This window comes from Oncorhynchus kisutch, linkage group LG30 (genome assembly GCF_002021735.2).
Source record: "Oncorhynchus kisutch isolate 150728-3 linkage group LG30, Okis_V2, whole genome shotgun sequence".
In the NCBI taxonomy this organism is placed as follows: Eukaryota; Metazoa; Chordata; class Actinopteri; order Salmoniformes; family Salmonidae; genus Oncorhynchus; species Oncorhynchus kisutch.
In genome coordinates, this window is record NC_034203.2 from 35174202 (window position 1) to 35242653 (window position 68452).

General features: G+C 43.2%; 2 protein-coding genes across 3 annotated transcripts; both read left to right on the forward strand.

Moving 5' to 3' along the window:
• The first annotated feature begins 10202 nt into the window (after positions 1–10202).
• Positions 10203–34299, forward strand: LOC109875240 (nuclear receptor ROR-beta). Its single transcript, XM_031809849.1, has 9 exons — positions 10203–10612; positions 25229–25314; positions 25507–25648; positions 27123–27641; positions 29472–29599; positions 29712–29844; positions 30620–30727; positions 30868–31091; positions 31877–34299. Exons 1-9 carry the CDS (start codon positions 10606–10608, stop codon positions 32039–32041), a joined length of 1512 nt encoding a protein of 503 aa, XP_031665709.1. The 5' UTR covers positions 10203–10605; the 3' UTR covers positions 32042–34299.
• A 2434-nt stretch (positions 34300–36733) lies between these two features.
• On the forward strand, positions 36734–57027 carry LOC109874990 (endophilin-A2). 2 transcript variants are annotated; one of them, XM_031809850.1, is made up of 9 exons: positions 36734–37108; positions 48479–48547; positions 48674–48890; positions 49092–49225; positions 49340–49498; positions 50623–50726; positions 50864–50994; positions 51123–51170; positions 52227–57027. In XM_031809850.1, the coding sequence occupies exons 1-9, from the start codon at positions 37064–37066 to the stop codon at positions 52409–52411; spliced, it is 1092 nt and encodes a 363-aa protein (XP_031665710.1). In that variant the 5' UTR covers positions 36734–37063; the 3' UTR covers positions 52412–57027. The 2 variants fall into 2 exon arrangements, with proteins under 2 accessions (XP_031665710.1, XP_031665712.1); XM_031809852.1 differs by lacking the exon at positions 51123–51170 and having other exon boundaries at positions 36735–37108.
• Positions 57028–68452: the final 11425 nt, after the last annotated feature.

Sequence of the window (68452 nt, forward strand, 5' to 3'; positions counted from 1 at the left end):
CTGAAAAATTGAAAGCGAAGCTTCAGCAAGTTAAAAGTGTTAGCAAAGAAGATGGGACAATTTAAAGAGCTGTTGGGGACAGGGAGTACATTTTCTGTCTCTGTGACAAAAAAATACAAAATGGAGTACAAAATACTAGTGCAGGAGAGCAGATTGAAGAGGGAGAGATGAGAAGATAAAAGAATAGTTGTTGTGTCTTGTGATATGAGGAGATGAAGTGGATAGAAGGATGCCCATTCTGTTGATGGTGGCAGGTAGCCTAGCAGTTAAGAGCATTGGGCCAGTAACTGAAAGGATGCTGGTTTGAATCCCTGAGCTGACTAAGTTGCTGTTGAACTAAGTTGCAATGGAAAGAGCATCTGCTAAAAAGGACAAATATTTCACTGAACAATCCTACAACCCACTTTCTCTGAACAGAACAGAGGTGTGTGTTATGTATCTAAATGTGTGTATGTGTTACGTGTGTGTTAGGTGTGTGTTATGTATCTAAATGTGTGTGTGTGTTACGTGTGTGTTACATGGGTGGGTATCAATGCCAATCTGTAGGAGGGTCAGGAGAATCACATGGCAGAGCATGCTGACTCACAGCAGATAAACACACCATCTAGTCTCCATAGTGAGCTCGCTATATTTTTCCTATGAATTCACGATTGTCTTTCATCCATCCATTTGTCATGTAATTTATAAATTAGCACTATCAGCTTTTCCAACTCCCATCTACTGTATTCAATATTAATCGACACATCATACATTTGACTAATATTAAAGTTTGGGGGTGTGACTGTGAATGTTTTTTCCATATGTTCCTCTCAATGTGGTGTTTGCCTTTGTATGTACCCACACACCAGCTTAATTCAATAACAAGGTAGAAGGGAGAGCGAGAGAGACAGACAGACAGACAGACAGACAGACAGACAGACAGACAGACAGTGAGCACAGTGAGCAGTCTGGCTATAGAGATCGGCCATCACAGGCAAACCTGGCTGCCCAGAGAGGACAGGCTGTGCTCACTCTGCTCCAGGGGAGAGGTAGAGATCGGTCATCACAGACCAACCTGGCTGCCCAGAGAGGACAGGCTGTGCTCACTCTGCTCCAGGGGAGAGGTAGAGACCGGTCTGGCTGCCCAGAGAGGACAGGCTGTGCTCACTCTGCTCCAGGGGAGAGGTAGAGATCGGTCATCACAGACCAACCTGGCTGCCCAGAGAGGACAGGCTGTGCTCACTCTGCTCCAGGGGAGAGGTAGAGACCGGTCTGGCTGCCCAGAGAGGACAGGCTGTGCTCACTCTGCTCCAGGGGAGAGGTAGAGATCGGTCATCACAGACCAACCTGGCTGCCCAGAGAGGACAGGCTGTGCTCACTCTGCTCCAGGGGAGAGGTAGAGACCGGTCTGGCTGCCCAGAGAGGACAGGCTGTGCTCACTCTGCTCCAGGGGAGAGGTAGAGATCGGTCATCACAGACCAACCTGGCTGCCCAGAGAGGACAGGCTGTGCTCACTCTGCTCCAGGGGAGAGGTAGAGACCGGTCTGGCTGCCCAGAGAGGACAGGCTGTGCTCACTCTGCTCCAGGGGAGAGGTAGAGACCGGTCTGGCTGCCCAGAGAGGACAGGCTGTGCTCACTCTGCTCCAGGGGAGAGGTAGAGACCGGTCTGGCTGCCCAGAGAGGACAGGCTGTGCTCACTCTGCTCCAGGGGAGAGGTAGAGACCGGTCTGGCTGCCCAGAGAGGACAGGCTGTGCTCACTCTGCTCCAGGGGAGAGGTAGAGACCGGTCTGGCTGCCCAGAGAGGACAGGCTGTGCTCACTCTGCTCCAGGGGAGAGGTAGAGACCGGTCTGGCTGCCCAGAGAGGACAGGCTGTGCTCACTCTGCTCCAGGGGAGAGGTAGAGACAGAGCTGCATTTCCTTTTACACTGTGACAAATACTCCGAATATTTCTTTCCCAAAATTATCATTCAGTACAAAGAATTTTATATTTATATAAGATTAAGAAAAAATCACATATTTAATGGGTGAAAATCCAAAATGTGCAGTTTTGGCAGCCAAATATGTGTCCTCCTGCCACAACCTGAGGGACACCCAGTGAAAACAGTTTTGGCTTCCCTACCATGTAATGTGGCTTCTCAGTCAGGTGGTCTACAACATACCTACCATGTAATGTGGCTTCTCAGTCAGGTGGTCTACAACATACCTACCATGTAATGTGGCTTCTCAGTCAGGTGGTCTACAACATACCTACCGTGTAATGTGGCTTCTCAGTCAGGTGGTCTACAACATACCTACCATGTAATGTGGCTTCTCAGTCAGGTGGTCTACAACATACCTACCATGTAATGTGGCTTCTCAGTCAGGTGGTCTACAACATACCTACCATGTCATGTGGCTTCTCAGTCAGGTGGTCTACAACATACCTACCATGTAATGTGGCTTCTCAGTCAGGTGGTCTACAACATACCTACCATGTAATGTGGCTTCTCAGTCAGGTGGTCTACAACATACCTACCATGTAATGTGGCTTCTCAGTCCGGTGGTCTACAACATACCTACCATGTAATGTGGCTTCTCAGTCAGGTGGTCTACAACATACCTACCATGTAATGTGGCTTCTCAGTCAGGTGGTCTACAACATACCTACCATGTAATGTGGCTTCTCAGTCAGGTGGTCTACAACTATTGCTTTGATGTATTATTATTATTATTATTATTATTATTAATATTGTTGGAGCTGCTGTTAATGGTAAACTATTATTATTGCTGTTGGTCCCACCATTTTTGTTACATGTATACTTTAACAATGTAAGTAATTTAACTTGACATGTTACCAAATTATCGTACGACAGACCACGTATTCACCCTGCACACCCTAATTGACAAACAAACAAACCAAAACAAAGGCAAAGTCTTCTCGTGCTTTGTTGATTTCAAAAAAAGCTTTTGACTCAATTTGGCATGAGATTCTGCTATACAAATTGATAGAAAGTGGTGTTGGGATAAAAAACATATAACATTATGAAATCCATGTACACAAACAGCAAGTGTGTGGTTAAAATTGGCAAAAAACACACATTTCTTTCCACAGGGCTGTGGGGTGAGACAGGGATGCAGCTTAACCTCCACCCTCTTCAACACATATATCAATGAATTGGCGAGGGCACTAGAACAGTCTGCAGCACCCGGCTTCACCCTACTCGAATCTGAAGTCAAATGTCTACTATTTGCTGACGATCTGGTGCTTCTGTGACCAACCAAGGAGGGCCTACAGCAGCACCTAGATCTTCTGCACAGATTTTGTCAGACCTGGGCCCTGACAGTAAATCTCAATAAGACAAAAAATAATGGTGTTCAAAAAAGGTCCAGTTGCCAGGACTACAAGAGAAAACAAGAGAAAACAAAAAGATAATTACTTGCATAGCCTTGCTATTGAGAAAGGCCGCTGTAGGCAGACATGGCTCTCAAGACAAGACAGGCTGTGTGCACACTGCCCACAAAATGAGGTGGAAACTGAGCTGCACTTCCTAACCTCCTTCCAAATGTATGACATTATTAGAGACACATATTTCCCTCAGATTACACAGATCCACAAAGAATTCGAAAACAAACTACATTTTGGTCTACTGGGTGAAATACCACAGTGTGCCATCACAGCAGCATGATTTGTGAAAAGGTCAACCAGTGAAGAACAAACACCATTGTAAATACAACCCATATTTATGTTGATTTATTTTCCCTTTTGTACTTGAACTTTTTGCACATAATAACAACACTGTATATAGACATAGTATGACATGAAATGTCTTTATTCTTTTGGAACTTCTATGAGTGTAATGTTTACTGTTAATTTTATTGTTTTTTCACTTTTGTTTATTATCTTTTTCACTTGCTTTGGCAGTGTTAACATTTGTTTCCCATGCCAATGAAGCCCTAAGATTGAAATTGAATTGAATTGAGAGATAGAGATAGAGATAGAGAGAGGGCGAAAGAGTCTGAGACGGAGCGACGGAGCGACGCAGTGAGAGAGAGAGACTGTCTCCATGTTATCGTTTCAAGGTAGTCTGGACAGAGGGGAGAAAATAAGGGTGTGTTGTTCTATATGGTGTTGCCTTGTTTACGTCTGACTAGAGGACTGTAGGTTATCTGCTTGAAGGGGGTTCATTACCATATAAATGCTGTAAAACTATAGAATACATTGGTAACCACAATCTAGGGCCTAGATTGGGCTCCCGAGTGACACTGCATTCTAAGGCACTGCATATCAGTGCAAGAGGTGTCACTACAGACCCTGGTTCGTATCCAGGCTATGTCACATCCGGCCGTGATTAGGAGTCCCATAGGGTGGTGCACAATTGGCCCAGCGTCGTCCAGGTTTGGCTGGGGTAGGCCGTCATTGTAAATAAGAATTTGTCTTTAAAAGACTTGCCTAGTTAAATAAAGGTTAAATAAAAAAATAAGAAGTAAAAAGTATAGGCCTACTTACTCCGTTGTACACTATAACTAGTTGGAAAATGTGTTGTTATGGATATTTACTGTATAGTTAGTTACATGTTAGTTACAATGTAATCTAACTGCATGGTATCTGTGCAATTTTCAGACTGAAAGCAACCATAACAGTGGCGATTTGTGTGAAATAATAATGACACAATCACTGCAAGGTCTTAGTTTGGATAGGTAAGCACAGTGCCAACTCTCCAGTCCAATGATCAAAAGGAGAGGGATTAACAGAATGAGAGAGAAGTGGGAGAGGGATTAACAGAATGAGAAAGGACTGGGAGAGGGATTAACAGAATGCGAGAGAAGTGGGAGAGGGAGTAACAGAATGAGAAAGAAGTGGGAGAGGGATTAACAGAATGAGAGAGAAGTGGGAGAGAGATTAACAGAATGAGAAAGAACTGGGAGAGGGATTAACAGAATGAGAGAGAAGTGGGAGAGGGATTAACAGAATGAGAGAGAAGTGGGAGAGAGATTAACAGAATGAGAAAGAACTGGGAGAGGGATTAACAGAATGAGAGAGAAATGGGAGAGAGATTAACAGAATGAGAGAGAAGTGGGAGAGGGGTTAACAGAAAGCTAGAGAAGTGGGAGAGGAATTAACAGAATGAGAAAGACGTGGGAGAGGGATTAACAGAATGAGAGAGAAGTGGGAGAGGGATTAACAGAATGAGAGAGAAGTGGGAGAGGGGTTAACAGAATGAGATAGAAGTGGGAGAGAGATTAACAGAATGAGAGAGAAGTGGGAGAGGGATTAACAGAATGAGAGAGAAATGGGAGAGGGATTCGCAGAATGAGAGAGAAATTGGAGAGGGATTAACAGAATGAGAGAGAGGTTAACAGAATGAGAGAGAAGTGGGAGAGAGATTAACAGAATGAGAGAGAAGTGGGAGAGAGATTAACAGAATGAGAGAGAAGTGGGAGAGAGATTAACAGGATGAGAGAGAAATGGGAGAGAGATTAACAGAATGAGAGAGAAGTGGGAGAGGGATTAACAGAATGAGAGAGAAGTGGGAGAGGGATTAACAGAATGGGAGAGAAGTGGGAGAGAGATTAACAGAATGAGAGAGAAATGGGAGAGAGATTAACAGAATGAGAGAGAAATGGGAGAGAGATTAACAGAATGAGAGAGAAGTGGGAGAGAGATTATACCCCTGCGGATGGCAGGATCCTGACATACTCTCGGTGCAATATACACTCCCCGGAGTTCTGTTTGTGTGCACGTGTACGCGTGTGTGCTCAAACCAGTTTTGATTGCACCTTCCATTCCTTAAAGAATGTTCACCTACTTTTCACCACCCAGTTCAAAACTCTTCCCCATTTGTCTAATGCAGCATCAGTGAAATTTCAATCAAATTGTTTGTCTACTGGGATATGGAGAGGTCACTAAAAAAGAGAATATGAAAAACTCCATGAGCCCTCGGCAATGCTAGCACTGTTATTTACTCATTCTCTATAGATATAATTCAGATATAGGCCATTGTCAACACATGATTTCATTCCTGATTTAAACTGATCATTCTCTCTCTCCTCTGTCTCCATACAGTATCAAGCTATGCATCACTCAGTACTGGCATCACTAAGTACTGGCATCATTCAGTACTGCCATCACTAAGTACTGGCATCACTCATCCGTTTATGTTCTCTCTGTTTTCCCTGTGACTGACTGTCTGTCTGTTTGTCGGTCGCTCTGTCTGTTTGTCACTCTGTCTATTTGTCTATTTGTCTGTCTGTCTGTCTGTCTGTCTGTCTGTCTGTCTGTCTGTCTGTCTGTCTGTCTGTCTGTCTGTCTGTCTGTCTGTCTGTCTGTCTGTCTGTCTGTCTGTCTGTCTGTCTGTCTGTCTGTCTGTCTGTCTGTCTGTCTGTCTGTCTGTCTGTCTGTCTGTCTGTCTGTCTGTCTGTCGCTCTGTCGCTCTGTCTGTCTGTCGCTCTGTCTGTCGCTCTGTCTGTCGCTCTGTCCATCTGTTTCTCTGTCGGTCGCTCTGTCTGTTTGTCACTCTGTCTATTTGTCTGTCTGTCTGTCTGTCTGTCTGTCTGTCTGTCTGTCTGTCTGTCTGTCTGTCTGTCTGTCTGTCTGTCTGTCTGTCTGTCTGTCTGTCTGTCTGTCTGTCTGTCTGTCTGTCTGTCTGTCTGTCTGTCTGTCTGTCTGTCTGTCTGTCGCTCTGTCCATCTGTTTCTCTGTCGCTCTGCCTGTCTGTTTGTCACTCGGTGTGTCGGTCTGTCTGTCTGTCTGTCGCTCTGTCCATCTGTTTCTCTGTCGCTCTGCCTGTCTGTTTGTCACTCTGTGTGTCGGTCTGTCTGTCTGTCTGTCGCTCTGTCCATCTGTTTCTCTGTCGCTCTGCCTGTCTGTTTGTCACTCGGTGTGTCGGTCTGTCTGTCTGTCTGTCGCTCTGTCCATCTGTTTCTCTGTCGCTCTGCCTGTCCGTTTGTCACTCGGTGTGTCGGTCTGTCTGTCTGTCTGTCTGTCTGTCTGCCAAATACATCAGTGTCTGTTCTATTTGGGTTATTTTGCAGCTTCAAATAACACCCCCCCCCCTCTCTCTCTCTCTCTCTTTCTCTCTCTCTCTCTCTCTTTCTGGTTCACTCTCTCTCTCTCTCTCTCTCTTTCTGGTTCACTCTGTCTCTCTCTCTCTCTCTGTCCTTCTGGTTCACTCTCTCTCTCTCTCTCTCTCTCTCTCTCTCTCTCTCTCTCTCTCTCTCTGTCCTTCTGGTTCACTCTCTCTCTCTCTCTCAATTCAATTCAATTCAATTCAAGGGCTTTATTGGCATGGGAAACATGTGTTAACATTGCCAAAGCAAGTGAGGTAGACAACATACAAAGTGAATATATAAAGTGAAAAACAACAAAAATTAACAGTAAAAATTACACATACAGAAGTTTCAAAACAGTAAAGACATTACAAATGTCATATTATATATATATACAGTGTTCTAACAATGTACAAATGGCTAAAGGACACAAGATAAAATAAATAAGCATAAATATGGGTTTTATTTACAATGGTGTTTGTTCTTCACTGGTTGCCCTTTTCTCGTGGCAACAGGTCACAAATCTTGCTGCTGTGATGGCACACTGTGGAATTTCACCCAGTAGATATGGGAGTTTTTCCAAATTGGATTTGTTTTCGAATTCTTTGTGGATCTGTGTAATCTGAGGGAAATATGTCTCTCTAATATGGTCATACATTGGGCAGGAGGTTAGGAAGTGCAGCTCAGTTTCCACCTCATTTTGTGGGCAGTGAGCACATAGCCTGTCTTCTCTTGAGAGCCATGTCTGCCTACGGCGGCCTTTCTCAATAGCAAGGCTATGCTCACTGAGTCTGTACATAGTCAAGGCTTTCCTTAATTTTGGGTCAGTCACAGTGGTCAGGTATTCTGCCGCTGTGTACTCTCTGTGTAGGGCCAAATAGCATTCTAGTTTGCTCTGTTTTTTTGTTAATTCTTTCCAATGTGTTAAGTAGTTATCTTTTTGTTTTCTCATGATTTGGTTGGGTCTAATTGTGCTGCTGTCCTGGGGCTCTCTCTCTGTCCTTCTGGTTCTCTCTCTCTCTCTCTCTCTCTGTCTCTCTCTGTGTCCTTCTGGTTCACTCACTCACTCTCTCTCTCTCTCTCTCTCTCTCTGTGTGTGTCCTTCTGGTTCACTCACTCTCTCTCTCTCTCTCTCTCTCTCTCTCACTCTCTCTTTCTCTGTCCTTATGGTTCACTCTCTCTCTCTCGCTCTCTCTTTCTCTCTTTCTGTCCTTATGGTTCTCTCTCTCTCTCTCTCTCTCTCTCTCTGTGTCCTTCTGGTTCTCTCTCTCTCTCTCTCTCGCTGTCTCTCTGTGTCCTTCTGGTTCACTCTCTCTCTCTCTCTCTCTCTCTCTCTCTCTCTCTCTCTCACTCTCTCTTTATGTCCTTCTGATTCACTCTCTCTCTCTCTCTCTCTCTCTCTCTGTCCTTCTGGTTCACTCTCTCTCTCTCTCTCTCTCTCTCTCTCTCTCTCTCTCTCTCTCTCTCTCTCTCTCTCTCTCTCTCTCACTCTCTCTCTCACTCTCGCTTTCTCTCTCTCTGTCCTGGTTCACTCTCTCTTTCTCTCTTTCTGTCCTTCTGGTTCACTCTCTCTCTCTGTCTCTCTCACTCGCTCTCTCTTTCTCTGTCCTTCTGGTTCACTCTCTCTCTCTCTCTCTCTCTCTCTCTCTCTCTCTCTCTTTCTGTCCTTCTGGTTCACTCTCTCTCTCTCTCTCTCTCTCTCTCTGTCCTGGTTCACTCTCTCTCTCTCTCTCTCTGTCCTTCTGGTTCACTCTCTCTCTCTGTCCTTCTGGTTCACTCTCTCTCTCTCTCTCTCTCTCTCTCTCTCTCTCCCTCTCTCTCTCTGTCCTTCTGGTTCACTCTCTCTCTCTCCCTCTCTCTCTCTGTCCTTCTGGTTCACTCTCTCTCTCTCCCTCTCTCTCTCTCTCTCTCTCTCTCTCTCTCTGTCCTTCTGGTTCACTCTCTCTTATTTTATATATTTTCTCTCTCTTTGCATATTTCTCCCTGTGTATTTCACTCTCTTTCTCTCCTTTTCAAGAGACTAGAAAAATATGTCTGCTTGTATGCCTCCCAGCCATGTTGGAGACATCTCTCTCCCTCCCTCCCGCCCTCCCCTCCCTCCCCCCTCTCCCCTCTAACTGAGTTGTTCTGTGGTTATGTAAGTCTTCAGATCAGTGTGTCACCGTGGTTGTCAAGGGAGACAGAGAACAGAGGGGCTATGGAAGAGGGTTAGGAGAGAAGTGAGAGAGAGAATGAGAGCTGGAGGATAGAGAGAAACGAATGAAGGATACAGATGAGCGAAAAGAGAGATGTATGATTATGCTATAAAAGTTGGAACAATATACATGATGTAATATCAGTAACTGAAATGAAACATCTAAAGGAGATAGAAGACAGAAAGATGGGATAAGGACAAGAGTTGCATAGAAGAGAAGATCAGAGATATTAAATAAACATGAAACAATCTTTTTTTTAAATGCAGAAGGGATATATAGAGGAAGGAAATAGAGGGAGGTGGAAAATAACTACCTGTTGGTGTAGGGAAAACAGAGAGAGTGGAGGAGAAAGTCACATATAGAGAGAGTGGAGGAGAAAGTCACATATAGAGAGAGTGGAGGAGAAAGTCACATATAGAGAGAGTGGAGGAGAAAGTCACATATAGAGAGAGTGGAGGAGAAAGTCACATATAGAGAGAGTGGAGGAGAAAGTCACATATAGAGAGAGTGGGAAAAGGACGAGAGAAAGACACAGGTATAGATAGGGCTGAGGGTTGTGTGGCTGCAGGCTCCACGCACTCCAGTGTTGCTCCTCTAACCTACTTTGATTTATCTGCCTTTTCCCTGTTTCATAGCTAAGCTGCCAGAACCTTGCATCACATAGCACAATCCCCACTCAGCTCTAACACTGTGAATGGCACCGAATCAGAAGGAATCATCACAACATCATGTTTTTCTTATCATAACGCTGCCCATTTTACCGTAATGTTGTGCGTGTGATACACGTGCAGAACAAACTGCCTTGCAAAAACAAATGCTGATTTATGAAAAACGAAGGCAAAAAAAACTGTTTTTAAAACCCACATGACTAAATGAGTTAAAGTGTTAATTGTTGTTGTTCTTTACAGTGGATCATCGATACATCGTTATGTTCGCACCATTCTGAAAAGTTCCCATCTCCAATCCTCCTTAAAACTCGATCCCGCGTGCGCGCGGCCGCGAGAACTACAAGGGGACCTCCGGAGTGAGTTCGTCCACGCTTTGAGAAGTAGGTTAGCAGGGTAGACTGGGAACCTTTTAAGAACCTTGGAACCTTGCAAGCCAAGCTAAACCACCGTGGGAGTATTCTGTCAAGAAGTTACCGAAATAGTGCATCGAGACAAACAGGAAAACATGCAACTTGAACTGTCGAATTTCTTTGCATTTAATTAACTGTCGTAAGACTCTCCTCGCTGATTTTTGCCTTATTTTCTGAAAAAATATTTTCTAGTTCATTAGGCTAAAGAAGTTTTTTTTTACGTGCAAGCAAATGCTGGTCTTTCAACAGTTTTACAGATATTTGTATTCAATTTACAACCCACATGAAGTCAAATTCATTGATCCAGAATCGATAAATATTCAACATGAGAGGTAAATGAATTATTATCATTCATATTCAAATGACCATACTTTGTAGACTTTTCAATGTCACATATATCCTATGTTCATTTTGCCGAGAAACAATGCATCGAAAGCTATTGAAATGTAAATTACTTTAGCTAAAAGTGCAACTGCTTTCCTTTTCAAGTGCGTAGGCTCTCACCTTAATCTCTCATGTTGCTTCAACCTGTCTGGATAATCTGGCTACTCTTGCCAGGTGCACCACTGCCTCCGAATATTATAGGAATTCCTTGGCTGTAGGCTCTCACCTTAATCTCTCATGTTGCTTCAACCTGTCTGGATAATCTGGCTACTCTTGCCAGGTGCACCACTGCCTCCGAATATTATAGCAATTCCTTGGCTGTAGGCTCTCACCTTAATCTCTCATGTTGCTTCAACCTGTCTGGATAATCTGGCTACTCTTGCCAGGTGCACCACTGCCTCCGAATATTATAGGAATTCCTTGGCTGTAGGCTCTCACCTTAATCTCTCATGTTGCTTCAACCTGTCTGGATAATCTGGCTACTCTTGCCAGGTGCACCACTGCCTCCGAATATTATAGCAATTCCTTGGCTGTAGGCTCTCACCTTAATCTCTCATGTTGCTTCAACCTGTCTGGATAATCTGGCTACTCTTGCCAGGTGCACCACTGCCTCCGAATATTATAGGAATTCCTTGGCTGTAGGCTCTCACCTTAATCTCTCATGTTGCTTCAAACCTGTCTGGATAATCTGGCTACTCTTGCCAGGTGCACCACTGCCTCCGAATATTATAGGAATTCCTTGGCTGTAGGCTCTCACCTTAATCTCTCATGTTGCTTCAACCTGTCTGGATAATCTGGCTACTTTTGCCAGGTGCACCACTGCCTCCGAATATTATAGCAATTCCTTGGCTGTAGGCTCTCACCTTAATCTCTCATGTTGCTTCAACCTGTCTGGATAATCTGGCTACTCTTGCCAGGTGCACCACTGCCTCTGAATATTATAGGAATTCCTTGGCTGTAGGCTCTCACCTTAATCTCTCATGTTGCTTCAACCTGTCTGGATAATCTGGCTACTCTTGCCAGGTGCACCACTGCCTCCGAATATTATAGCAATTCCTTGGCTGTAGGCTCTCACCTTAATCTCTCATGTTGCTTCAACCTGTCTGGATAATCTGGCTACTCTTGCCAGGTGCACCACTGCCTCCGAATATTATAGGAATTCCTTGGCTGTAGGCTCTCACCTTAATCTCTCATGTTGCTTCAACCTGTCTGGATAATCTGGCTACTCTTGCCAGGTGCACCACTGCCTCCGAATATTATAGCAATTCCTTGGCTGTAGGCTCTCACCTTAATCTCTCATGTTGCTTCAACCTGTCTGGATAATCTGGCTACTCTTGCCAGGTGCACCACTGCCTCCGAATATTATAGGAATTCCTTGGCTGTAGGCTCTCACCTTAATCTCTCATGTTGCTTCAAACCTGTCTGGATAATCTGGCTACTCTTGCCAGGTGCACCACTGCCTCCGAATATTATAGGAATTCCTTGGCTGTAGGCTCTCACCTTAATCTCTCATGTTGCTTCAACCTGTCTGGATAATCTGGCTACTTTTGCCAGGTGCACCACTGCCTCCGAATATTATAGCAATTCCTTGGCTGTAGGCTCTCACCTTAATCTCTCATGTTGCTTCAACCTGTCTGGATAATCTGGCTACTCTTGCCAGGTGCACCACTGCCTCTGAATATTATAGGAATTCCTTGGCTGTAGGCTCTCACCTTAATCTCTCATGTTGCTTCAACCTGTCTGGATAATCTGGCTACTCTTGCCAGGTGCACCACTGCCTCCGAATATTATAGGAATTCCTTGGCTGTAGGCTGGAGACTTTTCTGTAACTAATGAAAATGCTTATAATATATATATATATATATTATTCAATCATTATTATTCAATCATTATTCAATCATTATTCAAATCATGTTTAGGTTAAATGTGTGAACAATGTTGGAAAGGGTTGTAAAGTCTGATTAATTAGGCTGTTATACACAATTTATTGGTATACAGCCTGAAACATGTTTGTGCAAAATCGTTTAAATGTTCCTTACAAGCCTGAATGTTGAATAAAATTACATTTGAACTTACATCTCATGCTTAATAGGGGCAAAACTAAATATATGTTGTTTTCAAATTGTCATAAAATTTTCTCAAATTGATTACAATTTCACTCATTGGATAGTTATATAATTGAACCAGCCCTGCATACAAATACCTTGGTATTTGGATTGACGATGATTTAACATTTAAAAAACATATGAATGAGCTTGTTAAGAAGCTACGATTTAAATAGAGCTTTTTTACTTTTACAGAAACAAAGCTTACCTCTCTAGTCAACAGGAAGCAGATTTACAAATGAACCCTGCACAAAGAGACCTTAGTCTCAATATGACTTCTCTGTTGAAATAAAGGTAAATCCACTATACTGGTTGTCTATGCGGGCTGTCTTTCAGCTGCTCGAAATTTGAGACAAAATATCCACAGGAAAGTATTGTTTACTTGACTTTTTGGGGGATATTTGGTTTTCTGTCATCAACAGCAATTGAACCAAGCATAACATGACAATGAAAATGGAATATTCTGAATCAGGGAAGGTTAGAGTTTTTTTTTTATTCTTACTTTTTTTTTGAAGATTGAAATCTGAATCCATTTTTTTTTTTCACTAACAAAAAATGCTCTCCATCCTCCCCCTGATTCAGAATATACAATTTTCATTATCATAGAATGCTTGATTCAATAGCTTTTAACAAGAGAAAACCGAATACCCAATAAAAAACTAACTTTACCTTCGTGCCTAACCAACCAAATACCTACCAGCTCACTAAAAAGTCAGGTTAACAATACTTTTCTGTTGATATTTTGTCTCAACTTTTGAGCAGCTGAAGGACAAGCTGCACATACAACTGGTAAAGTAAGTTCAATGTAATTTTATTCTTCAACATGCTTTGTAAACAACAGGTGTGGACTAACAATGAAATGCTTACATAGGGGCCCTTGCAAAAAGAGAAAGAAATAATAGAAAAGTGAAACACGTAATAATAGATACACAATGAGTAACGATAACTTGGCTATACACAAGGGGTACCATTTATATAACTAGAAGTAAAGTGACAGATCGTAAACGGCAGCAGCAGCGTATGTGATGAGTTAAAAACTTTATTGCACAAAGGGTCAATGCAGATCCAGGAAGCTATTTGGTTAGCTATTTATCTAACTAGCAGTCTTATGGATTGGGGCAGAAGCTGTTCAGGGTCCTGTTGGTTCTAGACTTGGTGGCTACTTTGAAGAATCTGAAATATGAAGTATATTTTGATTTGTTTTACACTTTTTTGTTTACAACATGATTCCGTATGTGTTATTTCATAGTTTTGATGTCTTCACTATTATTCTACAATGTAGAAAATAGTAAAAATGATGAAAAACCCTGGAATGAGTAGGTGTGTCCGAACTTTTGACTGATACTGTATATATCATGATTCACCCATAGACCATATTGCCCTCCTCCCTATTGGCTGTCTCATTGTCATCAGTGATTATTTTTTTTGTATTAAACTTTATTTAACTAGGCAAGTCAGTTAAGAACAAATAACTTATTTACAATGATGGACTAAGAACAGTGGGTTAACTGCCTTGTTCAGGGGCAGAACGAAATATTTTTACCTTGTCAGCTCGGGGATTCGATCTAGCAACCTTTCGGTTACTGTCCCAATGCTAGGCTACCTGCCACCCCAAATTAGATCAGACCACCGTCATGTCGTTGGCAAAATTTATGATAGTGTTGGAGTCGTGGGTGAACAGGGAGTACAGGAGGGGACTATGAGGGGCCCCTGTGTTAAGGGTCAGCGTGACGGATGTGTTGTTGCCTACCCTCACCACCTGGGAAGTCAAGGATCCAGTTGCAGAGGGAGGTGTTCAGTCCCAGGACCCATAGCTTAGTGATGAGCTTGGAGTGCACCATGGTGTTGAACGCTGAGATGCAGTCAATGGACAGCATTCTCGCGTAGGTGTTCCTTTTGTCCACACGGGAAGGAGCAGTGTGGATGCAATCGAGATTGCTTCATCTGTGGATCTATTGGGGCGGTAGATGAATTCAAGTGGGTCCAGGGTGTAAAGCATTTCTTGGCTACATATGTGAGTCATTTAGACACGTTACATTGGCGTTCTTGGGCACAGGGACTATGATGGTTTGCTTGAAACATGTAGGCATTACAGACTGGGTTCGGGAGAGGTTGAAAATGTCAGTGAAGACACTTGTTGGCTGGTCAGTGCATGCTCTGAGTATGCACCCTGGTAATCTGTCTGGCTCTGCGGTCTTGTGAATGTTAACCTGTTTTGCAGCTACCCCCCTACTTTTTTCAATTTCCGCCTGAAGACATACCCAAATCTAACTGCCTGTAGCAGTTTGTTTGGGGAACTACTTGTTTATGATGTTAATAAATCCTCTTAGAGCTACCCCCTACCCCCACCTGAAGACATACCCAAATCCTGTAGCTCAGGCCCAGAACCAAGGATATGCATATTCTTGGTACCATTTGAAAGAAAACACTCGGAAGTTTGTGTAAATGTGAATTGAATGTAGGAGAATATAACACAATATATCTGGTTTAGATAATACAATGAAAAAAACATGTTTTTTCTTTTTATTGTTGTATCATCTTTAAAATGAACAAGATAAAACAAACATTCAGATAGGATGATGGGGACAATTTCAGTGAAAAACATAAGAGGGCAACAGTACTTGTGCAAAGTTTCAGAATGATAACTTCCAAAATGTGTGTGCTACATGACATTTATCATGAAGTCACCCAGGTGTCCCACACAAGTAGCCCAAATGTACCCAAGTGGCCAAATTGGTGAAGTTATACATGTTGAATGGAATAACTATATACAAAATACCAAAATGGTATTCAAACACACCCCCCCCCAAAAAAGGGAGAAAAAACATGAAAAAAAATATATATACATTTACAAAATAACACTTTCAATATTTGGAAGATCATCAGTCCTCTACACAATATTGTGCTGCTGATGCCAGGTGCCATAGCAGTCTCTTTCTGCTGTAAAGCAGAGGGTCACCAAGCATGTGGTGCAGGTGATGGGGGACTTCATTTAGCAAAGAACACAGCGACGCCTCCATGCTGTGCCCTTTTGGCCCTGAGGCACATCCATAATACATTTGGGCAGATGAACACCACTTGTGGCAGGAGCAGAAGGGAAAGAGGTAGAGGGGCCAGAACGTGGTGCAGTGGTGCTGTAGCCAGCAAGCTCCTTGATGAGCAGCTCTCTGAAGGCTAGCTGTAAGATGGGGTCTTTCCACAGCTCTTAGCCATTTCCTTGTGTAGGATGAATGCATTCACCACAGCAATGTCGATGAAATGATAGAAGAAGGTCTTGTACCATTTCATCGTCTTATGGAGAACATTATAATAGCCTATCAGCGCATCTGACAGGTCCACACGTCCCATGCTCTTGTTGTAGTCCTTTATTGCAGTTGGTCCATGCCCCAGTACTGGCTTAAGCAGGGGGACACGTCTGGCACTGCAGGATTTGAGTCCCTGGCGGCGTAGTGTGTTACTGATGGTAGGCTTTGTTACTTTGGTCCCAGCTCTCTGCAGGTCATTCACTAGGTCCCCCCGTGTGGTTCTGGGATTTTTCTTGTGATCATTTTGACCCCACTGGGTGAGATCTTGCGTGGAGCCCCAGATCGAGGGAGATTATCAGTGGTCTTATATGTCTTCCATTTCATAATAATTGCTCCCACAGTTGATTTCTTCAAACCAAGCTGCTTACCTATTGCAGATTCAGTCTTCCCAGCCTGGTGCAGGTCTACAATTTTGTTTCTGGTGTCCTTTGACAGTTACAGGTCTGTGAGAGCCAGAAATCTTGCTTGTTTGTAGGTGACCAAATACTTATTTTCCACCATAATTTGCAAATAAATTCATAAAAAATCCTACAATGTGATTTTCAGGATTTTTTTTCTCATTTTGTCTGTCATAGTTGAAGTGTACCTATGATGAAAATTACAGGCCTCTCTCATCTTTTTAAGTGGGAGAACTTGCACAATTGGTGGCTGACTAAATACTTTTTTGCCCCACTGTATATAGAGTACAGGGAACATAAGGTTGAATATATTGTGATAGACCTGCTAGATCTACTGTCTAATTTATATTATGACAGACCAGCTAGATCTACTGTCTTTATTATATTACAACAGACCAGCTGTATCTACTGTCTCCATTTCACTTTGGCCATTGTTGTGGGCCTGCCCTCCCCTCAACAGCCTCAAATAGGCTATTTCATGTGGGGGTGGGGTGGGGTGGAGCGGCAGACACACGCATCTCGGCCATGCTCCCTCTAATCCACAATATGTATATATACACACACAAACATAGGCTATGGGTCATACACATACATACAAACATACCCCCACCCACAATGTATAGCCAACGTGTACTTTACACATTTCATTACATTTTGATATATTGTTACTAAAATTAAAAAAAAATCACAAATAATATTTTATATTATTAATTTCAAACAACGGCATTAGCATGAGAAGAACTTACCAGTCCAAACCGATGTCCTCTCCGTTGAAAAAAATATTCCCACATTTGATTCCCACATTTGGGAATCAAAGCTATGCTAGCTAAATGAATCGTCCTCCAACAATCTCTGTCTCACTTTCCCGATCAATTTCTTTTAAAATTGTGTGTACATCTGTATATCTAGACTTAGATTTAACTTTCCCTGACTTAGTCGCCATACTGATTGATATATAAACAGCTGAAGATGCGCTTTACCAAAATAGTGCTGTGCGTAACATGCGCTCCTTCCAGTATGAATCTTCAATGGTGAATGACCCTCTTTACGCTGGAGTTTACAACATGGGTTGGTCTTCCAACACATAACCATTACATATTGCCATTTACCTCAGCTCATTGGCTATCTACCCATTGGGTTAAAATACAGTCAATCAACGAAACAGCGGTCATATTAGTGGTGCACAATGATGTCATTACTTGTTGTCTTCAAATTGGTTTCTTTCAGTCAAAGAAATGACCCATCACGTTTGGCTGTGTTACAAACAACCAGTTGATTGCAATGAAACCAAACATGACTAGAAAAGTCACGTTTAGTGTGTGTATTTACATCGAATGTGTCGTCGAAAATTTAACGAGACGGAATTCACGACACAAGATGTTTCGTGTTAGGCTATATAAATTGATTTTATCAAACAAAAGACCATTCATTGTGTAACAATGAGCATTGGGATTGCAAACAGAGGAAGATCGTCAAAGGTAAACTATTTATTTTATTGCAATTTTGTTTTACCTTTATTTAACTAGGTGAGTCAGTTAAGAACAAATTCTTATTTTCAATGACGGCCTAGGAACAGTGGGCTAACTGCCTGTTCAGGGGCAGAACGACAGATATGTACCTTGTCAGCTCGGGGATTTGAACTTGCAACCTTCCGGTTACTAGTCCAACACTCTAACCACTAGGCTACCCTGCCGAACCTGTGCTGGTTGAAATAGTTTTTTATGGGGCTCTGTCCTCAGATAATCACATCGTATTCTTTCGCAGTAAATCCTTTTTAAAATCTGACAACGCAGTTGGATTAGCAAGATTCTAGGCTTTCGAAACATGTGAGACACTTGTATTTTCATTAATGTTTAATATGACTTTATGTAGCGATCACCGTATGTTGTCGAATTTAATCCTGCTAACGGGTTCGGTCCGCAGAGATGTTAAAGGTCTTACTCACAGCGGCTATGGAGAGCGTGATCACACAGTCTTCCAGAACAGCTGGGGCTCTTATGCATGGTTCAGTGTTTCTTGGCTTGGGGCATTCAGCTTGTCCGGTAGGATCGTGTCACTGGACAGCTCGGGAGTGGGGGAGGGGAGGGAAAGAAGGAGGGATGAGAGCGAGAGGTAGGGAGAGAGACAGCCAAAATAGTTGACATGATTGAAAAAAATGAACAAACAGAAAGATTGTGATTAAAAAGTTCTGATTTGCGGCAATGTTCAGCTATTGCTACTTTTGTTGCTGATTGTCTTCTCACGATGCCGCCTCTAAAATTGCAACACGAGAGGGAGGGAGAGAGAGAGAGAGAGAGACTCAGCCAAAATAGTAGACATGATTGAAAAAAATTAACAAACAGAAAGATTGTGATTAAAAGGTTCTGAATTGCGGAAATGTTCAGCTACTGCTACTTTTGTTGCTGATTGTCTTCTCACGATGCCGCCTCTAAAATTGCAACAATATTACTGCAATCAAAAGGCATACCAAGACTTGTTACAGTTACAGTCTGCGGCTGTCACAACAATGTAACAACATAGTAACTGATAGACATATATTGCTATTGTAGCATATAAAATGTATATTTTCTTTTATGAATTATAGTATTTAGTGTTTGTTTGGATTGAGGGCTTTTGGCATAGTGAGGGTACTCTGTTCCTAATCTGTTTGTAGAGTGAGGGAGGGAGGGAGGGAGTTAGGGAGGGAGGGAGGGAGTTAGGGAGGGAGGGAGGGAGTTAGGGAGGGAGGGAGTTAGGATTTTTTGGGCTTATAGAGGGTAGTTCCACTGGCTGGCAGGATATTGAAATGTAAACAAGCCCAGTTCTTTGGCTCACTGGACTGAAGTCTCTCGTTTGCTGAGACCTAAAGAGAATTCCTTTTTGTTTTTTGTTTGTGTAGTTTTTTTTACCTTTTGTTTGTCTATGGAATCATTTTGGCAAAGAATTTATTTTGCACCTTTTTTTATTGTTAATAGTTTTATTGCGTGTTGCTCTTCCTCTTTTTGTGATTAGTGACTAGTTTTTCACTCTTTTACATGTCATTAACAATCTATCACCAGCACAGCTTCACACCTGTGCAGTAACCCCCTCTAATGGATTTTAGTACTACGTGGTAATATTTGCATTCCATGTCAGATCAGAGTAGATTTAAATACTTATTGCACAGCCAAAGTGCAAATAATAATTTGTTTTGTGAGTGGAGAGTGAGTGGTAAACTGAACTCCATTAGGAAAGGATCTGTTACACTGTCCTTCACCTTGTGTGACACAACAGGCAACAACCTCCTAGGGACTTGACTAGAGGGGCCTTGTATGCAGCAATAACTGCTCATTATGTTTCATGTAATGTGATACTGTTTGGTTTGCCTACAGAGGGGTGGTCTAGTAGGCAACACTATCTCTGTTTTCTATGGCCTCCTGCACTGATTTGAAAACACAGGAAATATGCAAGCAATATGAATACCTACTGGGAGTTGGCTTTCACAAGTCCAGTTCTTTCCCATCAGTGTTGGTTGAGGGAAATGGAGAGGAGAAAGGGAAGGAAGCCACTTCAGACAATTGGGACACACCCTAATGTTGAATGATTAATTTGCAATAGAATTCCACTTCCCTCAGATCAAAGCTTTTCACAGGCATTACATAACATTTAATTTAACATGCCCTGCCCAGAACTGTAAAAAGAAAGAAGTAAAAGCACAAAAGTGGTTCAAGTTTGTTACTGGAGTTTAAAAGGTTTATTGAGTGCACTCAGCCTGTCTCAGTTGCCTGTGTGTATTGTACTCATAAGCCTAAGTTAAATGTGTGAGTGTTAAGAGTCAATGAGTACGTCATCTTCTCAGAGTAGACCTTTGGTCGACATAGATTGTATTATCTCCCTCGCTCTGTCTCTGTGTGTGCACTTGCGTGTTACTATGAAAAACAAAGTGAAATGTGGCTGGCTGGGTCAGTCAGGAGGATCAGTCACCAGTGAAAGGGAATTGGTCTGGCAGCCAAAGTTGAGTGATGATGTCACCAGTCTGTCAGTCCCTGATGACACCCAACTCTCACCAGTCATCCAGCTCCGCGTTCAACACCATAGTGCCCACAAAGCTCATCACTAATCTAAGGACCCTGGGGCTAAACACCTCCCTCTGCAACTGAATCCTGGACTTTCTGACGGGTCGGCCCCAGGTAGTAAGGGTAGGCAACAACACGTCTGCCACGCTGATCCTCAACACTGGGGCCCCTCAGGGGTGCGTGCTTAGTCCCCTCCTGTACTCCCTGTTCACCGACGACTGTGTGGCCAGACACGACTCCAACACCATCATTAAGTTTGCTGACGACACAACAGTGGTAGGCCTGATTACCGACAATGATGAGCAAGCCTATAGGGATGACGTCAGAGACCTGGCAGTGTGGTGCCAGGACAACAACCTCTCCCTCAATGTGAGCAAGACAAAGGAGCTGATCGTGGACTACAGGAAAAGGAGGGCCGAACAGGCCCCCATTAACATTGACAGGGCTCTACTGGAGCTGTTCGAGAGTTTCAAGTTCCTTGGTGTCCAAATCACCAACGAACTATCATAGTAAAAACACACCAAGACAGTCGTGAAGAGGGCACGACAACACTTTATCCCTCTCAGGAGACTGAAAATATTTGGCATGGGTCCCCAGATCCTATAAAAGTTCTACAGCTGCACCATCAAGATAATCCTGACCGGTTGCATCACCGCCTGGTATGACAACTGCTCAGCATCTCACCCCCCCCCCCATTTGTTTTTACTCTGCTGCTACTCGCTGTTTATTATCTATGCATAGTCACTTTACCCCTACCTACATGTACAAATGACCTCGACTAACCTGTACCCCTGCACATTGACACGGTACCGGTACACCCTGATTATAGTTCTTTTATTGTGTTACTTTAAAAAAATATATACTTTAGTTTATTTTAACTCTTTCTTGAACTGCATTGTTGGTTAAGGGCTTGTAAGTAAGCATTTCACAGTAAGGTTTCACCTGTTATATTCGGTGCATGTGACAAATACATTTGATTTGATCTTGTACTGGTTACCACAGCATTTCTCAGTGCTTTATAATGCAAAATTGATTATTAATTATTTTGCAGAACATGGCATGCTTTAAAACAAGATGCAGTTCTGTAGATAAGGCTTCAGATGGCCATCTTATTTTATCTCTCGAGTCTGAATACATATGCAAATATTTGTTATGGCTGAACTGTTACAAATGGAGGTCTGTGTTATTCTGATCTTCTGACTTAAACTGGGGACAAGAACATAATTAGTTGAAGCAGAAGCTCAATTTCAAAGAGAGTTGTCAGATTAGATAGCAGATATGATACTGCCATACAGCTGATAGTGCATAGTCCTACTGGCACCAAGCCAGCTACTGTACCTAGTGGCTTTATGGGTGTGTCCTTCGGTTGTCTTTCATTTCATCCATTACGTAGTGTTTATCAAGTCTTCACTCTTTCACTCACGCTTATCGAGCTGAAGAATATCAGTGGGAACTACAGTAATAAGAATAATTTTCATTAGAGCACTTTCAAACAACTGTTTAGAATTAAGATTTTTATTGTATCATTATTTACATATTAATTTGCTGGATATTAAGTAGACAGCTGTGCATTTCGGAGGCTCAAAGTCTAGTTGAGTTCCACCTTAAAACCTGGGGTAGAGAGCCCTATTCACAGTGTGAAAGCGCCTGACTACCCCCTGCCTACCCTCCCCTCGGTGAGAAAGTGTGTCAGTAGGACAGAATTGCATGACAGGCTACCGCGCCTGACCGATATCCCACACAACCAACCCCCGACAGGCCCTGCCCGACCCCAGCCAATGGGAGCTGCAGCAGCAGAAAGGAGGCGGGCGGTAGCTAGAGTGACCTCCCTGAATGAGTATGTTTATGAAATGGTCGCAGACGAGAGTTATAAAACTGAGCGGAGTGTTTATGAAATGCTCGCAGATGAGGGTTAGATAACTGAGCGAGTGTGTTTGTGAAATGCTTGCAGACGAGTTATATAACCGAGCGGAAGATTGGAGAGAAAAGAGAGGGCAGAAGGCAGGAGATGCTTTTCCATTACATGCCTGCAGCTAGGGCTGGGCGATATGGCCTAAAAATCATGTCGGACAATTTACATACACACAAATATATATATTATATTATATATTGTTTAATGTTTTGTCCAAATAAGCTTTGTTCTACAATTAAAGGTAAAATACACAGCATTTCAAACAGTAATAATCTAATGAATACAGGACTTGTGAAATTATACATAGGCTAAATTATAAACCTTTCACAAGCATAAGACCCACTAATAATGCTATTATTTTATCAACATAGTTTAACCTGCTTTTTTTGCAATAATCGTTGATCTGGCTTTAAAGTCAGTCTATGATAATGCCATTTTTGTTACAAATTTTACCAGAACCATGCATTATGCAGGCATTATAGAAAATTAACACAGGTGTCTTGAATAATCTCTCAAATACAAACCCACGTGCTAGTGAGTAGCCAGCTAATATTTATATGAAAAGTTTAGTCAAATTGGATTTATTTGCTAGCTAACTTGGCAGAAGTAGCTAACTAGGCCTTTTAATTGTTATGAACACACCCTTTCTACCTGTCTCCAACTGTTTGAGTAGCATGCTAGCCTGTCCACTTTGTTCAGATGTTGAAATCAAATGCCCTACCTTATTTCTCAGAATGCCAAATCAAATTGTATTTGTCACATGCGCAGAATACAACCGGTGTAGACCTTACAGTGAAATGCTTACTTACAAGCCCTTAACCAACGATGCAGTTTTTAGAAAAATAAGTGTTAAGGAAGTATTTACTAAAATAAACAGATGTGTATTTATTTATTTATTTAATTAAAGAGCAACAATGAAATAACAGTTGTGAGACAATATTCAGGGGTCACCAGTACAGTCAATGTACGGAGGCACAGTTTAGTCGAGGTAATTGTGGTAATATGTACATGTGGGTAGAGGTAAAGTGACTAGGCATAATAAACAGAGAGTAGCAGCAGCATAAAAATGGGGGGGGGGGGGGGGGGGTAGCCATTTGATTAGCTGTTCAGGAATCTTATGGCTTGGGGGTAGAAGCTGTTAAGAAGTCTTTTGGACCTAGACTTGGCACTTCTGTACCGCTTGCCTTGCGGTAGCAGAGAGAACAGTCTGACAATAACGTAGATAATTGTGTTTTAAAACCTGGATTCTTGCAATACAGGTATTTTGAATATCGCGCAAAAACATACATTCTAATTCATGAAATATATCGCCCAGCCCTACATGCAGCTGGCCCAGTTGCTCTGTGTATTTTCTTCATTACTTAGAGGAGAGAACAGGAGACTTTTACCCTTTTTTTCATAGAGAGAGTGGGAAAAACAAACCAATTTAAAGTGACGTTCTCCAACATGTAATGCCACAACAACAATGCATTAAATCTCTGAGAGGTAAATGAGTTTCCATATGTCTGCCTCTCAGAGGACGACAGATCCCATGGTTCATATGTCTGCCTCTCAGAGGACGACAGATCCCATGGTTCATATGTCTGCCGCTCAGAGGACGACAGATCCCATGGTTCATATGTCTGTCTCTCAGAGCTCTACAGCTCCCATGCGGGACTACATATCCCATACTTCATAAATTACACAGATTCGTTCTCTCTGTCTTTGGCACAAACATTACATAGACTGGCAGATTGAGCAGTGATAGTGTATCACACGAATGAGTTGGTTGTTTCTGTCTCTGTGTAGTACTATGGCTGCTGTGAAGTAAAATAGCCAACCGGCTCCGTCTGTTTAAACGAAAACAAGTTTTTCTTTCTTCACATACGACTGCCCTCCATTTTAGGCCCTTATATGGGCCCCTTGTATGTGAGAGGGAAAGATAGTGTGTGAGGGGACTGGGTTTCTGACACATGACTCTGTCTATTTCTGGCTTTCACCTCACTGGGTCCACAGACAGACTGACAGCATGAGAGACACACGGCCAGGTTCAGTTTCAAAGTCACTTCAATCAAAACATTTCCCCACTCTTTTTTATTGCATACTACGTTTACTTGTATTATTCTCTGTGATGCGGCAATCTGTGTTAGTATGAAATATGGCACATAGATAAGGCATGATTAAAGTCAATATTTGTCCATTTGAATACCTTTCATTCTGCTGCTATGACACTCAGAGCATGCAAGGCAGAGCCAAACTGACAGCCTGCCTCTCACTTCACAAGATGTTGATCATAGCCACATGCCAGGTGGAAACCTGTTGCAAATGCCAATATTCAATCAATCAAACTGTATTTATAGAGCACATTTCTTACAGGGGATGCATTTCAAACTGCTTAAAAAATAAACTAGAGAAGGTGAGAAAGATAACGCTAAAGGTTTTCTAAATGAGACAAATGAAAATAGTCCTCCCTCCGTCGTATCAGAATCTTCAGGTGCTAGCCCTGCAGTGTGTCTATATAATGTATGTGTGAACGTTGCAACACATTATGCAATGAAATCTGGTCATGATCTGAGCTCTTGGCCGTGCCCCAAGAGAGATTGGCCTCAGCCGGGGTGTTACTCAATAGTGAGAGTTGTTTGTGTGCGGCCATATTAGTCCCAACTCATATCCTTATTTTGAGATCTACTAGCTGTAGACTTGGCAGGGCAGTAATATTTTTATGGATTCTCATTAGCTTTTAATACAGGTTAAATAACTCACTTGATGGGTTGAGCTTCACAGCTTTTGTAATATATATCCCCCCTCTCTCTCTCTCTCTCTCTCTCCAGCTCAAATAGAAGTAATACCCTGCAAGATCTGTGGGGACAAGTCCTCAGGTATCCACTATGGGGTCATTACCTGCGAAGGTTGCAAGGTGAGCTAGTAGTAGTTGGGTTTCTTCTTTACCTTCTTCATGTGTTCTTTAACAATATGAAACAAAGACAAGCTGCAATTGAAAATATCCTTAGTTGTGATCAATGAAATAATTCTTTCATTTTGTAACATGTAGGTTTATGATAGTGGAATTCTATACATTATGTAATCATTTGACTCATCCTTTGTGTAGGGGTTCTTCCGCCGCAGCCAGCAGAACAACGCCATGTACTCGTGTTCCCGCCAGAGAAACTGTCTTATTGACCGAACCAACCGCAACCGCTGCCAACACTGCAGACTGCAGAAGTGTCTGGCTTTGGGCATGAGCCGGGACGGTGAGTCACACACACACACAGACGTGCGTGGAGCCCAGAGGAAAACTCATGACAGGTAGTCAACACTTATTTCCACACAGATATATACTGTATATACAGCGCATTCGGAAAGGATTTAGACCCCTTGACTTTTCCCACATTTTGTTACGTTACAGACTTACTCTAAAATGGATTAAATAAAAATGTCTATAAAAGGTCCCACATTTGACAGTGCATGTCAGAGCAAAAACCAAGCCATGAGGTCGAAGGAACTGTCCGTAGAGCGCCGAGACAGGATTGTGTCGAGGCACAGATCTGGGGAAGGCTACCAACAAATGTCTACAGCATTCAAGGTCTTCGAGAACATAGTGCCCTCCAGCATTCTTAAATGGAAGAAGTTTGTAACAACCAAGACTCCTAGAGCTGGCCACCCAGCCAAACTGAGAAATCGGGGGAGAAGGGCCTTGGTCAGGGAGGTGACCAAGAACCTGATGGTCACTCTGACAGAGCTCCAGAGTTCCTCTGTGGAGATGGGAGAACCTTCCAGAAGGACAACCATCTCTGCAGCACTTCACCAATCAGGCCTTTATGGTAGAGTGGAAGGACTCAAGCAACTCCTCAGTAAAAGGCAAATGACAGCCCACTTGGAATTTGCCAAAAGGCACCTAAAGGGCTCTCAGACCATGAGAAACAAGATTCTCTGGTCTGATGAAACCAAGATTGAACTCTGGCCTGAATGCCAAGCGTCACGTCTTGAGGAATCTCAAGCTCATCACCTGGCCGATACCATCCCTACGCTGAAGCATGGTAGTGGCAGCATCATGCTGTGGGGATGTTTTTCATCAGCAGGAACTGGGAGACTAGTAAGGGTCGAGGCAAAGATGAACGGAGGAAAGTACAGAAAGATCCTTGATGAAAACCTGCTCCAGTACACTCAGGACCTCAGACTGGGGCGAAGGTTCACCTTCCAACAGGACAACGACCCTAAGCACACAGCCAAGACAACGCAGCAGTGGCTTCGGGACAAGTCTCTGAATGTCCTTGAGTGGCCCAGCCAGAGCCCAGACTTGAACCCGATCGAACATCTCTGGAGAGACCTGAAAATAGCTTTGCAGCAACCCTCCCCATCCAACCTGACAGACCATGAGAAGATCTGCAGAGAAGAATGGGAGAAACTCCCCAAATACAGGTGTGCCAAGCTTGTAGCATCATACCCAAGAAGACTTGTGTCTGTAATCTCTGCCAAAGGTGCTTCAACAAAGTACTGAGTAAAGGGTCTGAATACTTATGTAAATGTGATATTTAGCAAAAATGTCTAAAAACCAGTTTTTGCTTTGTCATTATGGAGTATTGCGTGTAGATTGCTAAGGGGAGAAAAAACTAAGGCTGTAACGTAACAAAATGTGGAGAAAGTGAAGGGGTCTGAATACTTTCCGAATGCACTGTATATAGATAGATACATGTACATTCTGATACTTATCTTGTCTCCCTCCAGCGGTGAAGTTTGGCCGTATGTCTAAGAAGCAGCGAGACAGCCTGTACTCTGAGGTTCAGAAGCACCAGAAGAACCAGGAGCTTCTGAACCAGGAGGTTGTGAACCAGGGGTGTCTGAACCAGGGTTTGTCCCTGACCAGAGAAGATGTGGCAGGGGGAGACAGCGAGGGGGACAGGCACAGGGAGCTCAGTCACTCCTACAGCAGCGGCGGCTCCAGCTCCACCCTGAGTGACCTGGATGACATCCCCGACCTGTTTGACCTGCCCTTGACCCCGGAGGAGGCCCACGAGTACTGCAGCCTGGAGCTGCTGGGAGGCCACGGCGGAAGCACCGGGAACACCTCAAACTCTTCATCATCGTCATCATCCTCTAACAATTCGTCCAATCAGAACTCGCCGCAGCAGAATCTGCTGGATGTCACAGACGCCAATGGAATCAAACATGAGTACCAGATGTTGTCGCACACACAAGCCGCGCTGCTGGAGCCACTGGCCAATGACTGCACTCTTATGGATATAGGTACGAAATCTATTACTATCTCTACAACTGACATCACCATCAAAATTGTGCCGTTTCTGTTTCAGAGCGTATCACCGAGAGTGTGTTTCTGTTTCAGGGCGTATCACCCAGAGTGTGTTTCTGTTTCGGGCGTATCACCCAGAGTGTGTTTCTGTTTCGGGGCGTATCATCCAGAGTGTGTTTCTGTTTCAGGGCGTATCACCCAGAGTGTGTTTCTGTTTCGGGGCGTATCATCCAGAGTGTGTTTCTGTTTCAGGGCGTATCACCCAGAGTGTGTTTCTGTTTCGGGGCGTATCACCCAGAGTGTGTTTCTGTTTCTGGGCGTATCACCCAGAGTGTGTTTCTGTTTTGGGGCGTATCACCCAGAGTGTGTTTCTGTTTCAGAGTGTATCACCCAGAGTGTGTTTCTGTTTCAGAGCGTATCACCCAGAGTGTGTTTCTGTTTCAGAGCGTATCACCCAGAGTGTGTTTCTGTTTCAGGGCGTATCACCCAGAGTGTGCCGTTTCTGTTTCAGAGCGTATCACCCAGAGTGTGTTTCTGTTTCGGGGCGTATCACCCAGAGTGTGTTTCTGTTTCAGAGCGTATCACCCAGAGTGCGTTTCTGTTTCGGGGCGTATCATCCAGAGTGTGTTTCTGTTTCAGAGCGTATCACCGAGAGTGTGTTTCTGTTTCAGGGCGTATCACCCAGAGTGTGTTTCTGTTTCGGGCGTATCACCCAGAGTGTGTTTCTGTTTCGGGGCGTATCATCCAGAGTGTGTTTCTGTTTCGGGGCGTATCACCCAGAGTGTGTTTCTGTTTCGGGGCGTATCATCCAGAGTGTGTTTCTGTTTCAGGGCGTATCACCCAGAGTGTGTTTCTGTTTCGGGGCGTATCACCCAGAGTGTGTTTCTGTTTCTGGGCGTATCACCCAGAGTGTGTTTCTGTTTCTGGGTGTATCACCCAGAGTGTGTTTCTGTTTCGGGGCGTATCACCCAGAGTGTGTTTCTGTTTCTGGGCGTATCACCCAGAGTGTGTTTCTGTTTCTGGGCGTATCACCCAGAGTGTGTTTCTGTTTTGGGGCGTATCACCCAGAGTGTGTTTCTGTTTCAGAGTGTATCACCCAGAGTGTGTTTCTGTTTCAGAGCGTATCACCCAGAGTGTGTTTCTGTTTCAGAGCGTATCACCCAGAGTGTGTTTCTGTTTCAGGGCGTATCACCCAGAGTGTGCCGTTTCTGTTTCAGAGCGTATCACCCAGAGTGTGTTTCTGTTTCGGGGCGTATCACCCAGAGTGTGTTTCTGTTTCAGAGCGTATCACCCAGAGTGCGTTTCTGTTTCAGAGCGTATCACCCAGAGTGTGTTTCTGTTTCAGAGCGTATCACCCAGAGTGTGCCGTTTCTGTTTCAGAGCGTATCACCCAGAGTGTGTTTCTGTTTCAGAGCGAATCACCCAGAGTGTGTTTCTGTTTCAGAGCGTATCACCCAGAGTGTGCCGTTTCTGTTTCAGAGCGTATCACCCAGAGTGTGCCGTTTCTGTTTCAGAGCGTATCACCCAGAGTGTGCCGTTTCTGTTTCAGAGCGTATCACCCAGAGTGTGCCGTTTCTGTTTCAGAGCGTATCACCCAGAGTGTGCCGTTTCTGTTTCAGAGCGTATCACCCAGAGTGTGCCGTTTCTGTTTCAGAGCGTATCACCCAGAGTGTGCCGTTTCTGTTTCAGAGCGTATCACCCAGAGTGTGCCGTTTCTGTTTCAGAGCGTATCACCCAGAGTGTGCCGTTTCTGTTTCAGAGCGTATCACCCAGAGTGTGCCGTTTCTGTTTCAGAGCGTATCACCCAGAGTGTGTTTCTGTTTCAGAGCGTATCACCCAGAGTGTGGTCAAGTCCCACTTGGAGACGAGTCAGTACAGTTCTGACGACCTGAAGAGGCTGACATACAGTGGGATTCAGTACTCACCTGAAGAGACCTGCAACTTCCAGTGCAAGGTGATGACACACACACACACACACACACACATACACACACACACACATACTGCTACTCACTAATGTCTTGCATTATTATTGTATTAAATTATGATTTCTCTATTTCTCCCAGTCTGAAGAGTTTATGTGGCAGCAGTGTGCCCACCATATCACCAATGCCATCCAGTACGTGGTGGAGTTTGCCAAACGCATCACTGGCTTCATGGACCTGTGTCAGAACGACCAGATAATTCTGCTCAAAGCAGGTTCGTACCTCTATACATGCACACATCCAGATTACACGTACCGCTCAAACCACTTTAGGACATGCACACACTGATTGTTATGTGAACGCTCTTTCTTACACACACATAGACAAACAAACATGGATCAAACCCTATAACATTCAATCACATTCCTGTAATGAGTGAAGAAATTGCAGAAGTCCTTTATCTTGTCCTTCTTTTTTCCAACCTTCTTCCTTGTGCTCTTTTTGTTTTTTACAAACCACACATCACTACTCCGACCATTTCACTAAACCGTCTCTGAAACATCCATTTCACTAAACCGTCTCTGAAACATCCATTTCACTAAACCGTCTCTGAAACATCCATTTCACTAAACCGTCTCTGAAACATCCATTTCACTAAACCGTCTCTGAAACATCCATTTCACTAAACCGTCTCTGAAACATCCATTTCACTAAACCGTCTCTGAAACATCCATTTCACTAAACCGTCTCTGAAACATATTTATACCATTCAACAACCATTATATCTGCACACACACACGTTGGTTTGACGATAACTCAATTAATGTTTGAAACCCCCTTTTGATAAATTCTTGATAATCCTTATTGCCCTGCTGACTTTCAAATTGTTCAAATGACTTACATCTGCTATCCTCCAATCTGGAATGTTTTACTTTCCGTTGGGTGTTTTTTCTTCTGCATGTCGTAACATCTTCTGTGCTCTCGGTATCCCCCTCTTCCACTGACTCCTGTTTCTCCATTTCTGTGGCTCTCGATGGTTGCCTTTGCAGGCTGTCTGGAGGTGCTGTTGATCAGGATGTGCAGGGCGTTTAACGCTAACACCAACACCATGTTCTTTGATGGCAAGTTTGCCTCCGCCCAGCTCTTCAAAGCCCTCGGTAAGCACCTCAGATAGGTTAGCCTACCCCTTGTCTGATACAGTATTTAGAGTGTATAGAGCTGATACTGTTAACTACTCCAAATACTATTCAGTGGAATATGATGTGTGCATATCTAATATTGGGATTTTTCTCCGCAGGTTGCGATGACCTGGTCAGTGCCGTGTTTGACTTGGCTAAAGGACTCTGCCGCCTGCAGCTAACCGATGAGGAAATGGCTCTGTTCAGCGCCGCTGTCCTTCTGTCCCCAGAGCGACCATGGCTGACCGACAGCCAGAAGGTCCGGAAGCTGCAGGAGAAGCTCTTCCTGGCTCTGCAACACAGTCTGCACATGAGCGGGGCCTCCGACGAGAAACTAGACCAGGTAGAAGAGATCCAGATTTTGTCAAATTAACGTCAGATTTTACTTTTTGTAGCAGGTTTGGGGAGCAAATTTAGCAGGCTAAGAGAATTGGGTTAAGTTTAGGAAAAGGGTTAGGGTTAGCCAAAATGCCCCAAAATTCTACTTTTGAGGTTAGTTGATAAAGGCTAGATCCCTTCTAGTCATAAGCGGGAATACTCAGCACACGGCACGATGACAAAACACAGCCCACAGCCTCTAGCCATGACCCAGTTGTCATTGGCTGAGATCCACCATATGGGAATCACTGGTGTAGCATACGTCTCCTCTCCAAGCACTTTATGATACGGTCCTCTACAGAATATTCCAAACAGCTGCATAAGCATATTTCATGGGGCCTTAAGGCCCTGTGCTGTAGAGTAAACCAGTGGTTCCCCAACTCCAATCCTCCAGTAACCCCAACAGTGCACATTTTTGTTGTAGAGCCGGACAAGCACACCTGATTCAACTTGTCAAATAATCATCGAGCCCTCGACAAGTTGAATCAGGTGTTTGTCCAGGGCTGCAACTAAAATGTGTACTGTTGGGGTTCTAGAGGACTGGAGCTGGGAAACGCTGCTGTAGACATTCTTTAAATCAAACTAAGACAAACAGTTAAACAGTCTAGTGTTGTAAGCCGGATCTATCCCATGCAACTTAGCTTACGTCCATACACATTTCATGCGTTCTCTGGATTTCTTCCATCCCACCTTGTCCATAGATATTGAGTGTATTTTCCTGACTTGTCCCGGTGTCCTCTTCTCCTGTAGATGGTGTCCAAGCTGCTGATGATGAAGTCCATCTGTAATCTCCACGTCAACAAGCTGGAGTTCTTCCGTCTGGTTCACCCCGAGACCGCATACAGCTTCCCACCACTCTATCGGGAAGTGTTCGGGAGTGAGATCTCTCTACCCGACTCTACAAACAGCTCCTAGAGAGAAATATGGAGTGAATGTGTTAGAGGCAGGTTAAGAAAAGTGTGGAGATATGGAAGCGAAAGGGGAGATTGAGCGAGGGATATAAATATTGAACTCAGAAATAACCAGCAGTTAACTAGACAATCCAGGACTTAAAATACTCAATTTCCCAGCATGCTGTGGCGTTATTCCTCCACTATCCTAGCAGGCCATGCACCTTACACTACAGACTTCACCTTCAGGGTCCTTTTGTACCGTAGCACTTTGGACAAACTAATGGGCAATATGCATATTCTACAGTGTGAACATAGATCATTTAGCATTAGAAATTCGATGCTCCGCAACCCCGTCATGAATGTACCCCACTGACAACCACCAATGCACCAGCCAGAACCACACACCGAATGTACAGTGGGGCAAAAAAGTATTTAGTCAGCCACCAATTGTGCAAGTCCTCCCACTTAAAAAGATGAGAGAGGCCTGTAATTTTCATCATAGGTACACTTCAACTATGACAGACCAAATGAGGGAAAAAAATCCAGAAAATCACATTATAGGATTTTTTATGATTTTATTTGCAACTTATGGTGGAAAATAAGTATTAACACTCTGGGACAGTTTGACTGGTTGAATTAGAATCATTGTAATGCTATGATTCTACTCAATAGACCCGGGGTTCTTTTATTTATAGTCGCAAAGACACAGTTCTTAGTGGTACCCATATGTAGACTGCATGTATGTTGGACATGTAAGAGACCAAGATTATCATTCAGTTATTCCTCTGTTACAAAATGAGGATATAAACAGGTATGACATGCCACACTACTTGGTCATGGCCTTATTGGTCAATTATTCTTTATTGATCGTCTCCCTACAGGTTTATAGCAAACTCACAGAATGGTCACACACTTACAGACATAGGCACTTGTTCTGACAGTGTTTGGTGCTGCCCTTTGTAGACTTAAAAAATGCAATGAGAAACCTCAGTCGCTCACCTTCTTCCCATGAGAGAGAGAGAGTCAGGTTTCCATGGCAACACCCACCCCCATAGCAACCCAATGGGGTTACGCAATGTATGTCATTTGACCATTCGGGAGGCTGAACACTCTTTGCATAGTGAACACTGCCAAGGTAGGCAGCCCAATCACACGAAGGCAAAGGAGGGTCTCTAGTAGAATGGCCCAACATTGTCAATGAAACGGATTCTTGCCTCATGAGACCACGCTGGGTGAAAGAAACAGCAGAAGACAGAACATAAGAAGAGACAAGGATATTTTATGAACTCTGAATAACAAAGAGACTTGAGGAGAACAGCTCCTCTGTGAGAGTCCCTAACCAGCAACATCCAGCCAATAGGAATAGTCTCCCATTCACTAATGCCTTGTCTTTGGGTTACAGTTAAATTGTCTGTGTGTAAACTCTCTTTACTGGTTGGATCAACTGTATTATTTTTGTACATTGCTGTTTCCGTGTCATCTACTCCTCACCAAATGTCAAAGATCTTTCCTATCCAGGATCCCACTGGGCGAGCACAAGTCTAAGGCTGGACTCAGCTACCCGCCTGAGTTAGACATAATTTGTATAAGGTTTATGAGTCAGACAGCGCATCTCTTAACCCTTTGAGGAGCATGGACAGACAACATATCCTGATTCTATTTGTTCTTATTGAACTGTAATGTTCCACAACAGAATACTGAGAATAAGGTTCTATGAACTCACTCCACAAAGGGCTAAAAGTGACTCGTAGCCACTCAGGGAGCTAGCTCTGTTCTGTCATTCTCTCTCTACTAGCAGTGTCTTCTACTATTAGTGTTTTCCTCTCACCTTGCAGCTAAGACAAGACCCATAACCTTGATCACTGTGTTCGTAATCTTTGTTTTCATGTTACTCACACAGTGTCAGAGATCTTTCCCCTTTATTCTCAATATTATAACACAATCTGAATTTTACAAGACACAATCTAAAAAATATACATATTTTTAGAACATGCTATTCTTGGGATTTAATGTTGCTTTTGTTGTGAGTGTTATTTCTGTTGGTCTTTGATCTTTTTCCTCCTGTTATGTCATCACATTTTTGTCTTGTAAAATAAGTGATCTATTTTTTTTTAAGAAACTTTTTTTCCTCTCTATTCCCCTTAAGACAAAATGTACAAGAGGTATATTGTGAGTCAAAGAGTAAATAAGTTACTCAGCTCAATGTATATTCTTGTATGTTGGGATACTTTACATGTGCTTTAAAGAATCTAATAAAAGTATTTCTTTTTCTTTTGAATATGTGAAGTGTCTGTCTAAAAATGTTAACTCTCTCATCACACACTTGGTTTATTTCCATAAAAAAGGATAATACCACTTACAGCATACAGAATAGTATGGAAACATTATTTTCCTAGATACCCCTTCATTTCATAATCATATACTTGTTTCCGGGTAATACACCACATACAGTGCATTCGGAAATGATTCAGAACCCTTAATTTTCCCACATTTTGTTACGTTACAACCTTATTCTAAAATGGATTTAAAATATAATCGCCTCACCAATCTGCACATAATACCCCATAATGACAAAGCAAAAGCTTTTTGTATTTTTTAAAAATGTATTAAAAATACAAAACTGAAATATCACATTTACATAAGTATTCAGATCCTTTACTCAGTACTTTGTTGAAGCACCTTTGGTAGCAATTACAGCATCAAGTCAGGGTGGCAGGTAGCCTAGTAGTTGGGCCAGTAACCAAAGGGTTGCTGGATCAAATCCCTGAATCTGTTGTTCTGCCTGTTAGGCCGTCATTGTAAATAATCATTTGTTCTTAACTGACTTGCCTAGTTTCAATTTTTTTTTTACTATTCATGGGTATGACCCTACAAGCTTGGCACACCTGTATTTGGTGAGATTCCCAAATGTAATCCATTTTAGAATAAGGCTGCAATGTAACAAAATGTGGGAAAAGTCCAGGAGTCTGAATACCGGATGATAGGGCTAGAGACCAAATGGAACCGTGCCTAAAATCGAATCAAATGTATTTGTCACATACACAGTTTACAGCAAGTATAAAAAGTGCAGCCAAATGGTTATGTGCTAGCTCTCTCAACAATGCAGTACGCTAATCAATAATCAACAATCAATAATAACAATGAAAAGAGTTGAGAGTCTCATGTATAACACATTAGCCTGGTCCCAGATCTGTTTGTGTTTTTTCAAACTCCATTGTCATTGTTTTGGCATGACATTTCCATAAGGAGTTGGCTAGAGAGCAGAGTCAGACTGGGACCAGGTTAAGAACACGCCACACTCCGAACTGCAGAGTGGGACCTGGATCATTCAGGATGGCACCACATTGTAAAATGTATCGCGCTGAACAGACATGATTCTCTGCAATTAGAAAAGGTATGACATCAGCACCATACATTTTTGTATATATTCTGCAGCATTGTAAATATTGTACCTCTCTGAATAAGGCTCTAATGTTGCCAAAAACATTCACGCCTTGGGAAAGAAAAAGGAGCCGACTGGGAAAAATCCATTGTCTTCAGCAGAGCTGTCACTGACTGCCACCCCTGTGGCCCACAGCTAGTCCCTTCCCCGGTGTCTCCTTTCCTTCTCTGGCAATGCTGTAGGGGGAGGGGACTGGGTAAAGGTGAAAGAAGATTCCTGGTGGCATCCACCTTTTATTTGAAAATACCGGTCCTCTCACAGATCTGCAGATAAAGAAGATAAGATTAGGAGAGAAATCGAATGCTTCTGAAATACAATAAGGTCCAGTTTCCTGGACACAGATAGTCCTGGACTAAAAATGCAATTTCAATAGAGATTTTCAGTCCATGACTAGGTTTAGCCTCATCTGTGTCTGGGAAACTGTCCAAATGTCTTCAAAAATAAATGGCCTGTCATCACATGGGGACATCACTGAAAATCAATCAGAGAAAATAAATTCGGATAGAATACCTTATCCCCTGACTGTCTATAGGCAAGCAGGCAGGCAGGCAGGCCTACAAAATCTGTTTCCAATCTATAACTTATTTTCCCCATTATGCCTCACTTAATCTGCTTGAAAAATAGCAGGAACTGCAAATCCAGTTTATATACACTGAACAATAATATAAATGCAACATATAGAGTGTTGGTCACTTGTTTCATGAGCTGAAATAAAAAATAGCAGGAACTTTCCATACATACAAAAAGCTTCTTTCTCTCAACCTTTGTGCACACAATTGTTCATATCCCTGTTAGTGAGCATTTCTCCTTTGCAAAGATAATACATCACCTGGCAGGTGTTGCATATCAAGAAGCTGATTAAACAGCATAATAATTATTACACAGGTGCATCTTGTGCTGGGGACAATAAAAGGCCACTTTAAAAATGTGCAGTTTTGTAGCACAACACAATGTCACAAGTTTTGAGGGAGTGTGCAGTTGGCATGCTGACTGCAGGAATGTCCACCAGAGCTGTTGCCAGTGAATTGAATGTTAATTTCTGTACAATGAACTGCTTCCAACATCGTTTTAAAGAATTTGGCAGTACCTTCAGCTTCACAACCACAGACCACTTGTAACCACGCAATTCATGGGGGGGTGCTGAGGAGTATTTTTTGTCTATAATAAAGCCTTTTTGTGGGGAAAAACTCTATCTGATTGGCTGGGCCTGGCTCCCCAGTGGGTGGGCCTATGCCCTCCCAGGCCAATTTATGGTTGCACCCCTGCCCAGCCATGTGAATTCGATAGATTAGGGCCTTATGAATTTATCTCAATTGACTGATTTCCTTATATGAACTGTAACTCAGTAAAATCTTTTAAATTGTTGCGTTTATATTTTTGTTCAGTATAGCAGAAGCTACTATGCCTTGCAGGAAGTAGACTGGTTGCCAGGCAAGTTCCACTCGCAAAGGAAAACTAGCTTGGAGGAGAGTATGATCCACTGTTGAGGACTAAACTCCACGGTGAAGGAAGTTTAGTCCGCTACGGAGAAAACGACGCAGAAGAGAAACTTCAGCAATTATTTAAAAGTAACTTGCAAGAAGCTTATATCCTGCATCAAAAATGTCAGTCGCAGGCTTCAAGAAACAATTTTACAAAGCAAGCCAGGTCAGTGAACAACTTTTTACTTCGGCAAATGTTGTTGTATGTTAGCTAGCTAAATTCGCTGGAAAGCTAGCGACGTTAGCATTACTTTTGCAATATAGCTAACTAGTTAAATGTGCCTTTTGACATGGAAATATCTGACCCAAATGTTTTATTTATTAGCTAAATTATTTAACTTTTACATTTGTCTAATGGCTAACTTCAGTGGCCTGAAAAGTCCTCGTAAAGTTAAATCTGCATAGCTCCAGTGAGTTGGCTATGCTAGTAGCTGTCAGTTCAGCACAACGTTACTTTGTCGTGTCGTAATGAGATTGACACATTGTTTCAATTTACTATAAAAACAGTGTTTGAAAACAGCACCATTGTTTCGGTGTGTCATAGCAATTTTTTCTATGCAAACATAAACAAACTAACGTTAGTGGGTTTCGTATCAGAACGTTTACATGATTCACTTTAAATACTTTCCCCCCCTCTTTCTGAGTTTAGCAAAACATTTTCTTCCTTGGAGGAACGGATAAATCGGTGTAGACTAGAGGGGAATTAATCTAGCTGTATGTGATAAACCCTTTTCATTTGAGCTCAGGATGATCTCATTTCATCGACATTGTATTACGATAACGCATAGTACCAGTCAAAAGTTTGGACAACTACTCTTTCCAGGGTTTTTTAATTTTACATTTTAATTTTAACATTGTAGAATAACAGTGAAGACATCAAAACTATGAAAAAACACACATGGAATCATGTAGTAACCAGAAAACTATTAAACAAATCAAAATATAGTTCTGATTCTTCAAAGTAGCCACCCTTTGCCTTGATGACAGCTTTGCACACTCTTGGCATTCTCTCAACCAGCTTCATGAGATAGTCTCCTGGAATAGATGTCAATTAACAGGTTTGCCTTGTTAAATTCATTTGTGGATTTCTTTCCTCCTTAATGTGTTTGAGCTAATCAGTTGTGTTGTGACAAGGTAGGGGTGGTATACAGATGATAACCCTATTTGGTAAAAGACTGAGTCCATATTATGGTAAGAACAGGTCAAATACGCAAAGAGAAATGACAGTCCATCAAGACTTGAAAGTAAGTCAATCTGGAAAATTAAGAACTTTGGAAGTTTCTTCAAGTGCAGTTGCAAAAACCATGAAGCACTATAATGAAACTGGCTCTCATGAGGACCGCCACAGGAAAGGAAGACCCAGAGTTACAGCTACTGCAGAGGATAAGTTCATGAGTTACCAGCCTCAGAAATTGCAGCCCAAATAAATGCTTCACGGAGTTTAAGTAACAGACACATCTCAATTATCGACTGCATTAATTAGGCCTTCATGGTCGAATTGCTGCAAAGAAACCACTACTAAGGACACCAATAAGAGACTTTCTTGGGCCAAGAAACACGAGCAATGGACATTAGACCGGTGGAAATCTCTCTCTTGGTCTGATGAGTCCAAATTGAGATTTTTGGTTCCAACCGCTGTGTCTTTGTGAGACGCAGAGTAGGTGAATAGATTATCTCCGCATGTCTAGTTCCCAACGTGAAGCATGGAAGAGGAGGTGTGGGGATGCTTTGCTGGAGATGCTCTCAGGGATTTATTTAGAATTCAAGGCACACTTAACCAGCATGGCTACCACAGCATTCTGCAGTGATACACCATCCCATCTGATTTGTGCTTAGTCCCACTATAATTTTGTTTTTCAACAGTACAATGACCCAATACGCCTCCAGTCTGTGTAAGTGCTATTTGACCAAGAAGGATAGGGATGGGGTGCTGCATCAGATGACCTGGCTTCCACAATCCCCTGACCTCAATCCAATTGAGTTGGTTTGGGATGAGTTTGACCACAGAGTGAAGGAAAAGCAGCCAACAAGTGCTCAACATATGTGGGAACTCTTTCAAGACTGTTGGAAAAGCATTCCAGGTGAAGCTGGTTGAGAGAATGCCAAGAGTGTGCAAAGGGTGGCTACTTTGAAGAATCTAATATATATATATATATATTTATAACACTTTTGGTTAATACATGATTCCATATGTTTTGATGTCTTCACTATTATTCTACGTTGTAGAAATTTGTTTAAAAAATAGTAACTATTGAATGAGTAGGTGTGTCAACTTTGGACAGGTACTGTATATAAGTATCTGTAGTTTGACCTATCTGTACCGCCTTCATTGTCATATCAATGTCATGAATAACAACATAGAATGCACCTCTGAAGTTACTCTCACTTGGCCGTTTATTAGGAGGGATGCAGGGAAGGTTTGGTGTTTCTGGGAGGGAGATGGACATTCCATTCCCTCCAGTGCCACCACACTGGTCTCTTCCTTTCCCCCTCTCCCATTCCCTTCACCTGTCCATCTTCATGACAAGTGAAATGTGTTTGTGTGATTGTGCCAATTTGCAGATGAGTCCATGATTGATGGTTCCATAGCTAGGCCTACCAGCCATGGCAGGTGTATTCCTCACTCACACACTGATTAGCACCTACTCGCCGGATACAAACATGCTTATTACCTTTATGTGGAATGTATCACCTGTTTCAGAAGTACTTAACAGGTGTAAAAGAAACTCATGAAACTATATTCCTTACATACTGGTCTTGGGGGAAATTACTGTTGGGAGGTTCTCTTCTGCAATGTTCAACCAATCCAGTAAATGTGGAGGAGGAGTTAAGTGTCGCCTTGTTAACGTCCAAATGCGGATGTTGTGTCACAGGCTCTATTTTTTTCATATCCCCTTGAAAACCGGAGGCTAGGAAGTACTAGTGGTGTAACACAAATAAAAGGGTTGTTATTGCATTGGATGGATCTGAGATACATTATAGCCTTTGCAGATACTACTACAATCTGCATTTGGCCACAAGTGAAGTAGATACAGAACAGGTTGTAAGTAGTCCTAAGGAAGTCATCTGACAGCTTTGAGAGGCCAATTTGAACCGTTTCTATTTGATCTTTAGTAGTAAATACTCTCGAGGCCTCCATAATTAGTGATGTAACACAATGTGTTGTGTGTGAACTGGAATGGCCTGACTGTCCCACTCACCTCACTACTATAAAATAGTCTGACTGGTTTTTGGGTAAATGAGCACGAAGGCACCTAGTAGGCAAGGCCTAGTCACTCTCAAACCCCTGTCATTAAATATCTCTGGGAGAAATCAGGGCGTGGGTGTCTGAGTGTACTGACCCTTATTATGAGGCCATCTGTTATGCTATAGGGGCCTGTTTTGGAAATGGGTCAGTCTATTGGTGTGTTGCTCACACAGCTGTGAGTGATTGTTGGGTGAGTTGTTCTCCTGGCTCTGGTGTGCTTTGGAATCCTGGCAATGTTGCAGTAGTGCCCAAACCGGATTCCTGGGTTGTTATTAAGCCAGGAGAACAGACTCGGTCAACAGCCTGCCGGTAAACACACACTCACTTCCTCACATGGGATTATCTAATGGGATGTTCCACTAATTTGGGGCCTTTTTTGAGAAGTGTTAAAGAAAGAGCACATGTTCAACTTCATAAACAAATTTTCCCATCTCGATGTTAAAGAATAAATACAAATAGGGATGCACGATATCGGTGAACATATCGGAAAAAAAAAAGCCTAAATCTGTATCGGCCCGATGTATAGTTTAACGCCGATTTTTCAAAATCGATGTCAAAGCTGACATGCATACCTGTAGGTACATGACGCAACGTAAAATGTTGCACTACACTTGCAACACAGTATTCCTAACCTAGCCCACAATGTCTGCTGTGTGGATCAAGCAGTCATTTGAAAAAGTAAGAACATTTCAGCGAGACAACTCAAAAGGCGAAAATCCATTAATGGCAGGATAATGGAATTCATTGCCCTTGACAATCAACCGTTCTCTGTCGTGGGTGACGTTGGCTTTCGCGACTGATCGAGCACCGGTACACACTAACGTTACCAAGTGCGCTATTTTTCAGATGTTGCCCTACTAGACTTACACAGTAATAGCGTCACTGCTATTAGCTTCACGACATTCTATGGAACGTTGTTTAGGTCGTGTCAAAGATGCACGTCAAATAACACTATCTGACGCGGTAAATAACAGTTCTATTATAGAATGTTGTGTTCTAAATTTGCTCTTGCAAGCCAAGTGCCACCACTACTATCAGTAGCTCTATCAAAGCTGTACAAAAGTCTGCAAACACTGGCCACGAACAATGTGTTTACAATACAGCGTTGGTAATAAAGCATTATTTGTTCGGCCGCAACTTCTGGGGTAGCTAGCTAGCTTTAGATTGTTACCTAGCTAGCACCAATACAATCAGCCTGAAGACAATGACCAGTAGAAATTGCAGTCATTTTCATTATTCTTAGCAATGATTTAGGAATCCTTGTGTTTAAGTATTAGCTAGATAGTCACTTGTTGTTCACCTATTGAAATTGAACTTCAGTTCATGAAAATAAATAGCTATGCAGCTACTTAACCCTGTTGCCCAAAGCTAACGTTATAAGCAGCCAGCTAGCTTCATCTGGCTAGTGAGGCACGACCAGAACGGGTTATGTGTTGTGAAGCTAGCCACAATAAGGATTAGACACAATAGTGGAATTTGAGTTTTGTCTTCAAAATAAAAGTACCTCTTAGAAAGTAATGTAGAAGGTTACAATTGGTGGAATCATATTTAGACTAGATCATGTTAAACAAGGTTGGAATGTGAAGCAATGAACTGGGGTATCAGTCTACTCGGTGACACCCACAGAACACAACTGTGAAGAGTTTACACAAATATTTGTGTTGTAGTTTTTATCACGGGACTGTGACTGTGTGAAATCACCTCTCCAGTCAGCCTATTGTGTGTATTGACCTTCATGTTGCACTGTACAGCTTGCCCTGGGGTACAATGAAATGGGGTATTGGTCTACTCAATACCCAAGCAATTTTTTTCCCAACGTCCTCCTCAGTTATCAGACACCAAAACATCCATGCAGTGTTGTTTTTCCTCGGGAATAGTGTTCAATACACATGGGTTGACAGTAAATGTGGCTCAATTCAGTTGTTTCGGAGTCCCGCAATAAAAGCTACTACGCTAATGTTATCTGGGTGTCACTGAGTAGACTGATACCCCGTGTCATTGATCCACAATCCACAGGTAAGGCTGGTCAGTGAAATAAGTATGCCCCCAATGCAATTCTAAAGTATAATACATACAGTGTGATTTGAACAGATTAACAAATAGTATTTTGTTGATTTTTATATTACATTCCAACCTTGTTTTGCATAATCTATTCAATTGTGCCATAATTCTACTATTTGTATTCATTTGCATCACTGTCAATGACATACTTTTATTTTGAACGCTAACTGCAATGTCCGCTATTGTGGCTAATCCTTATTGTGGCTAGCTTCACATAGATGGTTCCGACCCGCATTAATCAAATAAGAACTGCCTTATAAATGAGGGTTATTTTAGATGACAGTTAGCTAGCTAACTATAGCTACTGAAACAGATTGTTTTGGGGGAAGAACATTGTTTGCATCCATGAACTAGCTAGCTTTTTTTTATGACCAGGACTGTAGGTGCGCGGGACTTTAGCAGCGTTATAGCATACGTATCAACAAATCATTACGACATATGAAATACGAGTGATACTGTAATAACTACGTAAAACAATTATGAACTCGTTAAATTATGTGACGTGCAGTCATATTCAGGTCCTGATTGGTCAACAAGCTTATTTGACACATCAAATAGTGTTATTTGACATGTATCTTTTTTGACACGCAAAGACCCAAACTGCGTTCCATAGAAATCCTGGTTGAGACGACTGAACAAATGAACAACGAAGCAGCGCAGCAGGTAAGTGAAAGGAATAGGTTTTGATCATGTTTTACTGGTAATAAATGCCAACAAATTAACTTTTTGGTCGTGTGTGTGTGTAACTTTAACTAGGCAAGTCAGTTAAGAACAAATTCTTATTTCTAATGACGGCCAAACCCAGACGACACTAGGCCAATTGTGCGCCGCCCTATGGGACTCCCAATCACCGCCGGGTGTGATACAGCTTGGATTGAAACCAGGGACTGTAGTGATGCCTTTTGCGCTGAGATGCAGTACCTTAGACCTGCGCCTGTATGTGTGTGAACACTTTAACTGTACTAGAATGCTTAAAAGGCCGCTAAAATATTAAATATCGGTATTGTTTTTTTTGGGCAAGGAAAATATTGGTATCTGTTAAAAATGTTATATCGGTGCATCACAAAAAAAAAATGGCTGTCGTAATTGCCAAATAAAGAGTGTTGAAGATTTATTCTTAAATCAGCCATGAATCCCCTTGTAACAGGGGGAATGGAAGCATGTTGTGTGCAACCGGGAGTGGCAATTGAATGCAAACTTCACCCAAAAAATGAAATTAACATTTCGAGCCTATCAGGTTGACGTGTTATGTTTGACCCACTCAGTTTTCCACCACAAAATTGCCAAAAAGAGTAGAACCATCTGAACTGATTTTACTCTGATTTGGCTTTCTTTTTTTTATGTTCAATTTTTTTTTTATCATAAGGAATAGTTTTAACATATTGAAACAAGTTCAGTTGACGTAACAGGGTTGACCTTAAAATGAGGGACAGATGTCAAATGAATGACTAATCACATGAAATAAAAGAGAAATCTTCAGAAATCACTGTCAAAGCAACAAAATAACTAGGACTTTACAGTAACCAGGTTTCCATCCAACCTTTTTATGTGAGTAAAATACATGACAGCCCTGATGGGAACAGCACATTTGTCGGTAAACTTTCCAAATGTTGCCAAAACATCACGCTAGACAAGGTAGGATCTTTTTGTATTTTTTATAATAACCATATGTTGTGTGGTCCTCCCACTACGACTCGGTAAACCATGCAGTTTATTAGGCTACAGATGAAATGTTATGATGAACTTCACAACGTGCTGAAAGTGCACGGTGATGAGCTTGATGCTGCTTTACATTAAATATTGAGGGTAGTTTTCTGGTGACATGATGAGCGATGCTTGGCTGCTGTTTGACAAATAAAAAGGATCTTGCTCTTTTGTCTATAATAGGAATCTCATCATGTAGCCTAGGTAGCCAGCACTATCTGCCAGCTGTTGGTTAGAGCGCACGCGCAAAGACCAGAATGGGCTCATTCGCTATACATAAAATGAATAATTTGTAAGTGACAAAACAAGTTGAAAATGCGATTAAAAACCCATTTAACTTGTATTCAATGATTCGGTACATGGGAATTTAACCGCAAAACGTATTTTTATGTGCACCACGTCATGCTCGGCGTTTTATCCACAAACAAGTCGATTTGATAAACTCATCTCTGGTGGGAAAAGGAGGCATGAGGACTGCAACACATGTTGTTCATCTTGCTACTCCGGCATTAAAATCAGTGGCCTTTTCAGTTGCTACATTTTGAACCGCTGAGGGGATACGGCCACATTTTGATGAACCGCTGAGGGGATACGGCCACATTTTGATGAACCGCTGAGGGGATACGGCCACATTTTAATAAACAGAAAGGAAAAACTGTGAAGCCGCTGAACTGAGTCGTATGAACACACACACCAGAGAGACATGTTGATTATATGAAAACAAATACCATAAATATATTCCCACTCCCAGGCAGGCCCACCTCCTAGTTATGTCATGTAGCATAATGAGGACGACAGCTGTCAGTAGCTGGTCCTCATCATGTACCTCTTTATAGAATATCTCCTGCACCCAAAATATAAACAGTACCAGCACCCAAAATGAGTACCGGAACTTATTTGAGTCCAAGTCGAGCACTGACAAGAAGTAATCAGGTAGGCTTATTTTATGTTTCCACAAGATCAGAGCATGACATTTCTCCCTTTCATGTGTGTGGTTATTGAAAGGGAGAGCGCTGGAAAGATTTTTCAAATACATTGAGGAACTATTTATCTTTTTCAATGGAAGTAAAAACAGACCTTTGTTTCATGTTTTGAGGTGAAAACATTATTTTGAGACGCTCCACATGTCATTAGTGGTGGTGCGTTAAGCCAATCAGAAATACTATCAGATCCCCAAATGGGCACATTTATATGCCTACATTAGAGAGCAGACCAGGTAGCCTATAAGCTTAATCAACATTGACAGGAGCGCTCCAAACAAAAGACAATGACTAAATTGAATTGACAAAACTCCTAAATGGTATGAAATAAACTAAAACTTGTTTCTCACAAGTGTTGCATTTGGTTGTGCGCTATGCACAATGAGAACGGTAAAAGGAATAATAATATATTGAATGCATTAACAGAAAATACCTTAACCAAACAAACATTGTAGATTACAAATTATAAGAATTAACGGTAAATGTACTACTGGGGATTTATATGTAATGGAGTTGATCTACACTAACAATCAAACGCAAACAATTCACACAATGAAGTTATGAAACAATGAATGTGCACCAATTGGCGGGAGAGAAGGCTTTCTGGAGAGAGAAGTGCATTGTGAATCTGGGCGCTGCATGGTCAATCCGACATCTGCATTGGCCATGCAGCATTTATGGTGATACGGCCTCTGCAGAAGTCAGGGCATTCATACTTCTTGCGCTCCACGGAGCAGCGCAGAGCTGTTGTGAAGGAAGTTTTCATGGAAATTAATTTGTGTTTATACAGGATGATTTGGCCACTGCATGCCTCCAGAGGCTCCACAATTGGTCATACCCTCCATATGGATCCACTGGCCATTATGGATCCACTGGCCACATTTTCACATCAAGCATAAATTGGCTTTTAGTCTAGGCCTCCAATGGATTAGTTCACTGAGATAGGTGTGTGTGTGTATATATATATATCTCACACACTACCGTTCAAAAGTTTGGGGTGACTTAGAAATGTCCTTGTTCCCTTCACAGAACAGTGCAAACTGGCTCTAACGAGAATGGAAAGAGGGGTGGGAGGCCCTGGTGCACAACTGAGCATAGGGACAAGTACATTAGAAGACCAGCATCCCAGAGTCGCCTCTTCACTGTTTTACATTGAGACTGGTGTTTTGCGGGGTACTATTTAATGAAGCTGCCAGTTGACGACTTGTGAGGTGTCTGTTTCTTAAACTAGATACTAATGTACTTGTCCTCTTGCTCAGTTGTGCACCGGCACCTCCCACTCTTTATATTCTGGTTAGGGCCAGTTTGCACTGTTCAGTGAGGGAGTAGTACACAGCATTGTACGAGATCTTCAGTTTCTTGGGAATTTCTCGCATGGAATAGCCTTAATTTCTTCGGACAAGAGTAGACTGACGAGTTTCAGTAGACATTTCTGTGTTTCTGGCCATTTTGAGCCTGTAATCGAACCCACAAATGCTGATGCTCCAGACACTCAACTAGTCTGAAGAAGGCCAGTTTTATCGCTTTAAACAGCACAACAGTTTTCAGCTTTTCTAATGATCAATTAGCCATTTTTAAAGTAATAAACTTGAATTAGCTAACACAACGTGCCCTTGGAACACAGGAGTGACTGTTGCTGATAATGGGACTCTGTACGCCTATGTAGATATTCCATTAAAAATCAGCCGTTTCCAGCTACAATCGTCATTTACAACGTTAACAATGTCTACACTGTATTTCTGATCAATTTGATGTTATTTTAATGGTAAAAAATTAGATTTTTCTTTCAAAAACTGACATTTCTAAGTGACCCCAAACGTTTGAACGGTAATTTATATTAACGCTGCAAAAAAAAGAAACGTCCACACAGTCAACTGGGTTTATTTTCAGCAAACGTAACGTGCACATATTTGTATGGACATAACAAGATTCAACATCTGAGACATAAACTGAACAAGTTCCACAGACATCTGACTAACAGAAATGGAATAATGTGTCCCTGAACAAAGGGGGGGGGGGGGGTCAAAAGTAACAGTATCTGGTGTGGCCATCAGCTGCATTAAGTACTGCAGTGCATCTCCTCATGGACTGTACCAGATTTGCCAGTTCTTGCTGTGAGATGTTACCCCACTTCCACCAAGGCACCTGCAAGTTCCCAGACATTTCTAAGGGGAATAGCCCTAAACCTCATCCTCCAATCCAACATGTCCCAGATGTGCTCAATGGGATTGAGATCCGGTCTCTTCGCTGGCCATGGCATAACACTAACATTCCTGTATTGCAGAAAATCATGCACAGAACGAGCAGTATGGCTGGTGGCATTGTCATGCTGGAGGGTCATGTCAGGATGAGCCTGCAGGAAGGGTACCACATGAGGGAGGAAGATGTCTTTCCTGTAACGCACAACGTTGAGATTGCCTGCAATGACAACAAGCTCAGTCCGATGATACTGTGACACACCGCCCCAGACCATGACGGACCTCCCACCTCCAAATCGATCCTGCTCCAGAGTACAGGCCTCGGTGTAACGCTCATTCCTTCTACGATAAACGCGAATCCGATCATCACCCCTGGTGAGACAAAACCGCAACTCGTCAGTGAAGAGCATTTTTGCCAGTCCTGTCTGGTCCAGCGACGGTGGGTTTGTGCCCATAGGCGACGTTGTTGCCGGTGATGTCTGATGAGGACCTGCCTTTACAACATGCCTACAAGCCCTCAGTTCAGCCTCTCTCAGCCAATTGCAGACAGTCTGAGCACTGATGGAGGGATTGTGCGTTCCAGGTGTGCGTTCCAGGTGTATCTCAGGCAGTTGTTGTTGCTATCCTGTACCTGTCCCGCAGGTGTGGAGTTCAGATGTACCGATCCTGTGCAGGTGTTGTTACACGTGGTCTGCCAATGCGAGGACGAACAGCTGTTCGTCCTGTCTCCCTGTAGTGCGCTCTTATGTGTCTCACAGTACGAACATTGCAATTTTTTGCCCTGGCCACATCTGCAGTCCTCATGCCTCCTTGCAGCATGCCTAAGGCACTTTCACGGGGATGAGCAGGGACCCTGGGCTTCTCTCTTTTGGTGTTTTTCAGAGTCAGTAGAAAGGCCTCTTTAGTGTCCTAAGTTTTCATAACTGTGACCTTAATTGCCTACTGTCTGTAACCTGTTAGTGTCTTAACGACTGTTCCACAGGTGCATGTTCATTAACTGTTTGGTTCATTGAACAAGCATGGGAAAACGGTGTTTAAACCCTTTACAATGAATATCTGAAGTTATTTGGATTTGTATGAGGTATCTTTGAAAGACAAGGTCCTGAAAAAGGGATGTTTATTTATTTTTTGCTGAGTTTATTCTACTGCTCGACTACAACAATCGACCTGCCGACTAATTGGGGTCAGCCCTAACAAAATCGCAATAAAATAAAATCGTTCTCCATCACGAGGTCCATGCATCATTTCACTTCTATATGCTACTGTTCTGTTTGAATTAGGAACGGCTTTGTTGTCCTCTGCAGAATGCATGTAAAAGACTTGAACTTATTATTCTCCTTTTGTAGATGGTCAGTGAGAAGGTCGGAGGTGCAGAGGGAACCAAGCTGGATGAAGACTTCAAAGATCTGGAGAAGGTAAGTGATCTCTCCCCAACACAAAAAACATACACTCCTATTAACTTAAGATTGGATTTTCCTATCGATCCATTTTGTCAGAGTAGATTGTACATTCACTGTCTCTCCTTCTTCCCTTCCCCACAGAGGGCAGATGTGACCAGTAAAGCAGTGGTGGATGTCATCTCTAAAACATCGGAGTACCTGCAGCCCAACCCAGCGTCCAGGGCCAAGCTGACCATGCTGAACACGGTGTCTAAGATGCGGGGCCAGGTGAAGAGCCCTGGCTATCCCCAGGCTGAGGGGCTGCTGGGGGAGAGCATGGCCAAGTTCGGACGAGAGATTGGAGAGGACACCAACTTTGGTAAGAAAGAGTGATTTCATAAACTACCATAAGCTTTATTTTACCTTTGTGCCCTAGCCTTTGGCTCTCAGAATACTGAATTCCAGGTGCGTTTGTGTGTGTGAAGTAGGGACCACGTACTCGACAGAAGAACCTTGTCCTTTATTGTGGCCGGTGAGGGGATTGTGTGCTCACTCTCATGTAACTGTCTTTGTCCTGTAGGTGGCGCCCTGGTGGATGTGGGCGAGTCCATGAAGAGGCTTGCTGAGGTCAAAGATTCCCTGGATATCGATGTCAAACAGAACTTTATCGATCCACTGCAGGCCGTCGTCGACAAGGACATCAAAGACATCCAGGTAGAGACCTAGAATGAGATGAATAAGGGATTCTCAACTCTCCCTCAATGTTACACATTTTATTTTCTAACCCTTCACAATCAACTAATGGAGGACTCTCTCCTCCCTCCTCAGCACCATCTGAAGAAGTTGGAAGGCAGGCGTCTGGACTACGATTATAAGAAGAAACGCCAGGGGAAGATCCCAGACGAGGAGCTGAGATCAGCCCTGGAGAAGTTCCACGAGTCCAAAGAGATGGCAGAGAGCTCCATGCACAACCTGCTGGAGACTGATGTGAGACTTATCTCAGGGGTCAAGGGTTAGAGTTGAGGGATCTGGGGAATAATGCCAGAGATGGACAGCAACAATCAATCTCATTTTATTCGTATGGTGCTTCTTGCAAATTAGTTAGTCGCAAAGTGCTTACTTTCACAGCAACAAATGGGCTTAAACTCATCGAACGCAAGTAGAAACAACAGAAGCAAGGAAAATCTGTTTAGTTAAGAAGAAAGAGGCTATTTTCCATTGGTTGGCTGGGTAGAAGTTCAGAATTCAGGCTTCATACTCCCAAACTATAATACCCAGTAGGGGCTTCAACATCTGGCATTGGCATTGGCATTGGCAGTAGCACTGGCGCTAGCATTGGCAACAATGTTAGCATTAGCGTTGATGAGTATTTCAGGACCAATATGCAGTCAGCTTGCCACGACTCCATAGCTAGTGAGTGGAACAGTTATGTAATATCACAGCAATGCGTATTAGGTGACGATTCTAGTTTTCCACTTTGACTCTGCAACCTAAGAACGTGCCAAACCTGTCTTAGATGACCTTTTATTTCATCAGATGAGGAGACTGAGTACAACATGTGTTAGTACCATGTAAGTGGCGTGTTAATCTGAAACAAAGCAGTTTCGAGAGTCGGAAAATTGACCGTGGGGTGGTGAGGGGGGGAGAACAAAAGTGTAAATAGTAATGGCGTTTCTAGTCCAGTCCCCCTGGTAATGGCGTTTCTAGTCCAGTCCCCCTGGTAATGGCGTTTCTAGTCCAGTCCCCCAGGTAATGGCGTTTTTAGTCCAGTCCCCCCGGTAATGGCGTTTCTAGTCCAGTCCCCCTGGTAATGGCGTTTCTAGTCCAGTCCCCCCGGTAATGGCGTTTCTAGTCCAGTCCCCCTGGTAATGGCGTTTCTAGTCCAGTCCCCCTGGTAATGGCGTTTCTAGTCCAGTCCCCCTGGTAATGGCGTTTCTAGTCCAGTCCCCCTGGTAATGGCGTTTCTAGTCCAGCCCCCCCTTGGTAATGGCGTTTCTAGTCCAGCCCCCCCTTGGTAATGGCGTTTCTAGTCCAGCCCCCCCTTGGTAATGGCGTTTCTAGTCCAGTCTCCTGTATTGATGAATCTGACTGGTTTCTGTGCTTGTCTCTAGGTAGAGCAGGTGAGTCAGATGGCTTCTCTGGTCGAGTCACAACTGCAATATCACAAACAGGCTGTGCAGATTCTGGAGGAGCTGACTGACAAACTCCGAGACAGGTAGGTCAGCTGTGTGTGTGTGTGTGTGTGTGTGTGGACTTCTACAATTCAGTTGAAGCTGTTTGTGTTGGTTGTCGTTGTGTGTATCTGTGTGTATTTACATGTGACTGATTCATCCCCTCTGCTGTGTGTATCAGGGTGAACGAGGCCCAGTCTCGCCCCAGGCGTGAGTACACTCCTAAACCCAAAGCCTCCTTTGACTACGAAGAGCAGGAGCATTCAAATGGAGAGTACTCCCCCTCTGCCAACCCCACTTCATACTCCTCAGGTAAGACTGGCACTTAGCTGTGTGTGTGCCTCTGTGTGTTTCTGTATGTATCTATCTATTGTAGTCTTGTCTCACCAGCCCAAAGCTGATCTTTCTCTATGTATAACCCCCCCCCCCCCCCCCCGTAGACGTCACGTCCTTCCACAGAACACGGTCCATGAAGAACAGTCGACACTGTGAGTGTGAGAGAGTCTGTGATTGAGGTTGAACGAGTGGCAATTAACATGGTACTTAATCGACTCACTTCATTTCAGGAGAGTTTTACTAACATGGAATGGTGTGTGTGGGAAGCTTTAACCCCTTACTGCAGCCAACTCACTTCACTTCATTGTTGCAGCAATTCTGACATTTTTTGCTTTCCAATTGGTAGTTAGTCTTGTCCCATCGCTGCAACTCCCGTACGATTCGGGAGAGGTTGACGATCGAGATCCATGCGTCCTCCAAAACACGACCCTGCCAAGCCGCACTGCTTCTTGACTCAAGCCAGCCGCACCAATGTGTCGGAGGAAACACTGTACACCTGGCGACCGTGTCAACATGCAGGCGCCCGGCCCGCCACAGGAGTTGCTAGAGCGCGATAGGACAAGGACATCCCGGCCGGCCAAACCCTCCCCTAACCCGGACGACGCTGGGCCAATTGTGCTCCGCCGAATGGGTCTCCCGGTCGCAGCCGGCTGCGAGACAGCCTGGGATCAAACTTGGGTCTGTAGTGACGCTTCTAGCACTGCGATGCAGTACCTTAGACCGCTGCGCCCCATGGGAGGCAATTCTGACATTTTGCATGGCAAAATGTGAATATTTTTTTCAAATTACTTGCGAAAATACGCTGACGAGTGAAAACGTTTGTTGACTTGATTGAACCATATTATGCAGTAAATGTGCAGTAATTGGTTGATTTTTGCAAGCCCTCTTTTTGTACTGTGATGATGGGTCAGTTTTGTGTGAAAATATTGCTGTGGTTTGACTGTTTAATTGCGGAACTAGTGCAGTGATTGGTCAACAGAATCCTGGAGGGACTAAACTAACCCCGCACACTGGATCTGGTAACGGGTAACGTCTCCCTTCAACCCTGTGAGCGCAGCGGTTTGGACGTTTATGAAGTGTTCTGGTCCCTTTCCTGCCTCTCACTTTGAAAAGCAAAGCTGCTGAATCCGTTTCAAAAGAATGTCAAATTAAAGTTTATTTTCTCTCTTTCCCTCTTCAACACATTCCTCCCCTTTCCTTCTCCCCAGCCTCTGAGCCGTGCGCTAAGGCCCTTTATGACTTCGAGCCAGAGAACGAGGGTGAGCTGGGCTTCTGCGAGGGCGACATCATCATGCTGACCAACCGCATCGACGAGAACTGGTTGGAGGGCACTATCCGCGGCCAATCAGGATTCTTCCCCAACAACTATGTGGAAGTGGTGGTGCCCCTGTAACACTGACAGAACAAGAGGAGGGATGAGGAGTGGGAGGGAGGGGGAAGGGAGAGATGAGGGAGGGGGAAGGGAGAGATGAGGGAGGGGGAAGGGAGAGATGAGGGAGGGGGAAGGGAGAGATGAGGGAGGGGGAAGGGAGAGATAAGGGAGGGGGAAGGGAGAGATGAGGGAGGGGGAAGGGAGAGATGAGGGAGGGGGAAGGGAGAGATGAGGGAGGGGGAAGGGAGAGATGAGGGAGGGGGAAGGGAGAGATGAGGGAGGGGGAAGGGAGAGATGAGGGAGGGGGAAGGGAGAGATGAGGGAGGGGGAAGGGAGAGATGAGGGAGGACAGCGGTAGAAGATGGGGGGCATCTCAAAAGTCTAAAATGACTTCCTCCTGTTGATGATCACTGATCTAAATAAAGCAGGACAAGGAAATATCGGTGTAAGAAAATAAAACGAGAGAGGTCACCTTAGATTGAGATTCACCTAAAGATGGATGGATAGAAAAAGTGGGAGGAAGATGTTGATGGAGAGAAAGGTTAGCACAAGGAATGTGTATCTTTGTTTTCATTCTCTGTACACTACACCTCTCTTACCGGGACATATGGAGATGGGGTTACTAGAGGAGATATTTGTCATTATGGGTGACCTGTACCCATGAACACTACCAGAGGTGTGCTTTAAGCACACCTAGAAAAAAACCTGCAACAAAATTGCCTTGAAATTGTTACCTTTAATCACCTATTTACTTTATAGACCCTTAATTCTAGGGGAAATGGTTAAATATGTTTTGTTCTTCCACAATTGGGAATCTTTGCATGAAAATCTGGTTCATTTTAATGCACAGTCTTTTTCTTATATAAAAACACAAAATCCATACACACCAATTATTTTCCTCCCTGGCATGGAGAGTTAGATATATCTTGGCTTTAGCTGTCCTATGCTGCCCTCTGGTGGTCTAAGCCTGTTATACCTTCAGGAGTAGGATGTAGTTGCCCTGACTGATCTAAGTTCAGTTGAGTATGTTTCCCACTTATGGTTAAGGTTAGGATGTACGGACTGTAAGCTGATCCTAGAAATGTGCCCAGGGGCTAGTCCTGCATGGACCTCAGTGCTGATTTTTGTTTATTTTATGGTCCTTTTTCTAATTCATCCCATACCTGGTAAATGTGATTGTTCAGCTTTTCTCTGGGTCTAAACTTACGTGAAGAGTTGGCCTGTTTGCTTACCTATTTCTACTAAAGCCAACGTTGCCATTTCCTTGGCAAGGCAAATATATGGTGTTGTTGGAAACAGTTGGGCACCTAGGCTAGTAAATAACTGTAGTGAATGGTCATTGTCTGTTGGTATACACACAGCTCTGCAGGCCAGGTATACCATGTCTCTAAACACTATAACATTATCTCCGTTTAGTACTGTTACGGCTGCAAGGCTGCCTTTCATTGACTGGGAAGATCTCAATTGCTTTCTCCTCGTCTCCTGCTCAAACCCATTGGATGAGAAAGCCAGCCGGTCTGTCCCCTCTGACCTTTTCTTCCAATGGGTTTCGAGAAAAAGGAGTATGCAATTGAGATCTTCCTTTTGTCTGCTATACCCCTTTGCCTCCCTCTTCTGTCTGTCTCTTATTTTTGCTAACTTTTATATGGTCAAAAGATGAAAAAGGGAAACGTTCCATTGCCCACCCAAGTGCTTTGTTCTGTTTGTTGTGTTCTAACTTAGATTTGAAGCCATCTGTGCCTTCTGGCTTAACCCTGTGTGCCTGAGGGCTGAAGCCAAAGTAACAGTGTAGAGTGACCTCCTATTATTCACTTGCTACAGTCAGTTTGCATACAGTGTGTTAGTGGTGCTTGGATCAGCTGTTTTTAACACCCGCAATTACTAATAACCCATCCGCAACCGCCTGACTGATAAAGTGAACGTCCGAGGCCCGTCCCTAAACCGCAAATATAGAAAATGCACTATAGGCTAGTCAGACTGCAAGAATATTTTTTGGGACCGAGGGTGCAGGGACTTGTTTTTGGACCGAGGGTGCAGGGACTTGTTTTTGCCTTATTTAGACATGTTTCTGCTTATGATTTCTGACATTTTGGAAGGCTATTTGTTAGTCAACTTGTCTATAATTATATATATACAGCTTCTCTTCTGTCATATGTTGCCCTACAATACTAACTAAACCCTTGCTTTCTAGAATGTCATAAATCAATAGAATGAATGCTTCAATCTAGTTAACTTCGGTAAAGTTTCACAGAGCAAAGACGTTTAGCGATTGGAGAGAAAATGCAATAACAACATTTTATATTTTTTAGTTTTATGTGCAAGATTCCCAAATGACATCAGTTTGACTAGGAAATAGAAAGCTGTGAACAACCTAACATGTTTTTGACAAGGTTTCAGTTCGGCTTGGATGCAAATTATGTGGTTTGAAATTGTAGCATTCACATTCTCTCAAGATGCTGAAAAAAAAAAAAAAAAATCTCCAGTCCTGTTCCCAAGTCCACGTATTTCCTACATTTAGTGTATAATTTTACTGCAAGACATGCTTAATTCTGCAGGAGTTCATATTAAGTATGAGGTTATAGATCTGCACACAGTCAGTGTCCAGATTTCAGTTTCCATCTAACCCATCTGAACAGCAGGCTACAGTTCCCTTGACGTGCCATAGGCCTATTTGAAGGCCGTCTTGGCTGGCTATTTTTTTTGTGCCTCACAATCATCAGATGTATAAACTCCCAGCAATTTAATGGGTATTTACCAACGTTTCAGGAATCACTGTGCCTTCCTCCTACCCTCCTACCCTGAGGAAGGCACAGTGATGCTGAAATGTTGGTAAATACCCATTAAATTGCTGGGAGTTTATACATGGAGTGCGCAACTTTATTTTGATAGTTTATTCGCCGTTAGTCAGCAACTCCACACAAACCATTTTTTTCTGGGTGTTCGCCAGCTCATGTTTTTTAATTCACAACCATCACATAACATAGCTGGCACTATCATCCTCTTTTACCGCCTCACCACATCTTTCCCAAACACTACTTTTCTGGCCCTCCCTTCTCTTTATTTTCAACTCTCCTTTTGTAGCTTTTCTCTTATTGAAACTCCAACATTGTCCTTTTTGCCTCCATGGATTGAATTTTTTTCTGCCTGTTCCTAAAAGTGATTGGTGTATAGGCTAGTTGCCGTGCGTACAGGTAGGCCCTAAAGTTTAGGCTTAATGCACTAATGCCAGATAGCCTAAAATAATGAAAGAAATACCTCAATGTAGCCTGACGATATAAATTGCACAAGAACGATACATTTATGGATTTTTTTTTTCTTTATTCAACCCACCCGCCTACAACCTGCCCTTCATCCACACAATATTGAATGTCCCTAAACCCATCTCTTCAGAGGATATAACCACGGACTGTTCCATCCAACCCGCTGCCAAAAGGGGATTTGAAACAAGGGTTGTTTTTGTATTTACACGTGTCACCCCATGGTGTGGATGGGTGGGAGAGACAGGAAATAGTACTGTATATGACCATGGACGTTATTAGTCTTACTGGGTGTTTCAATTCAAGCTACGCCTTTTACCCAGAGCCTCAGAACTGTGATGAGCCCTACCCACAGCCAATAACTGTCTACCCTCGTTATCTAGTTGTGGAATTGTAAGTGGAACATACGCATTGTTTTTATGTCGAAATAGGCACAGGACAGCTTATACCCTACCCCCACTCACTGGCTATCTGCCCCCATTCCGCTGCCCCCTCGCCTCCTACCCTTCTCACACCTGCCCCGTTCTCCCATTTTCATCCCTAAACCCCCTTCCGACATCTCTTAATCCACCCCCTCAAACACTGTCTCTCAAAGGTCATGACATAACCCCCCCCCATCTCCCTCTCCACTACTACCCTCCACTCCTTCCCTAGAACATGCAGCTCTACCAAAAAAAACGACTATCCTATGTGCATAAACTAAACACGTTCCACCTAACTTAATGTTTACATGTCTCTTGGGCTATATTTGTTGTGTTAACATGGGTTTCAGTGCCTCTGTAGGTGATTAATGTTCAGGTGTGGGTTACCACATCCCATTAGCCTAAATAAAAGGAACTAGGCAGGCAGGGGGGGAAGGAGCTCCAGTTGTCTAAGTACCTTGTTTACCGGTGTCTATGAGTAATGTAACAAAGGGCTCAGATCAAGCATGTCCGTTTTTGCGGACTGGTGTCGTTGTCTTCAACTATTCTAATGCCGTTGCTGACAATCTATTTATGTTTTTCACACTACATTCGAAGATGGGTATTTCTACCAAATCCCACAGGAGTATCATATTTTGATATTACGAGTATTATCTTAATAGCAGCTTTATTTTAATATACAGAGTCATTTTGTGAAGTGTCCATTGTAAATTGCTCGTTGCCTGCATGTGTCTATAGGTTGTGTGTCTTGCTTCAGCGATGATGCCTTATTTTGAGGCTCTGTGTTTTTGGTAATTTACGCTCTCTGTGGATCGAGGTTTGAACCAAGGCAGGATTATCTTTATGTGCATTCTTTTATTATCTTTGTATTGTCATTTATTGTATATTTTTGCGACGATGTAAATGGGGAATGTTGTCCGATCACTTCTTAAATAAATATGAAGGAAAATGAAGTGGCCTTCCGTCTGCTGGATGTGTCTTCAGGGGGATGTGAATGATACCTTCATTTACATATAAATGACCATTTCCAGAAAAGTCTCTCTTTCATATTCATTCTTTTGTTGTAGTTGTCTATTGTACATCCATTTTCATTTACATGCTCCTGTAGGTAGCTAAAATGATTAGGACAATCTAATCAGTGGTTTAAAAAACAAGTCAGTTGTGAAAAATGCATTGGTCTGTCAGGCTTTGAAATACATTTCCAAGCAGGTGTGTTATAATATTCAAGCAATAGATGTCACAACCAATCGCTCAACCTACTGAAGAAGCCTAACCGAATCAATCAATGCAAACTGCACAATAAACCACATGACATCTCCTATACCGACTGATACGTCCTATTCTGACTGACATGTCCATTATAAGGACATACACGACAGTCAGTTTTTGGCGGATATCCATGGCGTTCTCATAAAAGGAAGGCGTGCCCTTTTCTGTTTGCCCAGCCAGTCAGCTATACTCATGGCTGCTACACCTAAGAAACAGCGCTAGGGGTCGGAGGGAACCAGGGCGCAGCTCCCGACCTGCTACTACGAAGGATACTTGGAAAAACGGGCCCGAACGAAAAGGTTGGTGCGTTGCATTGCATACTGTGTTAAAGTGTCGCCCATTAGTGAGGTCGGCACTGATGTTGGGAGATTAGGCCTGGCTAGCAGTTTCGGTGTTCCAATTCACCCCAAAGGTGTTGAGGTCAGGGCTCTGTACGGGCCAGTCAAGTTCTTCCACACCAATTTCGACAAACCATTCTTTATGGACCTCGCTTTGTGCATGGGGGCATTGACATGCTGAAACAGGAAAGGGCATTCCCCAAACTGTTGCCACAAAGTTGGAAGCACAAAATCATCTAGAATGCAATTGTATGCTGTAACATTAGGATTTCCCTTCACTGTAACTAAGGGGCCTAGCCAGAACCATGACAAACAGCCCCAGACTATTACTCCTCCTCCTCCAAGCTTTACAGTTGGCACTGTGCATTGCGGCAGGTAGCGTTCTCCTGGCATGCACCAAACCCAGATTTGTCTATCGGACTGCCAGATGGTGAAGCATGATTCATCACTCCAGAGAACGCGTTTCCAGAGTCCAATGGCGGCGAGCTTTACACCACTCCAGCCAACACCTAGCATTACTCATGGTGATCTTAGGCTTGTGTGCGGCTGCTTGGCCATGGAAACCCATTTCTTGATGCTACTGACGAAGAATTCTTGTGCTGACATTGCTTCCAGCGGCAGTTTAGAAATCTGTACTGAGTGTTGCAACTGAGGACGCTTCAGCACTCGGCTGTCCCGTTCACAATAATAGCACTTACAGTTAACCTGGGCAGCTCTAGCTGGGCAGCAATTCAATGAACTGACTTCTCGGAAAGGTGGCATCCTATGAAGGTGCCAGGTTGAAAGTTACTGAGCTCTTCAGTAAGGCCATTCTACTGTCAATGCTTGTTTATGGAAATTGCATGAATGTGTGCTCAATTGTATACACCTGTCAGCAACGGGTGTGGCTGAAATAGCCGAATCCATTCATTTGAAGAGGTGTCCACATACTGTGGTGTACTTCACTTGCTTCTTACTCAGAAGTGATTGTTATTAAAGTAGACTGAGCTGGAGTCCGAATTAATTAAGCGCCTAAGCATACCACTATTACCCTAGGGTTGGACCAATGACTGTACATTTGGACACTGAACTAGATTGGATAACACTGCAGAAATGGCCCGGTGATTGTAGCCGAGTCAAGGCAGGACCTGTCATTATGTCAATAACAACAAAGAATGTACAGGCAGGCCTATTATATAGACCAGGGATGGGCAACTTTGATGGGGGTAGGGGCCACAAAAAAATGTTAACTCATCAGGAGGGGGCGCATTTGCTCGCCGGCCTGTGTACCCACATTACTTTTTTAAATTTTAGAGTTAATTTCGTGCAATTACATTTTTTTGCCATGGGGCTAGAGAAAATGTTGCTGTTTTTAAAGCAAGTTTGCTGCAATTCAACACATTTTGCCATGGGGCGGCGAGAAGATTTAGCCATTTTATAACTCCTTTCCTGCAATTATACTCATTTTGCCATGGGTCGGAGAGGTTATTGAGCTGTTTTACAGATCATTTCCTTCAATTGTACACATTTTGCCTTAGGGTGTAGAGAAATGTTAGTCAGTCTCACTCAGATATATTAAAAACTGCTAACAAGATCAATTGGGTTCCCCAGGCTGGTAATTAAACATGATTACTAACTTAGTCTAGCGGCCAGATAACTTACCAATCTAAAAAAAAAAAAGACAGCTGTCAATGTTTAGCTCACAATTCTGGCTGAATGTCACAAGCATTCCTAACCTTTGAACTGTCATTGAAAAGGCAATGAGGAGGATCTGTCAATTCTGGTTGCCTATGCTTGAATATAACTGTCCCTTAGGCATTGTCATTTTTAGTCTATTCATCCTTTTTTCATAGAATCCAAGAGCCTTTTCCTTTACACAGTAGCGAGTCTAAATGACCATACTAGTGAATTGATTGTAGAAATGCTTTTAATATGGCCATCTCTTTCTCTGAGAGATGGTGCCACTGTGCTATGGTGTTTTGGAGATGAGCGAAGCATGGTGTTGTCAGTGGCTGTGGTTTAATAACACTGCCTGGCCATAGCTTGGAGGGAGGTAACGCCGGATGTTTGGGACTGGGGTTCAGGTGCACTTTATTGAATGGAGGATCACATGCCCACGGATTGACAACAGCTGTGGTGCAGAATCATCCCCTGGGATCATTATAGATCCCCAGATTGGAGGTGTCATAATACCCATAAAACCTAGCGGTCAAACAGGGAATGGTTCAAATAGTTTTTCCGCCATTCATTTTTCCAATAGGGGATTAAAGAAACACTTAAAATATGGGCTGTGTTTTGTATAGGCTTACCCTGGCGTGACGTTTTGATAACCATGTAAATCTCTCGCGGACAAGATGGCTTTCATTAATATGTTCAGCTCTATTTACTCTCAGATATGCAAATGCTAATTAGCACCAAAGAAGACATCATGCAAGACCATAAATCCCTGCAAGCTCCTGCATGTCATCTCTAGCTGACTCCTTTGCTAACAGTTACATTTAAGAAATGTAGCCTATTTATTAATTACTACATTTAGCTAACATTAGGTAGTTAATCCAGAGATTCTTACCTTTGCCTTGATTCGACGGTCTCGTCCAGAAAATCATGGTGTAGTTCTTTATGATAGCCACATTAGCAGCAAATTAGCATTTCATTTGTTGGCGGTAAATACATGCAAATATATTGATAAGTCACCTTGTACACGGTTATCAAAACGTTACACCAGGATAAGCTTACACGAAAGACCGCTCTGATTTGAAGGGTTTCTAAAATCCCCTATGGCGGAAAAACAAGGTTTTATGGGTGAGAGAGACTGAGTATGAGGTAACAATGTACGATAATGTTAAAAGATTTTTCAGTGAAAAACTGGTATGCAGCTCCAATATGTCTCTGATTTCCTCTGAATCTCTCTGCGTATCTCGGTCTGTCTGTGTGTACAGATCTCTCAGCGGCTGTGGACCTGTCTGTGTGGGAACACTCTATTCTTCTTCAATAATGCCAAGGACACTCACGTAACTGTTACACACTAAGTCTGATATGTCATTGCGTTTGTACTGTTGATATCTGTTGCAGTATGTGGAGAAGACGACTGAAAGACGACTGCAGCCGAGACAGAAACCTGGAAGCAGCTACAATCATCCTACGCATGACGGATGGAGAGAACTCACAGTAAGAAAACACAGGCACGCACAAGCAGTGCCTTTGGAAAGTATTCAGACCCCTTGACTTTTTCCACATTTTGTTACGTTACAGCCTTATTCTAAAATGGATTAAATTGTTTTTTTCCCCCTCATCAATCAAAACACAATTCCCCACATTCACCCCCCAAAAAAGGTAAATCACATTTACATAAGTACTTAGACCCTTTACTCAGTACTTTGTTGAAGAACCTTTGGCAGCAAATACAGCCTTCTTGGGTATGACGCTACAAGCTTGGCACACCTGTATTTGGGGAGTTTTTCCCATTTTTCTCTGAAGATCAAACTCTGTCAGGTTGGATGGAGAGGGTTGCTGCACAGCTATTTTCAGGTCTCTCCATAAATGTTAGATCGGGTTCAAGTCCGGGCTCTGGCTGGGAAACTTAAGGACATTCAGAGACTTGTCACGAAGCCACTCCTGCATTGTCTTGGCTGTGTGCTTACGGTTGTTGTCCTGTTAGAAGGTGAACCTTTGCCCCAGTCTGAGGTCCTGAGCACTCTGGAGCAGGTTTTCATCAAGGCTCTCTCTATACTTTGCTCCGTTCATCTTTGCTTCGATTCTGGCTAATCTCACAGTCCCTGCTGCTGAAAAACATCCCCACAGCATGATGCTGCTACCACCATGCCTCACCGTAGGGATGGTGCCAGGTTTCCTCCAGATGTGACGCTTGGCATTCAGGTCAAATAATTCAATCTTGCTTTCGTCAGACCAGAGAATCTTGTTTCTCATGTTCTGAGAGTCCTTTAGGTGCCTTTTGGCAAACTCCAAGTGGGCTGTCATGTGCCTTTTACTGAGGAGTGGCTTCTGTCTGGCCACTCTACCATAAAGGCCTGATTGGTGGAGTGCTGCAGAGATGGTTGTCCTTCTGGAAGGTTCTCCAATCTCAAAAGAGGAACTCTAGAGCTCTGTTAGAGTGACCATCGGGTTCTTGGTCACCTCCCTGACCAAGGCCCTTCTTCCCCGATTGTTCAGTTTGGCTGGGTGTCCAGCTCTAGGAAGATTCTTGGTGGTTCCAAACTTCTTCCATTTAAGACTGATGGAGGGCACTGTGTTCTTGGGGACCTTCAATGCTGCAGAAATGTTTTGGTACTCTTCCCCAGATCTGTTCCTTGACACAATTCTGCCTTGGAGCTTTACAGACAATTCCTTCGATCTCATGGCTTGGTTTTTGCTCTGACATGCACTGTCAACTATGGGATCTTATATAGATGGGTGTGTGCCTACTATTCACACCCCTTGACTTTTACCAAATGTTGTTGTGTTACAGCTTGACTGTAAAATGGATAAAACATTGATTTGTCACTGGCCAACACACAATACCCCATATTGTTTAAGTGGACTTATGTTTTTAGACATTTTTACAAGTTCATTAAAAAGCTGAAATGTCTTGTCAATAACTATTTAACCCCTTTGTTATGGCAAGCCTAAATAAGTTCAGGATTAAAATGTTGCTTAGCAAGTTACAATAAGTTTCATGGACTCACTCTGTGTGCAATAATAGTGTTTAGCCAGATTTTAAATGACTACCTCGTCTCTGTACCCTACATATACAATTATATGTAAGGTCTCTCAGTCAAGCAGTGAATTTAAAACACAGATTCAGTACAGGGAGGTTTTCCAATGCATCACAAAGAAGGGAACCTATTGGTAGATGGGTAAAAAAAAGTAAATTATTCCTTTAAACATGGTAAAGTTACTGGGTGTATTGATGGTGTATCAATACACCCAGTCAATACAAAGATACAAGCATCCTTCCTAACTCAGTTGCCGGAGAGGAAGGAAACCGTTCAGGGATTTCACCATGAGGCCAAAGTTTTAAAACAGTTAGAGTTTAATGGCTGTGATAGGCGCAAACTGAGGATGAACCAACAACATTGTAGTTACTCCAAAATACTAACCTAATTGACAGAGTGAAATGGAAGTATGCACAACTCAAATATTCCAAAACCTGCATCCTGTTTACAACAAGGCACTAAAGTAAAACTGCCAAAAAACTGGGCAAACAAATTCACTTTTTGTCCTGGATACAAAGTTTTTGTTAGGGGCAAATCCAATACAACACATTAATGAGTGCCTGAAAATATGAAAAGTGGTATAGTGGGTGGCTGCATCATGTTATGGGTATGCTTGTAATCAGTAAGGATTGTGTGAATACTTAAGTAAATGAGATATTTCTGTATTTCATGTTTAATACACTTGTAAAAATGTCTAAAAACATATTTTAACTTTGTCATTATGAGGTATTGTGTGTAGATGGGTGAGAGAATGTAATCCATTTTGAAAATAGGCTGTAACACAACAAAATGTGGAATAAGTTAAGTGGTATGAATACTTTCTGGAGGCAGAGCTATCATTTAAGGTAAACATTTGTTCTAATTATATAAAACATAAGAACAAACCTCTGGAGGTTGTGCTACACTACAATCAATACACTCAACGTGAATGTGAACGTTTGTCTCTTTAATTTCTCTTCATTTCTCTCATGTAACCAGATGCCTGTGAGCTCACATTGGACCCAATTACAGCAAGCAGAGAGCTGCGTCTGTCTGAAGGCAACAGGAAAGTAACAATTATGAGAGAGAAGCAGCCTCATCCTGATCACCCAGAGAGATTTGAAGACTGGTATCAGGTGCTGTGTAAAGAGGGCCTAACTGGGCAGTGTTACTAGGAGGCAGAGTATAGTGTTTGGGCTGGTATAGGAGTGGCATATAAAGGAATCAGCAGGAGAGGAAGTTTTATTGTTTGCTTAGATACAATATGAAGTCCTAAGTGCTTTGATAATAGTTACACTGCATGGCACAATAATGAGTACTGCCATGCCTGTTCCCTCCCTTCAGTCCCACAGAATTAAAACACTCCTAGATTGGCCAGCTGGTAATGTGTCCTTTTACAGTGTCTCATCAGACACACTGACCCACCTGCACACATTCCACACCACATTCGTCTATCCAGAGTTTTGGGTTTGGTGGTTTGACACATCAGCATCCCTGTGTAACCTGGAATAACCTAAAAAAGAACTGTACTACACTAATAAGTACACAAACATGATTGATACTGTAGTCACATTTCTCACTGTTAGAGGTGAAAGCATATACTGAACAAAAATATAAACGCAACACGTAGGTCACATTTTTCATGAGCTGGCCTCATTTTGACTTGTTTTAAGGACATTTACATCAAAGTTGGATCAGCCTGTAGTGTGGTTTTCCACTTTAATTTTGAGTGTGACTCCAAATCCAGACCTCCATGGGTTGATAAATTTGATTTCCATTGATAATTTTTGTGTGATTTTGTTGTCAGCACATTCAACTATGTAAAGAAAAAAGTATTTAATAAGAATATTTCATTAATTCAGATCTAGGATGTGTTATTTTAGTGTTCCCTTAATTTTTTTGAGCAGTGTATTATATATGGTCAAACTCATTTTCGACATTTTCTCTTACTACATGCCAAGTAGTATGTAGAAAGAGTATATTGTAATGCATCACTGTAGGACAAAGTACAATTTGGCAAAGAAGCATTCATTTCTTTGCCCTACTAGACCTGGGGTGTAAAGGCATAATGTACAGACAAGGGTGTGGTGGGATGGGAGTACAGTGGAAGTAAACCTATGCATTGCGTGACGATGAGAGAGGTTTCGTCTCTGGGGGCATCTATTCATCTGAGGTCTCAGCATGTGTGTGGGGTGGGACGAAAGAGCTAAGGCTTTTTGAGTGGGACTCAGGGCTCTACAGTGAAATAAAACAAAAACTCGCCAAGACAGCAGTAGACAAGGCATATTGACAGAGTCATAGAGCAATCACAGGTGTTGATCAGGAGAGCTAAGACACGGGTAAATGGAGATGAATGGGCAGAGCGGGTCAGTTAGGTACATTCAGGACCTGAGTTCGAGGCTGGAGCCGACAGGTAAACAAAGTTAGGTATCGTGTTGAAACAGTCCAGGGGGCATCAGCTGTGTAGCCGAGTGATCATAGGGTCAAAAGAGCAGCAATAGGTGAGTCAGGATGCTGTTTGGTTGTCACTAGTAGCTGGGCGAACAGGACACTAGCTGGGCAAGCAGGGGACACAGCGTTCAGAAAAGCTAGCGGGCCGGGGCTAGTAGATGGTTCTGCGGCGATATCGTAACAGAATAGCCTGTTGAGACCACATTGGGTGATCACGTCGGCAGTCCAGTCGTGATGGATCGGTGGGACTCCGTGTCGACAATAAAGGGTCCAGGCCAATTGGCAGAGGAGGTATTGTAGCCCTAGAATTAGCTGGTATTTGGGCCTAGCTTGAGGCTAGGTGCAGTTGGTGAGTTTAATAATAACGAACATGGACCGATACAAAACAAGCGAAGCGTCTGGACATGAAAACATAGGGGGTAGCAGGAAGGGTGGAAGGGAGATAGGGGGTAGCAGGAAGGGTGGAAGGGAGATAGGGGGTAGCAGGAAGGGTGGAAGGGAGGTAGGGGGTAGCAGGAAGGGAGGTAGGGGGTAGCAGGAAGGGTGGAAGGGAGGTAGGGGGTAGAAGGAAGGGTAGAAGGGAGATAGCGGGTAGCAGGAAGGGTGGAAGGGAGATAGGGGGTAGCAGGAAGGGTGGAAGGGAGATAGGGGGTAGCAGGAAGGGTGGAAGGGAGATAGGGGGTAGCAGGAAGGGTAGAAGGAAGGGTGGAAGGGAGGTAGGGGGTAGCAGGAAGGGTAGAAGGGAGGTAGGGGTAGCAGGAAGGGTGGAAGGGAGATAGGGGGTAGCAGGAAGGGTGGAAGGGAGGTGGGGGGTAGCAGGAAGGGAGGTAGGGGGTAGCAGGAAGGGTGGAAGGGAGTTGGGGGTAAGCAGGAAGGGTGGAAGGGAGGTAGGGGGTAGCAGGAAGGGTGGAAGGGAGGTAGGGGGTAGCAGGAAGGGTGGAAGGGAGGTAGGGGGTAGCAGGAAGGGTGGAAGGGAGATAGGGGGTAGCAGGAAGGGTAAGAAGGAAGGGTGGAAGGGAGGTAGGGGGTAGCAGGAAGGGTAGAAGGGAGGTAGGGGGTAGCAGGAAGGGTGGAAGGGAGATAGGGGGTAGCAGGAAGGGTGGAAGGGAGATAGGGGGTAGCTGGAAGGGAGGTAGGGGGTAGCAGGGAGGGTGGAAGGGAGGTAGGGGGTAGCAGGAAGGGTGGAAGGGACGTAGGGGGTAGCAGGAAGGGTGGAAGGGAAGGTTTTCTACCACTACGACATATCTTTCTACATAGTTTGTCTGATCAGTGATTCCCCTAGAGTGTTCCTTGGCGAGATGCAGAGGTCCCTGATGCATTCAGGACTGCAAGCACCAAAACGTTCCACTGAGACTGTCGGCCAATAATATTTACGTGGGCGGTAACAGAGCTTGTCAGGGGAGTGAGGGAAAGTCAAAATGATAGGAGGCGGATCAACTCTGCAAACCAACTTGGGATTTGGATGCTTGTGTACAATATGGTATGTGTTTATGTGTTATTCATCTCACGCGGCAGATACCACTTGTCTGCTTTCACGAGACTAATGTGTTATGTGTGCAGACCGATTTCAACATGGCCTAGCCCTAGTCTCTAGTGGAAAAATAATATGATATTAGTATGTGCATGTAGGGGTTGTGCATTGTCTGTGGCAGTAGGGAGTATGTGGGGCTAAGTCGTATGTATGGATGAGAGACACACCACACTGTGGGTTTGTAGACAGATAGATGTATGAGATTAAAGACTGAGAGCATCATTTCCATAAAGAGAACATTATCATTTAAAGTGTTTCCGCAAAGCTCTTTAGTCTCTTTTAAGTTGACACTATGAGGTAGAGAATTACTGCCCCAGATGACACCTAAATCGAAGTGGAGAAGGATCATACTCAATCCGGATTTCCCCTAGGTTTGTTTTCAGGCACATTTTCTATTGAACTAACCTTTTTTTGTGTGCGTGTGCTAATGTGAATTTTTGTCTGTGTGTTTGTGTTGTGCATTTGTTTGTCCAAGTGTGTGTTTGTGCTAATGTGAATTTTGGTGCTTGTGTTGTGCATTTGTTTGTCCAAGTGTGTGTGTGTGTGCTAATGTGAATTTTTGTACTTGTGTTGTGCATTTGTTTGTCCAAGTGTGTGTTTGTGCCATGATTTAATGTTTGCTTGCTTTGTTTGTGGTTGGTTCTGCTATAAGCAGGCATGCTTCCCTGTGCAAACGCAATCAGGCCAGGATTAAGGCTGCTAGCCTCCAGTCAGAACCCTAGAGGAAAACATTGGCCGCTACCTGCCAAGTCCCCAGTATGAAAAACTGCTGTCACACAGGCGGGTACACACACACGTGCACAAACACACTCTTTCAAGTCTTTGCAAAGTGTTCTGTTAGGTTCTGAATAAACAGAGTAAAAACTCACAGACAACTAGAAAAAGCTCAAACCAAGTTTATTCAATACAGCTGCAAAGACAACAGAGTCACACAAACACATCTTTATACCTCCCAACTAGGCCGAGTCATCCCCTTGATGCATAACAGACTCTCTTTCTCTGTTGTTAGGCAGACACAGTAGGTTCCTCTTACTTAGGCCTGGGCAACTCCAGTCCTCGGGGGTCTGATTGGGGTCACACTTTTTCCCCTGCCCCAGCTAACACACCTGACTCCAATAACCAACTGATCTTCAGTTAAAAATCCAATTAGTTTGAATCAGCTGTTTGCTAGGGATGGAGAAGGTGTGACACCAATCAGACCCCCGAGGACTGGAGTTGCCCAGGCCTTGTGGCTTACTGGTATTGTCATGGCCATGCCTAAGTGGTATTGTCATGGCCATGCCTAAGTGGTATTGTCATGGCCATGCCTAAGTGGTATTGTCATGGCCATGCCTAAGTGGTATTGTCATGGCCATGCCTAAGTGGTATTGTCATGGCCATTTTAAACATTTATTAGAGGATTTGTATTTTTGTATTGCTTGTAACTGTTTTGGGTAATGCAAGTTATTGTGCTGTTAGGGGAATAACCTGTTAGGGGAATAACCTGTTGTGAATAACCTGTTAGGGGAATAACCTGTTAGGGGAATAACCTGTTAGGGGAATAACCTGTTAGGGGAATAACCTGTTAGGGGAATAACCTGTTAGGGGAATAACCTGTTAGGGGAATAACCTGTTAGGGGAATAACCTGTTAGGGGAATAACCTGTTAGGGGAATAACCTGTTAGGGGAATAACCTGTTAGGGGAATAACCTGTTAGGGGAATAACCTGTGTGTAAATGTAACAATCTGCTGCTGTATTTTCTTGTGTTATCTGTGGTCATTTTGTTGGTCTAGTGTCATTTCTTAATCATTAAACCTAAACTGTATGTGTAAACATGTATACGCAGGGCCCAGCTGTAAAAGAGACCTTGGCCTCAGTCTGTGTTCCTTGTTGAAATAAAGGTGTAATAATAATCAAGTCTAGGACCCTCATGGGTGTGGAAATATGTGTGTGTGTGTGTGTGTGAGAGAGGACCCTAACCAGATGGTCTTCGGGGTGAGCATCTGTGGCCCCCCTCCCAGCAGTGTCTTCTCTCTTCATCTGTTGATCGTATTTCTAGTTGATTTCCACATCCCTCCTGGTCATGCTTCCTCAGCAACTGGTCCTCATCAAGAACTGAAACTAAGCTGTTGTCCTTTGCATCC

Excerpts from the sequence above, each read along its gene's own strand:
- LOC109875240 (XM_031809849.1), top strand. Across the intron at positions 30,728-30,867 it reads CCAGCTCTTCAAAGCCCTCG|GTTGCGATGACCTGGTCAGT; the intron begins GTAAGCACCTCA and ends TTTTCTCCGCAG. Across the intron at positions 31,092-31,876 it reads CCGACGAGAAACTAGACCAG|ATGGTGTCCAAGCTGCTGAT; the intron begins GTAGAAGAGATC and ends CTTCTCCTGTAG.
- LOC109874990 (XM_031809850.1), top strand. The coding sequence starts at position 37,064 with ATGTCAGTCGCAGGCTTCAAGAAACAATTTTACAAAGCAAGCCAG. Across the intron at positions 50,995-51,122 it reads CCCCACTTCATACTCCTCAG|ACGTCACGTCCTTCCACAGA; the intron begins GTAAGACTGGCA and ends CCCCCCCCGTAG. Across the intron at positions 51,171-52,226 it reads CATGAAGAACAGTCGACACT|CCTCTGAGCCGTGCGCTAAG; the intron begins GTGAGTGTGAGA and ends CCTTCTCCCCAG.